Source organism: Medicago truncatula, chromosome 8 (assembly GCF_003473485.1).
Source record: "Medicago truncatula cultivar Jemalong A17 chromosome 8, MtrunA17r5.0-ANR, whole genome shotgun sequence".
Taxonomy (NCBI): domain Eukaryota; kingdom Viridiplantae; phylum Streptophyta; class Magnoliopsida; order Fabales; family Fabaceae; genus Medicago; species Medicago truncatula.
Genome location: NC_053049.1, coordinates 43427641 through 43499433, shown reverse-complemented (window position 1 = coordinate 43499433; position 71793 = coordinate 43427641). Strand labels below are relative to the sequence as shown.

The 71793-nt window shown below is 32.0% G+C and overlaps 7 protein-coding genes and 1 non-coding gene across 9 annotated transcripts; 3 read left to right on the top strand and 5 right to left on the bottom strand.

Annotated features, from left to right (window-relative positions):
* Positions 1 to 9161: 9161 nt before the first annotated feature.
* Positions 9162 to 19026, bottom strand: LOC11438980 (protein CHROMATIN REMODELING 24). Of its 2 annotated transcripts, XM_003630257.4 has the most exons (25): positions 18599 to 19024; positions 18425 to 18514; positions 18214 to 18309; positions 18007 to 18099; positions 17738 to 17830; positions 16997 to 17658; positions 16777 to 16907; positions 16619 to 16673; positions 16210 to 16338; positions 15338 to 15445; positions 15166 to 15221; positions 15006 to 15096; positions 13865 to 14002; positions 13700 to 13777; positions 13366 to 13572; positions 13210 to 13281; positions 12750 to 12830; positions 12550 to 12668; positions 11418 to 11529; positions 11278 to 11346; positions 11084 to 11178; positions 10673 to 10807; positions 10036 to 10104; positions 9808 to 9940; positions 9162 to 9538 (listed from the first exon to the last, which is right to left on the bottom strand). In XM_003630257.4, exons 1-25 carry the CDS (start codon positions 18819 to 18821, stop codon positions 9386 to 9388), a joined length of 3288 nt encoding a protein of 1095 aa, XP_003630305.2. In that variant the 5' UTR covers positions 18822 to 19024; the 3' UTR covers positions 9162 to 9385. The 2 variants fall into 2 exon arrangements, with proteins under 2 accessions (XP_003630305.2, XP_039684868.1); XM_039828934.1 differs by lacking the exon at positions 10673 to 10807 and having other exon boundaries at positions 18599 to 19026.
* A 3506-nt stretch (positions 19027 to 22532) lies between these two features.
* On the bottom strand, positions 22533 to 23428 carry LOC11429120 (uncharacterized). The gene has a single exon (XM_024771911.2). It carries the CDS (start codon positions 22953 to 22955, stop codon positions 22533 to 22535), a length of 423 nt encoding a protein of 140 aa, XP_024627679.1. The 5' UTR covers positions 22956 to 23428.
* Positions 23429 to 25041: 1613 nt separating this feature from the next.
* On the bottom strand, positions 25042 to 34376 carry LOC11427599 (tRNA uridine 5-carboxymethylaminomethyl modification enzyme MnmG). Its single transcript, XM_003630254.4, has 13 exons — positions 34029 to 34376; positions 33794 to 33939; positions 33272 to 33363; positions 32369 to 32482; positions 30099 to 30429; positions 29489 to 29668; positions 28644 to 28724; positions 27791 to 28009; positions 27477 to 27619; positions 27203 to 27369; positions 26135 to 26352; positions 25895 to 25987; positions 25042 to 25449 (listed from the first exon to the last, which is right to left on the bottom strand). Exons 1-13 carry the CDS (start codon positions 34225 to 34227, stop codon positions 25249 to 25251), a joined length of 2184 nt encoding a protein of 727 aa, XP_003630302.1. The 5' UTR covers positions 34228 to 34376; the 3' UTR covers positions 25042 to 25248.
* A 5843-nt stretch (positions 34377 to 40219) lies between these two features.
* LOC11435702 (auxilin-related protein 2-like) lies at positions 40220 to 45549 on the bottom strand. The gene is made up of 6 exons (XM_039829354.1): positions 45434 to 45549; positions 45275 to 45361; positions 41933 to 42021; positions 41733 to 41822; positions 41518 to 41582; positions 40220 to 40686 (listed from the first exon to the last, which is right to left on the bottom strand). Exons 2-6 carry the CDS (start codon positions 45276 to 45278, stop codon positions 40380 to 40382), a joined length of 555 nt encoding a protein of 184 aa, XP_039685288.1. The 5' UTR covers positions 45279 to 45361; positions 45434 to 45549; the 3' UTR covers positions 40220 to 40379.
* Positions 44247 to 44326, top strand: LOC112417609 (small nucleolar RNA R44/J54/Z268 family). Its single transcript, XR_003008210.1, has one exon. It is a non-coding gene; the product is annotated as a small nucleolar RNA R44/J54/Z268 family (small nucleolar RNA).
* Positions 45550 to 52537: 6988 nt separating the features above from the next.
* Positions 52538 to 54190, top strand: LOC11435701 (gibberellin 20 oxidase 3). The gene is made up of 3 exons (XM_003630249.3): positions 52538 to 53097; positions 53214 to 53538; positions 53713 to 54190. Exons 1-3 carry the CDS (start codon positions 52562 to 52564, stop codon positions 53983 to 53985), a joined length of 1134 nt encoding a protein of 377 aa, XP_003630297.1. The 5' UTR covers positions 52538 to 52561; the 3' UTR covers positions 53986 to 54190.
* Positions 54191 to 60977: 6787 nt separating this feature from the next.
* On the top strand, positions 60978 to 63068 carry LOC11429100 (gibberellin 20 oxidase 3). Its single transcript, XM_003630244.3, has 3 exons — positions 60978 to 61552; positions 62204 to 62528; positions 62622 to 63068. Exons 1-3 carry the CDS (start codon positions 61050 to 61052, stop codon positions 62886 to 62888), a joined length of 1095 nt encoding a protein of 364 aa, XP_003630292.1. The 5' UTR covers positions 60978 to 61049; the 3' UTR covers positions 62889 to 63068.
* A 586-nt stretch (positions 63069 to 63654) lies between these two features.
* Positions 63655 to 64299, bottom strand: LOC11437490 (nuclear transcription factor Y subunit B-3). The gene has a single exon (XM_003630243.1). The coding sequence runs from the start codon at positions 64297 to 64299 to the stop codon at positions 63655 to 63657; it is 645 nt and encodes a 214-aa protein (XP_003630291.1).
* Between the last annotated feature and the right edge of the window lie 7494 nt (positions 64300 to 71793).

The following is a 71793-nucleotide window of genomic DNA, read 5'->3' as shown; positions in this document are numbered from 1 at the left end:
GTCATGAGAACCTTAGCTAAATAAATATTGCATGAAAATGACTATTACCATTCTTTGGGACCAAGCAACTCAGGGCAGCAGATATAATACAATGCCCACAATTCCTGCAGGAAGTTATAAGATTGAAAGCAATTAAACAAGATTGCATAATCTAAATTTCAAAACAAAGCATATACACCAGGCTAAAATACATATACTAGTGATTACAAAACAAGACAGTTTTTATCAAAATACCTTGAGTTTATTTTGCAGTGGCGTGCCACTAATGATAATGCGAATAATGCTGGGTATCTCATCAAAACATTTAGTTCTCTGAGTGCTTGGGTTCTTGATAAGGTGCCCCTAATGTTAATAACATTTTTACCGGAAAAGAAAAAAACTGTTACCTTTTATAATATATTTAACATTAGCATTTCTATTCATTGTCATGCAATTTAAATTGCACCACATATATATGAACATGATGAAATAATTTTGAATTGTCCCACAACTGTCTTCACTCGTCAAATAAGCAGCAAAAAACTGTTAGAACTGGTGCTGGTTCTGTCTATTAAAGGGAATATTTTAGATAATTGGTATTGTATATTTAATGGAAAGCAGTATCCAATGAGTGATAACTTCCATACAGTAAGTAATAGACAAGGAATGGAATGGATATGAATATTGTAGAATTATGATTGAAGGCCTGCTGTTATGTTCCAACAGAGCAATTATGCAAATGACAGGAAGTTACAGACTGAACACACAACAGTAACTTTTACAAAAACTACTCAAGGAATTATGAGGAGTGCTATATCCAGCGAAGGAATTGACTCATGAACCTTTGCAAAACTACATGCGTCGAAACTTAACGAAAGAGGAAAAAATTTGCAGTATGTTTTGGCCAGAAAACATGGGTAGAATGCCAATGAAATCAGTTTGCTATGTATCGGGAAGGAACTTTTTTTGCTAGAACAAGCATTTCCTAGGAATTATAGAGCCTAATCTCTCCAAAACCAAACCAACATACAAAACACCTAGTCCCCTCCCTTTTCCCTTTCAGCATATATTTATAATTATGACTTCCTAAAGCGGTTACAAAGCAGTTACAACCTACCAACAACAATCAAGACTTACGCCACTAAGTGCAACTGTAACTGCCTATATTACTAACACAAACATGTCAGAGAAGGACAAATGTGGTCCATGTCAAAGTTCAAGTTCTGTGTCTTTGACATGAATTGACTTCTATGGCATTTACGAGTTTTTACCACATCAATTTTTTCCTCCAAGCATTATTCAACCAACTGCACACACTTCCAACTTTTCTATATTATCTATTTTCTAAAAGGGGAAGATAGTGTATGTAGACAAACCAACATTAGATCAGATAGGTTTTACATAAAATAACCCAATTCTTACCTCATCAAACATTGTGTAGTCCCATGTAGTCCCACCTAAGGACTTGGTATTTTTGTGGACAATATCATAAGTGGTGAGGAGAATACCTTTGTCCTAAAGGGAGGCAAAAGAAAATGTAGTTTAAGATGGTTATGTTACAGTTATGTGCTATCTGGAAGTGGTAACATTTTACTTTTTTGTGTTGTATTTGTCTTCTTCTCTATCAAAATTTTCTCTAATATTTCTAAATTGGATTAAATACACTTTTAGTCAAAATTAACTTTTTGTTCCCTCATTTCTAAAATCAAGTTTTGGGTCCCCATTTCGCGACTAGTAAGATTTCTTTTCTTTTATCCCCTCCATTTTTTATGATGTTGCATTAATGACGTGGAAGTGGGTTGACACAGCTGACTTGGATAAAAATGAATCCACATCAGCATTTTATTTAAATTTAGGCCAACTTAGCACCTCTATTGACATAAATTTTCACACCTTTGTTCCAAAAAGTGACCTAAATTTGAATTCATTTGTATCCAAGTAAGTTGTGCCATATCACTAACACGTCATTAATGATGATGCAACATCAAAAAAATGAAAGGGGTCAAATAAATCTCACAAGTTGTAAAATAAGGATCGAAATATAAGGACTAAAAGTTAATTTTGAGACAAATAGAAACCCAGTTGGAAATCATAAATTCAACTTAATCCCTACATTTAATAGAAAAGAAATGAGAGATCTTTGGTAAATTGGAAATTGGAAATTGGTTAAGGATTTGGTTAAAAAAGAAAAACTAGAAACCTTAAAGATAAAAACACTTCAATTTAGCATTTTAAATAAACAATGTGATGAATAAAATCAGGTAGCCCCACTGTTTAGTGATATCAGATAGACCAACAAGTGATAACTCTTTGATCCAATGCGGCAATAGTGTTTTTGGGACCACAATCAACACCCTTCTAATTAAATGTGAATCAAACAGTCCAGCTAGAAAGCAACAAATCTGCAAGAAAAAACCAGCATTGGTGGTAATTATGGACTTAGTAAATTAAAGGGACTAAAATTGTATTTAAGCTTTAGGTAACGCTTTAGTTGTTATTAATTATTTTTAATTTATTTTAGAGTCTTTTGTATGATTTTAATATGAATTATGTTGATTGGTGTTGATTTTTGGTGTGTTATATTTTAGAGTTTTTCTATTTACATTCCATGTTTTTCTGGTTACACCCAAATTTTCTTAAAATTTTTTTATAATACTAAAATTGCCCTTTTATATAAATTTTCTTAAAACCCTAATTTTATTCATTGTCAGTGAGTTTCACCCTCTTTCACCCCACAAAGCGATCGATCAAACAATTTGATGTTCAATATCAATCTCCATGAAAATTAAAGAGTGAATCAAAATATTTTTCATCCATACTCAATTGGATATAAGTAAGTGAATTTCTTCTTCTATTTGCTAGTTTCAATTTTTTTCCTTCAACTGCAATGATGCACTGTACGATTACGGTTTTAATTTACATTGGCAAGGTTAACTAATTCAGTTTAAGTAGGTTCATGTAAACTAAGTTTATGTAAACTAAGTTTACATGAACCTACTTAAACTGAGTTTACATGAGCCTACTTAAATTGAGTTAACATGAACCTACTTAAACTGAGTTTACATGAACCTACTTAAACTGAGTTTACATGAACCTACTTAAACTGATTTTACAAAATCGCAGAACTGTGAATCTCAGAACAAGGAAAACACAAAATCAGAACTGAGAACCCATAACAAGAAAACACAGTCAATTGAAGAACAACACTTGCTAACCTGATTTGCTTCGAATTTTCTTTGAAATCATGAATGGACGTGAGAAAGTATGGTTTTGAAAATCTTCGCAGAACACAATCGATCGATTGGAGAATTATGGTTTTGGAAGAAGGGTTTTGGGGTGTAACCAAAAAAGAAGGAATAGGCTTTTTGAAAATCAAATTTTATGAAAGGGTAATCTTGTCATTTTGGGGTGCAACCATGATTAACTAGGGTGCAAGTAGAAAAACCTTATATTTTATTATATGATTTATTATGATATTTATTAAAATAATGTGAGAATTATTATTATTTTGGAGGTTGGGGAGTTAATTAGGAATTAATAGAATTAAGGGAAGTTAAGCGTAATTAAGGGGAGTTAATAATAGAAGTTAAGAAAAAGGGAGAAGTTAGAAAACCAGTTTTACGTGAAAACATCAGTTTTGGGGAGAAACCAAGAACAAGGGAGAGAAGAGTAAGAGGAACCAAGGAAACTGAATTGCTGTGCGGTTTTCTTCTGAATTAAGGTAAGGGTGAGACTATCTCTCAATAATAATAGTATAGAATTTCTGAAAATTGATCTTTCATAATAATTATTCTTGATTTTGAAGGAAATTGGAAAATAGGTTGAATTCTTGAATTTGAATTGACAAGGTATAGAACCATATAAAGTATGCTTAATTCATGATTAGAATCGATTTTAGTATTTCATATCACTGCTGTTAATCAATTTAGGGAGATTAGGATCATTAATGGAATTTGAGGGATCGTGTATGATTATTAGAATAAGTGCTGAATTGTTGTTGTTATGATATGTTGTTATTGATGATTGTTGTCATAGGTAATCTTAATTATAGAGCTTGTTATAAATATATGATGTTCTTGGTGGTTTCATGAAAATTGGAGTTTATGCTTGAAAATTCGGAGTCTAAACGTTCATGCAAATAAGAGACTATGTGAGTTTTGGGAAAAATAATCCTTGGGATGGTTGAGACTTGAAATTGTTGTAGATTAAGATAGAGCCAAGTGTCAGGAGCGTGTAGGCGAAAACGGCACCAAAATCCGATTAACGGTTGGAATTTTACGCGCGAAATGGTGAAAATCGCACTTTTTGAGAAGCAGATTTCTGGACCTGATGCTGTTAAAACGTGTCACGATTTGGCAAGCGTGGCACGATTTTGTTGGCCGAAAATTCAATGGTTCTGGGCACAAAAACGTGGCACGATTTTCTAAAATCGTGACACGATTTCTGTGAATCAGATCCTTCTTATTTCACTATTTTCACCCCTTTCCGTTTTGAACTGGGTCTTGGTGTAAACATGAAAGTTGTAGATAATTTTGTTAGCTTTCCAATGGCGTTGGTTTGACTTGAAAATGATTTTTAGTTTTTGAGATATGATAAAAATACTCCAAAGAGGTCTTAGTGAAATCGTAGGAAAATTCAGCATAACCATTTCTAAGTTAATCCAAAACTTATGGAATAATTCCAAACCTCCAAACTAGAAGTGCTATGAGTTCAATTAAGGTGTTTGAGAGTATTTAACTCATTTCTTGAGTTCGCCATAGCGAGTAGAAGTACTTGCGAGGCGAGTTGCTCAGTTCCTGAAGCTGTTTGTTATTTAATTGCATTGTGTTAAACGATCTTGATGTCTGAGCATGGTTATAATTAATTATGCATTTTTATGAGATTATTGGTTGATTATGATGATTTGTTGTTGACTGGGATGTATGTTATATTTAATTAAAATCATACATGTTGTTGAATTGTGGAGTTGTAAGTCATATACATATATATATGCATTGTTGAGTTGTATGTAGATATACACAAGTGGAGTCCATTGCATAAGCATATAAAAGCGTGAGGGCTTTTGCCCTGGAACGCCTTGTCGTTTAAAGCGGGAGGACTTATGTCCTGGAACACCTTGTTGTTCAAAGCGGTGAGGACCTGGGTCCTGATGAATGTTTTAACCATTCAAACAGCGGTGAGGGCTTCGGCCCTGAATATGGTACCACATGCATGTGTCCAGTTGCATTTGTCGAGGAGTCTTAGTGGTGTTGTCATGTCATTGCATGAGTCATTGTCGGTGATTGAATGATACTTTCTACGTAATTGGTTGAAGTTGATTATGATGAATTTGATGTGAACACGAAATATATTTAAATATTGAAATGTTGATTATAATAGGGTGTTAGATTCAATTGATGAATTTTATGTCTATTATTGTTGATTGTGAATCTCACCCCTTCTCTTTGAATGTTGCCTCGACCGTGGGTAACGTGCAGGTGATTCCGAGTAGTAGGTGTGGTGGCTCAACTGTCTAGGGCTTTGATACGTACGGGATGGAAATTAGTTATATTCATTTTTCATTCCTTATGTATCAATTTTGGAATTATGCTGTGGAGCCTTTTTATTGTTATTTGAACAATGTTGTTGACTTTATGTTGAGGCCTTTCGTGCCATAAAATGTTGTTGGATGTTTGCGATGTTAAAGATTTGAAAACTATTCCGCTGCTATGTTTTGATATTTTATGAAGTTATTTTAATTAAATAGTATTTTATTCTATTTAAGAAATTTTGAAAAGTAGTGTGACATGCCCGTTCGTGTTTAACTCTGATTATTTATTATTATTATTAAGTTTGGGATAACGAGGTGTTACATTACCTATCATAATAAATGGTATGTTTGGGATATATAAATGTTTTACTCATATATTTTGATATCTTATATTATTGTCACTTTTTATGGAAAATTAACACTGTATTTATTTAAGTCTCCTGTATTTTTGGTATAAGTTAATCATTTTTTTTAAATGTGTGTGATTATATTTCAGTCATCATAGATAACTAATGGTGAACAGAATGATGCCATCTTCAAAGTTTGGTTGAATATGTAGTCATGATTCAATTATTCGATGATATGTCAAATTTTATATTAATTTATTTAAAAATTAAATTAAATTTTGAACAAGATTTGTCTATGAGATATGGATGTTCAACCAAACTTCAGTTTACCACAATAATATACACAACTATTTAGCCCTGGTAAAAAAAAGATCTACACAATTTTTCATGTATCTCTTATACTAAAAATCCTTTTTTTTTTTTTTTGTCAACTAGCTTAGTGGCTAGAACTCACACATTTTTTAATGTGGAGAAGTGGGGTGTCTGGGGTTCGAACTCCAACCTCTGCATATAATATGCAATATCCCTACCAACTGAGCTAAGCTCACGGGGATAAATCCTTTAATATCTACTCTAAGTTATAAACCCTTAAATTTAATTTGTCATTAAATTTCATATAATAATCTCCTTACGTACCTGCATTGTTTTTCCCAATCCCATGTCATCTGCGAGGATTCCACCTTTACCCTGACAATGTAATGACCAGAGCCACTTCAATCCTTCCCTCTGATGTGGATACAACATTTTTGCAATTTTTCCCTCCAACTTATACGTGGACTTTGTGATAGAATCATCATTCTCAGTTTTAAAGTGATCCAACATCAGATCCGAATCATTTGATTCATATTCATTCTTCTTAGTATCTCTTGACAAGCAGTATCGACGGTGCCATTGCACCTTCACCTTCGTCTTCATTTCATCCTCTAAAAGTTATTGTTCAAGAAACGATTAATGCTATGATATGAGAGTAAGGAAAGAGGAGCATAGTAATAATACCATGTGATAAATTTTGGAGGAAGCTGCGATAGTGAGTTAGAGATTTCACTCTCAAAACAGAAATGGGATTTTCAAACTTAGTCTCATATTAATGCTGCTAGTTGAGAATTGTTGTTATTAGCTATTTGAGATTTCTCCCTCAAACTTAGTCTCATACATGTGACTTCTTTCTTAATCCATACCTTCCCGCTTCTTTTGCTAAATTTGTATTTTGCATTTAAATCCCTACAGTCATATTTTATTTATCTATTTTTGATCAAAATGTACCGTTATATTTAGAAAATAAATATTAAAACTTTTAGAGACTAAAATACCCCTTAATTAAACTAAACCGACTATAGATTACTGATTTAGATTTATTCCCTCGAAATTGGAAACAACGTTAAAATGTGACTAAAAAGCCTTGTCTTAATGGGTTCCGTTTCTTTCTAACGTACTTCCACCGTCCCTTAATAAATGACCTAGTTGACAATATGCATTATTGATTTGATATACTTTGATCATACTTTTCTATTAATTCACAAAGATAAATAATATCATATAAGATGTTGTTGGATTCGTCTCGATGAGTATTTTTAAAATATTAAATTTTTATAAAATTTTTTAGTAGAGAATTGAAGATATCAAAAATAAAACATATGCATTGGTATGTGTGTCAGAGTCTAGATCATTTATTTAGGAACGGAGAGAGTACTAAATTGGAAGAGCGTCTTCACCCCAAATAATGAAGTAGCTGTCTAGGAAAAAAGATTGGACAGGGTCACAGGTGAGTGAGAAAAGGGTATGATGGCCCACGTTGAAATGAAATGCATTGCAATGCTTCGAAAGGGACAAAAGCGATCATTTTTTTCCTTGACATGATGACACCAATTTGACAATGTCTGCAGCTACTCAAACTCAGGCTCAGGCACAGTCCGAATGAGATGAAGTCATATGGATGGTAATAGAAGTACAAATGATAATATTGTGAGAAAAATATGTTATGTTAACACATAATATTTTTTTAGATAAGATCAAAATAAGGCATTTATAGTGTTGAATAAACATTGTTTCTTCTTTCAAAAAATAAATATTGTTTCTATTTTCATAATATTTAATTAATTTTTTAATTAATAATTTAAATGAAGAAGTTAAATTGGATAGAAAGAATTTGTTAAATAGTTTAAAATGATAAAAATTAGTTTGAACGAAAGTGTAACTTCTTTATATATTGGTATAAATATTACAAATATCATAATAATTTGTATGCATGTTTAAAATCATTCTATCAAATAATCTACCTGCAAACACTGCAACGATCAACTAAGATATGTAGTTTGGGTATTAGTTAGTACTGAAATTTTTAGTTCATAGAACCTAGAAGTCCATGTGTGAACCTACGTCTTTGCTATGTTGAAATAATATGACGAATGTTGTTTGTTTCCTGTTAATTCACTGGACATATTTAGGTTGGAACCGAAAAATGTAAAAAGTCTATATATAGCAAGCTTCACCTCCAATCCAAGAAACAAAATTTTACAAAATTCTTCTTCTTTCTTTCTCTTAAACCTGCTCCCCATCATCATCATCATCATCCATAATTTATCCAATTTCCTTAAACTTGGGCAGATTCAACTTACTTGTTATGTTGTTCTCTTTTGCTCTTCTTGACTTTGTTAATGTGTTTTAGTATGTCTGTGTTAATGTGCTTATCGTGGACAATTTTTTCATAAATGGATCAGGAATAGTTAACTAGAATTTAACTACCTTTTTTTTTTTGACAAATAGAATTTAACTACCTTGTCTGCAAAAGATAAAGATTTACACATTGGACTATATGGTGCCTGCTGTTTAGCTGGACAAACAGGACAATTCATTTTTTTTAACGAAAACTGGACGATACATATTGCCTGAAAATAGAGTTTTTTATTTTTAAGTAATAATATTTGTACATTCAAATGATGACAACCTTACTTTTCTCCCTTCTTATTGGTCAAAAACAATAGAGAGAGAAAAAGGAAGAGAGAGGATAAGTATGTCATGTGAGTATGAGAGAGAAAATTGTCCAAAAATTGTCAGAAAATGGTTGTACAAATATCTCTTAAGTATCGTCTTTTGAATGCAAATATTACTTTTTTTTTTCACAAACATTCAATTATATCAAGTCATGCACAAATTTAAGAAAATATTTTAGAAATTAACCTATAAGTGACTATAGTATATGATTTGATTAGTTACATGTGTAAAACTGTTTACCATGCATGGAAATTAATCTCAAGATTGAATATTCAAACCGGCTCTATGTTTAAATATGGATGTACTCGCAGTGCTTAGTGTAATTGCAGTTTCCTATTCAATTCTTTGTTTTTCAGTCCTGGGTAGCAAAAGATTCAATAAGTGAGTTGAAAATAGTTTCATGACAACCATTTTCAGGATGGACAATGCCATAGTTTGAATTCACAAAATTTTCAACACCCTAGTTGACAAAATCATATTCTACCACAACCGAGGAAATAATTCTATTAACCTTATTTCCTAAAATTAAAGAAATAAGCTATACGTTCAACACCCTTTCAAATTCACCAGCAATATCATCCAAATCAACTATGTTTGTTTGTTCCATCTTCAGTTTAGTAAGTGCTCGATTCAGCTCAGCAATCCGTTTCTTTAGTTTCTCTCCATTGTCGGGTAATTTAGAAATCATCACCTACACAGGTTTAAATGGAGATGCTAAAATCAGTTTATTGCATTTTGATTACAGTACAAACCTATACGGTAGGAATGAAACAGACTGAACTATTATATTTTTAGTAGTTGGTTCTTGTAACAAGTATTTTTGGATGATAACCAACCAATTCCTGCTTTTATCATGATTTAATCCTTGTCTGCCAAAATATATTCTAAAAGTGGAACTGCTTTATCATTGACCAAAGAATGATAATATCTAAAGAGCAACATTCAGAAGAAAAAGCATACCGTATTTGAGAGCATTAGGGAGAGCCGATCAATTCTATCCTTGATTTCTAACTCGGTCAATTTACCAACACTGCTCGGAGAAGATTCTTTTTTGCGTACATTAACATCCTTGGGATTAAAAGCAAACGCAGCTCTGGTATAAAACAAAATTGGAAAAAAAAATACAAATCAAAAACAAAAACATTATTTAGCTTCAAAAAATATATTGTGCAATGGTGGCTTCGTTACCCATCAACAACTTGCTCATGTGAAGATGATGATGAAGTTCCAGTATATCTAGCATTAGGATTAGGTTTCCTGCAAACATGGAATCAATGCAGCCTTAGGTTTCATAAAACAATTGGCTAACAGAAAAACATTAATTGCAAGCATTTAAACAATAATCTGATGGGCCACATCATGGGCCTCCAACTGAGGTGAGGAAAAGGGGTAGGTGGGGGAAAAAATGAGCGAAAGAGTGGTGGAGTTTGCTATGCAAGTCATTGACATGTAACAGAAAGAGATTAGAGACATAGGTGCTGGCGTCAAGAACAGGGTCATGAATAGAAAGTGAAAGTAGTAGAGGGGAGTGGAGTGGCTTGAGGCAATCGTTTGAGTAATTATGGGGGTGGCAATCGATCTCTAAATATCTCTTATTTTCTATGATTAAGTTTAGGTCCCATTATAATAAGATTTCAAATTTAGGGATGATTTTCTTTGTAAGAATATTTGAGAAAATAATATGTACAGATTCTCAATTTACAATGCCATATTTCCGTTTTCAGTTAGTAACGTCAAATGCTATATGAAAATGCCAGCAACACATTTTGCGCAAAACAAAAACAACACAAGGCAACTAACAAATCACATAACTGCCACAAATTACCAGTGGTTATTTTCTACTTCATATGCAGGAGCCTCCTGAACTGGCTCTGTCTTTGAAAACAGTAAACTGTGATGACTAATTCCTGCTATGCCTTGACTTTTCAGGAACTCTAAATGTGCCTGGAAAGAGGCATCCCTAAAAAAACAAAAAAAAAACTCTTCATTAAGATAAAAATTAGCAGATCGAGCACAATGAGCTAATTAACCGTATTTCTAAAATTTCAAATTTCGGTTGTGAGATAGATATGAAGAGCAAAGTGTGAAAGTTTTTTATTAAATAACCAAAATAATGCAAAGCAACAATTGATGCATATCACCAATAGTCAAGAAAGAAACACTAAAGCATGTACCAAGTTTTAATTAAAAGATAAAGTATAAGATAAAAAAGATATTTCAAAGTTCTGGACGTTACACTATATGTTGAGAATCATGTGTCTGATCCAATTGTTGTTGGGTAACAGACACGTCAAATCCGTCTTTTGGGAGGCTGAGAAGCTCCTTGAGATCCTGCAAGCAAAGAATGGCAGATAGAGATTGGTCAAACAAATTACAATTACGACAAATGTATATCTGAACAACAAATAGTACTTCTCAACAAACTTCTACCTTCTGGGAAAAGTACCGAGTTTGTTCTTTCTGTTCAGAAACTGTTTTGAATAATCCTCCTTTATATACCTAAACATCAAGAAATTTACGTGTCAAAAAAGCCAATTGATGTCCAAAATATTTGAAACGGATAAAATTACCTGCTTCCTGTAGATCTTTTCTTCAACAGTTCCGGATGTCATCAGTCTATACACAATAACATCTTTCTTTTGACCAATACGATATGCTCGGTCAACACTTTGATTATCAGTACTGTTAAAACAGAAAATAATGGTACTTTATATGCTACATAACCGAATTAATATCTAGAGGAAGGGATGTTATTGGAATTTAGAAAGTAAAAGACAGCCACACAATAGATATGAGCAATAAACAGTAAAAAAAAGTTTCTAGAATATGCACAGTACAATTTCAATCAAATCTGAAAATAGACGAAGAAGATCAATATTAAGAATAAGGGCGAATTACATAGACCTCCCCTGAGATTTAATTAAGCAACACAAACACCCCCCTCTAGTTTTTAAGTAAACATTAACCTCTCCTCAATTTAACTCAGTCAAACTTCCATTAAATAAAGAAATAAAAAACCTCTCCTCAATTTAACTCAGTCAAACTTCCATTAAATAAAGAAATAAAAAAGGTTGTATTTGTATCTGTTCCTTCCAATATAAAGCGCTAGCTGAGCTCTTCCCTCTCTCCATCCTATTGTTTGTAAACCTCTAAACCAGACAAAATTGAATAAGAAAGCCAAATTTCAGGGCTGGTGTGAATTGGAAGGGGAGATATTTGTCAATTAGGGAGGTTAGTGTGTTATTAAAAACTAGAGGAGGGTTTTGTGTTATTTAAGAACTTGGGGGAGGTTGGTGTAATTGCCCTAAGAATAATAAAATACAAAATATTACCAAGCTGTATGTATGGCAAAATTTTAAGACACAAGCCACTGATAACAATTAAGAAATTTCGCTAAAGAAATGGGCAGAAAGAAACCAAATAAAATAAAAAGAGGAAGCTGGGCATACTTGGTATTCCAACCACTTTCACTCTCGAGGGGCAGAATGATTTTATTTTTTCAATTACTACTCAGGATGCAAGAAAACAAATCCCATTTCATAAAGGATTAGTGCTGAGGAGGTTTAAAGTTTGATTTTCATCCAAAAGTAATACTAACATTTGTTGTTAAAGAACAAAGAGTTCTTGACTAAATAAAATCGTAAATAGCTCCTAATCTATATCTAATTTAAAACCAAAGTAAAGGAATATTTCAAGAAGTACCTAGGGTTCCAAGCAGGATCAACAACAATCACACGATCTGCTCTTGTAAGTGTCAGTCCTAAACCACCAACTTGAGATGTCAGCAGAAATATTGGAGCTCCAACACCATCTTGAAAATCCTGAAATCAAATTAACAGTTAGACGAGGAAAAATGACAATTGGAGGATTTAAAACCGTTACTGAATATGCAAAATACTTACATCAACAATTTTTATTCTGTCACATGATTTTGTTGTGCCATCAATTCGTAAAAAGTCATAACCTTGAGATGTTATGCATTCCTATAATAAATTAACAGAAACCTTAGAAGATTCTCTCATACTGAAACACAGCAATAAAATGGTGCAAGGAATAACAAGGGAAAAATCCAGTAGCATTTTGCAAATGAACTAAAGTTGTTAAAAGTTTATGTAATAATCACTACATATGCACATCCAAGTCCAACCACAATAATTTACCAAGATACAAGAGTTGAGCAAATGATTGAGTGGTTGACCGCATGCAGACAAAACACAGTTAACGTTATGGAATCACTACCTATGCACATCCAAACCCAACTACAACAAATCCCCAACATACATGAGTGGAGCAGCATGCAAAGTGCAGGCAAAATAATTGTAATTTTAAAATATAAATGAAAGAGGTTAACACGGAACTGACCTGAATTAAATTAAGCATCTTGCGAGTCTGAGAAAAGATAAGCACCCTATGCCCTTCAGGGATCAAATTATCCTACAGCAGATGACACTGACTATAATTTTAAGCAAACATGTAAACTATGACGATATATTGCATGCACATGACATCGGCACTTACCAATAATGACATGATGAAAACTATTTTGCATGATACATCATGCTTGTCTTCAAACTTATCTGTTTCTGCAACATCTGCTATATGCATCGCTAATTTTTCCGCAACATTAACCTCCTCTGGCTTTAGCATTGATTCCAACCCATCCAATACATCCTCCGCAGCCCGCTTAGTCAACAGAAGCGGATGATCACATATTTTCTTCAAAATCTGACCCATTTAAAGATTTTCAAAATATAATTTAGAAAAGCGAGCCATATCCAGAAAGAAAGAGAATATTACAAGAACACAGACAAGAAAGAAAGAAATAGAATGCAAATAACATAATAAAAATTACCGTAAGGGCAGCCAGTGGTGAACCATCAAATGCTGAGAGAACAATCTCACTCTTCAAAAATGCTTCATAAAGATGCCGCTACACCAAATAGAAATAAAAAGTCAACATAACAAGTGTTATCACAAAAGATAAAATGCAAAAACAACAAAGAATTGCATATCTAACCTGAACATTGGTCAATCTAAGCCACACAATGATTTCTCGTTTCTGAGAAAGTTTTGCAGTTGTTTTTTCTGTATCTTGATTGAAAACCTCACTCTTTAAACGTCTCAAAAAGTAAGGCTGAATATGATCCCTTAGCTCCTGTTGAGAAAGGAGGAATTGTAATGCTCAAGTCAAAGTTATATTTCTAAATAATTGATTGACGGTCAAAGTATTACAGAACACTAGAAATTATGGGATTCATCGTAGTTGTTGGGAGATGTGGAAATATAATATCTTGATATTATCAGAGTGTCTCACAGGATTTGTTTCTTATAATATCTTAAATTAATCCTAGATTATTTTTTTAAAATTAGTTTTATGATTAGATTCCCTATTTAATCAAGATTCGGAGTCATCTGTTAGTGTAAATTAGGGTTAGTGGTTCATTTTTTTTTGTATTATGAGATTATCAATCATGTCAAACCATAATCATAATTCAAAGTCTTCATATCCTAGTTTTCTTTCTATAAAACCAAAAAATTCTAATAGTGTTCAAAATGTTCAGTCAAGTATTTGTTTATACTCACTTGAAATAGAATGATAGCTCACATAATAATATTACTCAAATAAGGGAAGATGATACTTTCACACCAACTTGAAGAATTGTGTATCGAATATTATAAGTGTAGTTATGGAGCAACCAGCACATAAGAGATAGTATTAGGTGCGCATCGACTATCTATACTACACAGGCACTCGTTTATTGTAATTTATCAGTCATTCTCTCTCGTTATTATTCTCGTTTCTTGGAATAGTATCATCATTTCAGAATCCCTTTTTGGAGAGATACTCTCTTGTATATAAATATGACCGGTCTCTTTGTATGTTACATACCAATTTTATCTCTTACTCAATTCAAACATTTCAAAGGTTTTCTGTGAAGGTTTATAGTCAAGGGTTAGTTGATTATCAACTAAAAACTGTTCTTGTAAGTTATAACCAATGTAAGAGCATCAGTTGCTTTCCAAAAGATACCTTCCTCAAAAGAGTTATCAAAATAAACTCCTAAAAGATTCAACATCAACCCAGTCTTGAGTGTACTCTTATGCCATCGAAAGCCATAGTTCAAGCATATATTAGATTTCAAAACAAAAATGATTACCTTTGCTACAGACGAACCAATACATTTCTCTCTGGCCGAAGCATTTTTATCATTTCCTTTAAGTATAGGTGTTTCATATTTATCTTTGAACCTGAGAAATTATAATTTCTAAGTCACCAGAACCTTAGCTAAATAAATATTGCATGAAAATTACTATTACCATTTTTTGTCACCAAGCAAGTCAGGGCAGCAGAAATTGAACAGTGCCCACAATTCCTGTTACAGGAATCAAAGAAAATTGCATAATCTGAATTTCAAAACAATATGCCCCACGATATAAGATGCACAGATGGGTGATTATAAATAAAACAAGACAGTTTTCATCAAAATACCTTGAGATTATTTTGCAGTGGCGTGCCGCTAATGATAATGCGATGAGCGCTGGGTATCTCGAGCAAACTTTTAGCTCTCTGAGTGCTTGGGTTCTTTATAAGATGCCCCTAAAGTTAGAACATTTTGAACCAAATAAAAAACCATGACTTAAGGTTTCAACATAAGAATTTATGTTCAATGTTATGCAATTTAAATTTCAGCACATTTATATGATTGACATGATGAAATAATCTTGAGTTGTCCCACAACTATCCTCACTCATCAAATATGCATGCAGTTACAAACCTATAAGGTGGGTTTCTACGAAGCCAGTGATTGTCAAAGTTCACACTGTCCTTGAACAGCATAAATTATAGGTAACACATCTTGCATTTTAACTGGCATACTTCTAAATTCTTGTGTGGTTTCTAATATAAAATAATAAATAATTTTACATGCAAATTCAATGAACACCTTTCCTAATGTGTAAGGTTTAAAGTTCGGTCCAAAGGAAAATCAAGCCAACAATATTAATTGTTCCCAATTCCCAAATAAAGCATAGAAGTTGTAAAAAAAAAAAAAGGAAAATGCGCAAGATAAGTTTTCAGACCCAATTTTTCATTCAAAAGCAAGATTCGGTTTGTCTCACAATACTGACAGATCTTGAAGTTCTTAAAGGGAAGAAAAAAATTAATCAAATTTTTCCCAAATGAGTCTTTTTTCTCCGAGAAGTATTCAACCAACTGTACACACTTCCAATTTTTCCAAAGTTATCTATTTCCTATAGGATCTGAGAGCTACATGATACAAAAACTACTGAGCAAAATATGAAGTGTGTAGACAAACCGCCATTAAATCGGATAGGTTTTACATAAAACAAATTCATTCTTACCTCATCAAGTATCATGTAGTCCCATGTAGGGCCATCTTCATTATCCTCATCATCAAAATATCTATGCCCCTTTAAGGACTTGGTATTGTTGCGGACAATATCATATGTGGTGAGAAGAACACCTTTGTCCTAAAGTGAGACAAGAAAAAACGTAGTTTAATATTGATAGAAATGAAGAAATCAGATACAAGCACCTAACCCCAATTTTTCAGCAATCAGTTAAATATGAACCAGAGAACCAATTTTAAATATATATTTTCTGAAATAAATTGACGCACACAAAATAGGATCCCTTCACATTCTCAAGCTCGATTATAAGTCCACGTACAAAATGAGAGATATTTATTATCCACGTACTTACTTCCTAGATACATTTAACCAAAAGGGCAAAACAAGAAAGATTAAGTACCTGAAGTATGTACTGAAGTTCATACTCTCTGAGTTTTGCACAAGCTCCAAAATATCTGCAGAACAGCATACATTGGCAATTGTTGTTATTAAAGAAGAAAAGTTTTAAATAAGCATTTTAAATAAACTATTCTGATAAATAAAGTCAGGCAGCCGCACTCTTTCGTCTTCTCAGATAGGCCAACAACTGATAATTCTTTGATCCAATGTGGCAATAGTGTTTTGGGGGCCACAACCAATACCCTTCTAATTAAACGGGAATGAAACAGTCCAGCAAGAAAGCCACAAATCTGCAAGAAAAAACCAGCATTGGTAAATCACAAACTAACTATTGCAAACTACAAGTTGTAATATATTACTTCTCATTTCATTTCCTTACCTGCATTGTTTTTCCCAAACCCATATCATCTCCCAAGATTCCACCTTTACCCCGAACATGCAATGACCAGAGCCACTTCAATCCTTCCCGCTGATGTGGATACAACATTTTTGCAATCTTAGGCTGCAACTTATACGTAGATCGTGGGTCATTCAATGTTATAGAACCATCATTCTCAGGCTCAAAGTGATCCAACACCTGAACTGAATCATCTGATTCATACTCAAGACCACCGCTATCATTCTTAGTATCCTTTGATGAGATGTCATGGGGATCTTGTTTTGGTGAAAATGAAGATCCAGCACTCCCAAACTCCAAACCCTCATCTTCAAAAATTTCTTTCCCTCGCTCAACAGGCTTTGTCACTGTCTTCGGCTTTGTCACTGTCTTCGGCTTTGTCACCGTCTTCGGCTTTGTCTTCTCAACTGATAGCTCATCAAACTTGGAGCTAAGCTCATTCAAAATATCCCTAATATCATTCCTACCCCTACTCTCCTCAATCTCAATCACATTTTTCCACACCGGAATAGGCGAATCAAAATCCACAAGATCACCATCAAACGTAGGCTCGTCATCTGCCACACTTTTGCTTGCCTCTTTATCCGCAGCCTTGCAAAGACGACGCCGCCCTTGCACCTTAACCTTAGTCTTCTTTTCCTCTTCTATAAATATTCCAAAAACAATTAATGTGATGATCGCGAAATCAATCAAGTCAGGTGAAGCAGAGAAGAAAACACTTACTAAGAGAACACTCATCCAAAGTCCGTGGAACCTCCTTTGGAACAAGAGCTTCTTCTGCCTTAACTGGTTGGAGAATCTTCGAATAATTTTGACCTAACAATATATCAACTTATGTAAACAAGGTTTGAAATGAAATCTATATATTTGACCTAATAATATATCAAATTATGTTATTGAGGATTGAAATGAAATGGAATGCATAGTTTTGATGAAAGAGTAATGCAATCATCATGTTACAAATTAAAGTGAAGTAGAGAAAAAACACTTACTAGAAGAGTAATTCTCAAAATCCTTTGGAACCTCGTTAGGAAGAGGAGCTTTTTGAACCATAACTGGTTGGTGATTCTCATTAGAATTTTGACCTAATAATCCATTAACGTAAGTAACTGAGGATTGAAATTAAATGCAAACAAGATCAATAAACAATCCATGCGACGATAATGAAATCAATCAATTCAATTGAAGAAAACACTTACTAAGAGAACAATTATCCAAATCATGTTGAACCTCATGAGGAAGAGGAGATTCTTCTGAACAAAGCTGTTGGCAATTATCAGGAGATTTTTCTTTACCTGATAATAGATAAACATATGTAACTGGGTAATGAAATGCAATAAAAATATAAACAATAACAACTGTAATAATTAGAATGAAACAAACACAATAATTAGAGAAGAAAACACTTACGAAGAGAAGAATCTTCGAAAAACAGCGGAACCTTAGGAAGAGGAGCTTCTTCTACTTTATCTGGTTGAAGATTTTCCAGAGAATTTTGACCTAATAATCAATTAACATGTATAACTCAGAAATGAGATGAAATGCGATTAAAATATAAATCAGAGAAAAGAAATGAAATAGTACCGATTGGAGAATCGAAGTCAGTGATAGCAGAAAACTGAGGAATAGTATCATCATCATCATCATCAACGTCTTGATAGACGAGGTTTCGAGGTTGAATCGGAGTATCGAGTTCATCGTCAATGGATTTGGAAGAGGGTTTAGGAGGAGCAGAGAGATCTTGAAGAAAGCGATAGTGACTATCGTTGAGGCTTTGGGGTTTTTTGACGCTCTTATTCGCCGCCATTGAAGAACGTTGTGTTTTGTTTGAAAATGAAATGAAATGAGGATTTCTCAACGTATATATTACTATTACGAGTGCTTAGATTCCCGCTTTGTTCGCTAATTTGAATTTTGCAATCAAAATGACGACTCAAATCGGCGCATGTTATCGCTTCTGCTTCTCTCTCTAGGGTTGAGTTACATCAAATTCAACGGTTCATTTTCACCGTTGAAAGTAAAAAAAATTGGCAAGTTTAGTCTTTCAACGGAATATCCTATCCTTTTTTTTTTATTTTAAATTTAGTATTTTTTTTAGGCTTAATACATATTTTGGTCCCTTAACTTATTTTTGAATTTCATTTTGGTCCCTTAACTTTAAACCATCTCAATTTGGTCTCATAATTTATTTTTTTTTTTGAAAACTTGGTATCCGATCCAAGAATCGACTAATCCGAGGGGATCAATCCCACCGCCCACTTGCGGGGGCCCCGTTTAAAGCCAGAGCAAGCTCTGTATGGACTTAGCCCACCGAAATTGGCACCAGAGGGAATCGAACCTGAGACCTCTGGAGGAGCAAACTCCAAGATCCCAAGCCAACCACTGGGCCAACCCCAAATGGGTTTTGGTCCAAAGCATGTATTAAGCCTTTTTTTTACAAAGCTAAAGAAACAAAACAAGAAAAAAGGACAACATGAAGAGAAGGAAAACTACACTCTATAAAATTAAGTTTCAATAAAGTTTACGGAGAATGATGTCAAAGATACCAGCATGAGGGGAAGGATAGACCATATGATCTATGTTTGAGGGGATATCTAACTTAAAAACAAAGTCATCACAATTATTTCATTCTCATAGGGTGTAAGCGATGCAAACATGTCATTGATGATGAAAAAAATATTTGATGTTTTGGATTGAAGTATCATACTTGTGAAACCTTGAAATTTGACTATGGAGAGGATATCGAAAAAGTGAGAAGAATTTGTGAAACAAATCACGGTAATTCAACTGCTTGACCAATAAAAGCACTTGATGAATGACGTGAAGCTCGACATGAAGAATATCATATGATCTTGATATGCGCCCTGAGAAGCCTGAGATGCAATTTCCAAAAGGGTGAAGAAGTAAACCACTGATCCCACTTTTGTTGGGGTTGTCAAGACAACTGTCATCAACATTAAGAATGGTGCAAACTTGATTGAAGGAAATCCATTTAACCTATCTATCACCATGCCTTTGCAAGCTACGAACTAAGGAAGTAAGAAGAGTTTAAGATGATTAAGAAGCGTGGTTATGCAAAAAAACACCAAATACAAGTAGCAAAGATGTTGGAGTTGATTGAAGGAATGACTCTTCATGAATATTGCACCAAGGACAACGACCATTGGGAGTCAGATTACGATGGTGCAACAAGAACAAGGAATTTAATATTTTTTGGTAGATGGAGACGCCACATCCAAGATCAGAATAGAGAATTTGCATTTGCACTTCTTTGCTTCAAAAGCCAAGGGAAACCAATTTTGGTAGTATAGTAACAATTGGTGTTTTATAACCAAATTAATGTATCTTAAGTGTTGGGGTTACAATGAAGATTGAGGTTGTTGATTTCATCAATGATGAGCCGACGCAAATGAGTATGGAGGAGAGCAAAGGTATGAGGAGACAACTCACAAACTTCGTTGATTCTCATAGCAAGATCATTTATATGCACAAAGGGAACAACAATGGTACATAGGAGTCCAAAGGAGGTCTAATGGCTAAACTAGAAAGAAGAAGAGTTGTCATAGCTTGCTCGCCAAGTAAAACAATCCTTAAGGATGTCTTTAGGTTTGATGATGAAGCTCCAAGTAGAGGAACTAGCAATATTGGTGCTAGAATATTTTAAAACGCATCTTAGACACCTCATAAGTGTATACACCTAAGAGAGATAGAGATAAGAAATAGTGATGTGATAGATTGACGGTGTGATAAGAAGAGAGAGAAAGAGAGGAAATGAGGTCTTAGAATTAGTATAGATGAATTTGGAATTTGAGATGTCCAAAGATCATTGTTGTAAACGCCGTTGTAATTATTATCGGCTTTGTAGATCAACTATTTGCTATTATTCTTGACGAAGCTGTGACATATCAAACAAAGAGCAAATGGTTTTCAATTTGCATCGTTTCCAAAAAGGGAACAATTGTTGAGCATTTTCATGGTATGGTTTTTCAAACTTTATGCTTGAAAATGATAATTGATAAATTGTTTTCTAAGCATGGGCTTAATATATCAAGAATTTCGTGGACGATGTTACCGTGGATCTAGCAAAAAGCAAGAGAAAATCGTTGTGATTAAAATTTTAAGGCAAATTTTATGGTACATCAAAAAATTTGAGTGTATTGGTACATTAAATCAATAAATTAATAGTTAAATGTGTTATTTTTTTAAAAGAAAAAATATTTTATATCACCTATAATTATAATAATTAAATATCATTTACCAAAAACGTCGACGAAATAAAATTTAATTTTTCTGAATTTTTAGCAATCATAATCGAGAATTTTGATTATTTTTACAATAAAATGTAAAAAAAATGAGTATGATTTTTATAAACAATGAAATGATGTTTTTTCTAATGAAATGACATTTCCTAAAATATAAATATCAACAAATAGCTCTTTATTTCATAAAAATAATAGTTAATTTAAAGATTTTTGAAGTAGGAGTATCGGTACACCTTAATTTGCGGGTGTAGAAGTTCCCAAATTTTAATCTTAGTTGATATGTGTATGCATTTATTTACCTTTTTTTGTCATCAATTATAACTTACATGAGTTGCTAGTGCAAAACATCACGTTCTAATCGTCTCTTCTATTTAATTTTTAATATTAATTTGGTGGGAGATATTTGCAAGCAATATGACAAGCTTCGTGAGAACAAAATCTCGATGTTAAAATTGAGAAATGCATTGAGAAAAGAATAAATTTATTTGCCAATATTTGATCAAATTGCATTTGGTAAAAACATCTTATGTATTTCTAATGAATCGTTACAAGCATCAAATGGAAAAGATGGTTATGAACTTTGTTAACATCACAAAAGAACAATTACAAACTATGAGGGATATGGATGAAAGTCTCTATTGCACAAAGTAATTTTAGTTTGCAATATGCATGCCATTAATATTCCTACTATGGAGGCAATACTCATCATAGTCATCACAATAAAACATTCTTAATATCACAATAAACGACATTAACTATCATTGAGTGAAAAACAAGGGAAGAATACAAACTCTTTCAAAGAACCAATAAAAAAGGAGTAAGCAAAAAATAAATAAACCTATACAAATGGGTAGAAAAATAAATAACTACATATTAAAAAAACAAAAAAACAGGAAGACGACAATGATGAAGAAAACTACAAAATCTAAAACTAGTGAGACTTGAATCATCAAATTATCATTTCTTTATACAAGTCTGTATGAAATATCTCCTAATAGAGTTATATAGAAAAGAAGTTTTAGAGAACAAGGCCTATCATGTCATTGAATATACGTAGAGCATTCATGTATCCCTCAACAAGGCCTATATATTCATGAGGTGCAAATGCATTGATGATGTGATTATAGAATAGTTCAAGCATTTTGAGTTAGAGCCATCACCAATTAATTAGATGATTATTATGTATCACATAGGGCACCCCAAAAAATGAGAGCATCAACAAGAAGGAACAAAATTTCAATGAAAATCATGTCATGTCACGATCTCATTGATTTTGCCAATGGCAATTCACTTTCATGTGAGGCAACAGAAGATACCCTATTCAATTGAGCAGCACCAACACCTTTTGGTGATTGAGTTGCAACCTCAACATCTCCATTCCTAGGTGTAGTTGAACCACCCCAATTTCCTCCACCTCCGCCTCCACCGTTAGCGATTCCTGCTCCAACTCTCAATCCAAAACACCTTGAGAAAATTCTATATAAACATGTGAGAAACCAAAAAGCCCATGGTAGACAAACAAATACGACACCGGCTACAGGTATCCAAGATGAAGTTTCAGATTCAGGAAGGAGCATGTATGCACCAAGGCACACACCTCCTGCTAATAAAGAGATGAATAAAAGACATGTTACAAGCCATATGAACGCGCGGCCAGAACTAGGATCCGACACAGGCATTTGTTTGTATCAAAACATAAGGTGTAGGAATTTTGAATAATAGAGATTAAATAAATGAAGCTTGAATCAAGATTAATTTGTCTTTATCATCATCCATTTTAAAGGTATATTTGAATTTGAGGGGTTAATGATATTGGTTTGGCAAAGGATGAAGAAGGTTCCAAATGAGGGAGGATTTTTGTTTTGTTTGTTTCTCCTAAAATTTTGATTTTTTTTTTTCCTGGTGTTTTTGCAATAATGAAGCCTGAAAATGGGATTTCTTTTTTCTTCAAATGGTGGTGGTAGACATGTTCAAAAGTTTGTTAACCTGAAAAGGGCTAATCTTAGGACAGATATACACCTATAAAGACAAAGAAAGAGAAAGAGAAGCGTTTTCCATTTATGGTTTTGTCAAATCAAAAAATAAAAATCCACATGGTTGATTATAAGGGCCATCCTCACAAAAAAAATGCCCAATATGTCATGCTTCTTCTCATAAGCAAAATACCTAAAGCTCAATCTCAATATGTGTGACATAGGATATTTTAAAACATTTTTTGTTTAGAAAATTGGTTTATAATTACCAAGATATTATTAGTTATATCATCGACCCATATCTTATCCTCGTCGTATTACTTTATAAATAGAGTTCATAGATAGGTAACGTGACGATACATACAAGAGAATAATAAAATACTATCTATCTCCTTCTTCTCTCTATTCTTGTTCTATTCAAAGAGTTTCATAACATGTTTGTTATATACACAGTCTTACCAATTGAGGTATGCAATTAATCCAATTTTAATATGTAAACGAGTATTAGCTCTTGTATCGATGATCATAGACTATACTATTACAATTTCATCAATTGAAATCAGTGTCTTATAAATTAACGAGTTAAATATGTTTTTAGTCCCTGCAAAATTACAAGCTTTTAAGTTTGGTCTCTAGAAAAAATTTATTCACTTTTAGTCCCTATTTACATTTTATAGAGACTATTTTGGAGGACTAAAAGTGTCCAATTTTTTTAAAAGGTTTTCAAAATATGAACTATTCTTACAAACTACAATATTATGGAGGACTAAAGTTACCATTAAAATTTTATAGGGACTTAATTTAAAAATTTATGATTTTGTATGAACTAAAAATATATTTAACCCTAAACTCATTTAATCGTTACATACCTCGAGGATTGCACAAAGAATTAATTTTATTCTTTAAATTTGTTGGATAATTTCCGAAGAATTTTTTTAAAAAGGAAAAAAAAACTCGAATTTTATTTTACATAAATTCCTCAAGAATATAATAGTGATACTTCTCTCAAAGATTGCACAAATAATAGAATATGGTTTTTGAATAACTCAATTTATTTTAATATTTATGCATCATTAAAGGATTCAAAGAGTAATTGCGATTGCTATGATATGAATATCTTTTATGTCACGATTTAATATTTTATGCATCCATTAATGATTACATAATAGATTTTTTGTTATTTTTATAAAGATTTATCATACAGTTCCTAAAGAGCTAAAAAGCTCAATTTTTATTCTCTATAAATTCTGATATGTTTTAATATTGTTTATAAAGATATTTTGCATAATTTTATGAACTTTACAAAAGTCTACATTTATTCTCTAAATTCCTGAACAATTCAATATTTATGCATCCTTAAAGAATTATACACAAAAATATTGTTTTCTATATATAGTTCTTTTTGACAAACTATAAAAATCCAATATTTATTTTCTAAGAATTCTTGGAGAATTCAACATTCATGCATCCTTTAAAGACCGTCTTATCAAATTTGTTTAGCAACTGTACGAGTTATTTGCAAAATGTCAAATAATGTTCATCCGTTTTAGAATTAAAACTGATTTACTATTTTTTTTTAACAAAAGGTACCACCAAGTTCAATATACATTTTATATGGTCAATCCAGACTTAATCTTATACTAAGAATTAATATTATTTTGAAAGAAGTAAACCATGTATGGATAAGTTTCAAAACGTTTAAATTTTGGGTTCATATTGTTATGTGATTTCGAAGAGTTGGCATACTTTTCTTGTAAAAAAAAATGGTATATTTTTATTTCAAAATTAAGAAACGATTAATGTTTTTTGTATATACTCATACCTCAAATTACACATTTCTTTAATTATTACTATCAGTTAAATAAAATTGTAAATGAATAAATAAACCACTACAAACAGTTCCTTTTCCTCTCTGTCAATCTATCCATCTATGATTTTGTAGCTTTTACATTTCATAGGCACAGATAAATATCAAAATCGGTAGAGTGGTCACAAAAATTTATCCAGATCTAGCTGTTTCAGTCAAAGAAACTTCAGGCTCCTCATCTTGGGTATTAGCTTCAATGGCATTTATCATTTTGTACCTCCTCTGTCCTTGAGCTTTCCTCCTTTTGGCTTCGAGCTCAATGAGTAGTGCAGTGATATCGGCAGGGCTCACCCCACCTACTCTGCTCGCCTGACCAATGGTTTGAGGCCTAACCTAAAATCATTGACCAAACTTGTCAAGTCCTTGAAAATAAGTTGAAATCAAGAGTTGCTTAAATAAACCTATTTGCTGTACACAACGATGGGATTGACGTCTCTCTGTCATGGTCGGTCGGTGTTCATTAGTAACAATTTCATAACATAGATTAGGATAACCTTGTAGAATACACATATTCAATAGAATCAGAAACAAGATACTTTGACATTTCTTTTGGAGGGATTCAATATTGACTAGAGATTGAAGGTTTGTTTGACTTGGCATTTTATTTTCATTATTCTTTTATAAGCTTATTTTCATGATATCATATGATATGATATCACCTTTTTTTTTCGTCATTACTAAACTTGTACTGTGATCTTGTGGATCTAAAGGTTGCATCAGTTTTACCCAACCTAACTCTAATGACCAAATTGTCTATGTTGATAAATATGTTACATACCTTGGAAAGTTTTTCACGAGCTTCAAGAGACAAATTTATCATTGCATAGTAATCCAGGTCTTCAGGAAGTGGTTTATGTTGTTGAGTAACCATCTACATGGAATCCAACACAACAATGAGATTTGACATTAAACACACCTCTGAAATTCTATAATGCGCAAAAATTAGAACAATACAGGATAGTGATATGGACACAGAGCAACAAGCATTTGCTCCAGTTAACGTGTATAACGGACATACCTGTTGAAGTTGGCTTTGCTGACGCAAGATGAAACCTTCGTACTTAATATCAATTTCAACACATTCTTTTTCCATTCTTGATAAATTCTTGTCACCAAAACCATGCTTATCAAGAAGCCCATATTGTATGTGCGGTTTCTTAAGAAGGCTTTCCAATGTTGAAGAGTTTTTCACAGGCTGACCAGACATAACAGTAATTTCAGCAGCCAAATCCCCTCCTAATGAGATAATTTAGGTGAGTTGCAATAAATGATACGAAATCAAATAAATTTTCTTTTGGTCCTACTAGATAAAAAAAACATATGTTGCCAAGAGAATGGACAAAAGTAATCACAAATAATTTATATTTCTACTTCACACTAGCATGGATGATCCACTAGACAAATATACCAGTAGTTTCCACTGTAATCTAAGTACCACGTTTCCATTGTGCATATAACAATAATCTGTATTGGCAATATATGATCTATGTCTTAAGGTTGTATTTCTGTAATGCTTCTCTATTCTGCATTGTCTTTCTTATTGTGTGTTCCTGTGTATGTATTCGCAATGCATTATGCTTCTCTATTCTACATTATGCAACTTTTATATTGAGTTGAGTCCACATGACATAAGCCAAGCCGATTGTAGATAATCTAGAAGCTTTAAGCAGCTTATTAGTTAGTTAGATTCTGTTACTAACAGTCTCAACTTTTTGTCACAAATTCCCAATGACAACTGAATCTAATGTAGGACTACAACTACTTGTACTTTTTTTCTTCATTCGATTTAGAATGAAGAAAAATATTCACATCTTTCCATCACTTGCTCCCACATTCTCGCACTACAAAATTTCAATAATCTGCTATTTACTACATTATTCTATAATAGGTACTGTTAGTTACAGACTATAGGAAAAACAGAGGACTTGAGGAGGGGGGCCTGTTGTCTCAATCAAGGCCAACAATTGTATGTGACTAAAAGAGGCAACCAACTTGCTTTCCCCAAAGGATAAACTTTTTTCATTGCCTTTTAAAGAAAAAACTTAGACATAATTAATTGGCACACATGCATGGTAGACAAACAAACCTGAAATTTTGACACTTTTCAATCGCTTCTTTTCCTCAGAAATCCGAGCCTGCTTCTCCTGGTACAATTTCCAACGCCTATCATCTATCAATCCAATTTCACGACCCAAAGGAGTGAGACGGCTATCAGCATTATCAGATCTCAAAAGTAACCGATGCTCTGAGCGGCTAAATATCAGGAACATATTGTTTAAGTAGTTATTATCGAGAAATGAGAAATGGAATGAGGATGCATATATGCATATGAAAAGAAGTGTTAATCGAAGTTAGCGTACCTTGTTAACATCCGGTAAGGCTCTCGCAGGTCCTTGGTGACTAGATCATCGATTAATGTTCCTATGTAACTGCTCTCTCTCTCAAGAACAATGAGTGATTTACCATCTGCATGTCTAGCAGCGTTGATACCAGAAATAATGCCCTGGAGGATAAAAAAGAGTAGATTGTAATAAAAAGACTTACTATATTAGCAGGAAGCCAGCATAAATAATATGAGCTTAATTAATTCCCCATTATACAACATCAGAAAGAAAGAAAAAAAAAGCAATCAGGTTTTAACTTATAAAAGCACAAACTGAAGTTGACAGAATACCTGTGCTGCGGCTTCTTCATAGCCTGTAGTTCCATTTATCTGACCCGAGAAGAACAATCCTTCTATTTTCTTAGTCATAAGAGACCTAGAGCATTGATGAGCAGGTAAATAATCATATTCCACAGCATATGCAGGCCTCAACATTGAACAGTTTTCAAGTCCAGGCAAAGTTCTCAGCAAAGGCAACTGTAGTCTCTCAGGCAAACCGGTTGAGAACCCCTATAAGATAGAAGAATAAGAAGTTAGGACATCTTCTCCTTCTCAAGATAAAAAGAAGGTGATAAATTATAAGCCATAACCCCCCACCTAAATTACAATGGATAAGAGAGGCGACTTTCTTTTGTAAACTTTGACCCTAAATTCACCTTTCATTGAGTTTCAAATATATATTTCGACTTGGCTTATTACAATGTCTTTATTCCATTAACTTGCTTCAATTCAACCAAATTACATCCTTGTTCCATCAGGCAAGAAAATAAAACTCGATTTTTCACCTCTTTCTGCTTTGTTTCATAAAGTTGGTAGTACTCAAAATTTCTATCAGTTTATCAGGTTAAAAAAGGATATAACAAGATTTGGATATTGCTCATACCTCAGATGCAGGATGCTTCTACAGTCTAAACTCTATGCATCACCGTGTCTTAAAACAGGTACATATATTTGTTGCAGGTATAACCACTTTTGCGATTGATGACTATTTTTTTCCTTAACTATTATTTTGTTGATTTTCTTATGAATTTTCACCATAGTATTTAAATATTATATCTGACTCAACCCACCCCCAAGGGAAAAAATGAAAAATTATTAATAAGTTTCATTTGGATTTCAGACAAGAAAAAAATATACAACTTACTTGCACATAGAGCTCAGGCACATCTCGACCCTCCGGTTCAAGAAATATTTGATGAGACTCTTTGTCTTGGAATCTTACAATCTAAAAGTGAACAATATATCTCATCATAAAATGCATAATTTCAAATATAATTGATCGCATACTTCAGATCATAACTTTTCTGAAAGGTTCTGGTTTGCACCGAGTATTCTTAATTTTATAAGGGGGCTTTTGAGTAAATAGCTTAACTAAGTGTTTATCATACAATAGTTTAAGTTATGTAAATAGCTTAACTAACTGTTTATCATACAATAGTTTAAGTTATAAGCACTTTAATTCAATAAGCTATTTGCAATTGGACATACAATTATGCATGGGGAAAAGGTATGTATTTGCATTTTAAACTTTTGTTCTTACTGTAAAGATAGAATTTGGGATGGGTAGAAATTCAAGAGGGGATAGAGGGTAAAACCTCACACAGGTAGTTTCAATAAGCTAACTTCAAAAACTTACTGAAATAAGGTAAAAAACGCTTATGAACATACAATTATGCATGGGGAAAAGGTATGTATTTGCATTTGAAACTTTTGTTCTTACTGTAAAGATAGAATTTGGGATGGGTAGAAATTCAAGAGGGGATAGAGGGTAAAACCTCACACAGGTAGTTTCAATAAGCTAACTTCAAAAACTTACTGAAATAAGGTAAAAAACGCTTATGAACGTATCATAAGAAAGTGAACACTTAAACACGTGTTTATGATTATGTCATATGAGATAATCCCAAATAAACTTTTCCAAATGCCCCCTAAATATTAAACCAAGTTAACTTTTTAAAATATGATGTGTAAATATTTGTTGAAACACACCTTATCTTCTATGGAAGGGCAGTATCTAGGTCCTTTGGCTTCAACCCATCCTCCATAAGTGGGCGTTTCATGCAAGTTATCCCTAATTATCTGGTGAGTAGCACTAGTAGTACGAGTTAGGTAGCAGCACATCTGTTCTCTTTCAATATGGACATCTGGATCAAAACTAAACCAGCTGACCTGCCAATTATGAAGATAAACTGAGGAAATGCCATCTCCGTTTTACAGAGTAAAAGCTTTTACTAAAAGACTATATGCAGAAAAACGTCATCATTCCATACTGTAGCAAAATCAAAAACTATATTCTATTTAACGCATCATAATTTGTTGGGACTATCGGAAACAAAATGATTGCAGAGTATTGTCAAACAAGGCAATCAGAGAACCGGCTTAAGAAAATTAAGGCAACCAGGTGGTAAATTACTAAGGCCTTTTAGTTGTATCAAAATTACTAGGAGACTAGCATAAAAAGAAAATTGATAATGGGCTATAGCACGTACAATGAACGCAGAAAAAAGAAAGAAAAAAAACATTTAAAGCCAAATATCATAAACACTATTTGAACGGAATTGAATCTAATGAACCTACATATAAGATTAAATGGAAGAACCTCTTCATCTCCAGGTTGAGATTCTAATCCAGAGAAATCTACAGTCCGAATGTCCACTCGGGCTGGAGTTCCAGTTTTCAGCCGATCAGTTTCAAAACCAAGTTGCTGTAAGTTCTCAGTTAATCCATGTGAAGCAGACTCGCCAGCTCTTCCTGCGGGCATAGAAGTTCTACCAACCCATATTTTACCACTCATAAAAGTTCCCGTGGTGAGAATGACTGATGGAGCATAGAATTTCATTCCAAAAAATGTACAAACACCTTCCACATTGTCATTCTTCCCCAGTAAGATATCAGTGACCATGGCCTCTCGAATAGAAAGGTTTGGAGTACTGCAAAAAACTAAGTCAAAGCAAAATAAGATGGGTAGTAATGTACAAGAGAAGATGCATGAATTATGCGATGAAGACTGCACAGAGCCAATGTAGATTTGAAGATATCAGGGACTATAGTTCAAAGGGTTAATTATGTTTTAGATCCCTATAAATAGGCGTGTTTCCAACATTAGTCCCTACTTAAATTTTATTAAATTTTTGGTCCCCAACGTTTTTTTCCGTTAGCGAAATAGGTCCTCGCTGTTAATTGTTGCTGATTGAGCAAACGGTGAAGCACACGTGGATGCCACATCTGACTTTTTTTGTTGGGTTAAATATGTTTTTAGTCCCTATAAAATTGAGGCATTTTAAGTTTAGTCCTTACTTAATTTTAATAGTTGTTTTAGTCGTTACAAAAATACTATGCACTTAGTATTAGTCCTTGCTCAATTCAAATTTGTTTAATTTATGCTTAAACTCTTAAGTTTTTTAACAATTTTTTGTAGATGTGTTAATCATTACTCTTTGGTTGATCTATAGGCATCTTGTATCCTGCCACTAGTTTTGCATGAATTGGGAGCATATGGGTTGGTTCGAAATAATATGGAATTATTTTCCCACGCTCATTCAATATTTTGCCCCTGGTTAATGATATTAGGTTCTACTCAAATAATCTATGCCGCTTCAACATCTTTTGGTCAACATCTTTTGTTATGATAGACTACGTTTTCTTTATCTTGACGAAATGGGCGGAATGACTATCCCAATGCCAAAAATATTCACGATTTTCACTATCTTATCGATGACTTATTTTGAATTGTCGGGCATGAGTGATTTTGTTGCCGAATTGATAGGTTTTTTTTGGAATAATTACTAGTCAAAAATATCTTTTCATGATGAAAATACTATCATAACTAGTTTTAGTAGGTTTTTTTAGTCCCTACAAAAAAAAAAAATCACTTCTAATTTTAGTCCATACTAAGACAAAGTTTGTTTAATTATCCTTAAACTCTTAAATTTTTGAATGAATCTTTTGAGACAAGTTTAGAACACTATGAAAGGTTCAATTAATAAAATTTAAATTTTTTTAACATTAAACGAATTAAATATGAATTTTTGAAAACAATAGAAGTTAAAGATAAAAGTAATAAAATATGGACATATAAATCAAATTTTGCGGCGGAACTTTTAGTAATGTTCTTAACACGTCAACAAAAAATTGTTAAAAAACTTAAGAGTTTAAGAATAAATTAAACAAATTTGAATTGAGCAGAGACTAATATTGAATGCATAGTATTTTTCTAAGGACTAAAACAATTATTAAAATTAAGTAAGGACTAAACTTAAAATGCCTCAATTTTATAGGGACTAAAAACATATTTAACCCATCCACATGTGCTTCCGTTTGCTCAATCAGCAACAATTAACAGCGATGACCTATTTTGCTAACGGAAAAAAACGCCGAGGACCAAAAATTTAATAAAATTTAAGTAGGGTCTAATGTTGGAAATGCGCCTATTTATAGGGACCTAAAACATAATTAACCCTAGTTCAAACTGCTATTCTCCCCACTCACCTTGGTGCTTCTTGCCAACTTTCAAGTTATAAAGCAATATCTCTTGTCATGTACGGATTATGTTAAAGTTAAAGATATTAAACCTATTACAGAGTTAGTCTTATAACGGGTGAGGTTGGACTTGTACTACTACAGTTTAGCAGTTGACCTAATTATTAGTATACATATTATGAGTGTTAGTCTAGGGTATTGTAACATGTTAAATCTATTAATCATATTTATATGGTTCTGCCATTAGTTTATCCTGGTCAAAATTTTGGTTCAACTTCCATCACTGAGTGACTATTATAGATCACATGCAAAAGCTAAGCACAGCAAAAAATAGATACTGGAGTTTGAAAGTAACAAAGGGAAGGGGAAAAGTTATGAATATGAACTTGCCTTTCTACTACATTCTTCATTACCAAAGCATATTCCCTTTTATCAGTCTGAGCACGTAAAGCACGAACTGCAGGACCTTTTGAAGAATTGAGTACACGCTTTTGTAAGTAGCATCTGAACACAAGCATAATAACAGACATGAGCAACAAAACCCCCAAAAGCCACACTTCAAAATATATTATATCACAATTGTAGTTTGAAAACATGAATCAAGATTGTACCGAATGACGATAGCAATGATATATGATGTAAAAGTAGTAAGTTATTCGAATTAAAAACAAATTGGTTAGTTTGGCTTGAACGGGAATACACCGAGATATTTCACATTTTTTTTCATCTTCAAACATAAAAGGAAAAAGAAAAGTAAATCATAGCTCATCCTCGTATAGCTTTGAATGTGCGATCATTTTGCAACTGCCCAGGAACTCATTAGACCATTTTCCCCTTAACATTAAATCATTTCTATAAAATCTTACCACGGCTTACAATGAATGAGGGTAGATTCCTTAAGAATAACTTACTTGAAAGTATAATTTTGAGTTATTGGGAAATTGGGCTCTTGTCATAGATTCTTACATAATATTATGTTAATATTATTGTGAAAGCTTTTCTGTTTTTTGCTAAAATTAACCTTTGTCTAAAAGATGTTATAATACTTCAAGGGAGACCCCTAACAGAAAAGAAAAACAAAATAATGCTTCATGAAACTCCTATCTCCCAATGATAGAGAGACGTGTATAACACATAAACATGTGTGTAAAACAAAAAAGAACAAATGCAAATTATTCCAAACATGCCAGTTATTGTGATCTAATGGTCATATACAAAACTGCATCAATATAATCTCAGGGAATCAAGATGCTAGAGAAAAAGAAGTAAAGAAGCACGAATCTTCCATGTTACCTATCAGCAATTTTCCCTATGTCACCACCAAGCGCATCCACTTCATGAACGAGCTGGGACTTTGCAGGCGCACCAACTGCTGGATTACAAGGCTGCACCAAAACTCACGCTCAGTAAGAAACTGGTCATGTTTTAGGATAAAACCACACATCATGACTCATGTGTTTAACCAATTGCAAACACAAATACTTCTCCTTCAGTAATCCAATGATTTTATGAATTTAATGGAAATACAAGGTGTAAAATTATTTTACATTACACTGGCATCCAGTAAAATTTATCGTATTGCCACAAAAGCCAATTTTGTAACTGTATTTTAACAATAACTGTAAATAAAATACTTTATTCTGATTGGTTGTCTGTGTAAAACTAGTTTACATTGAAAGTGTATATCTTTTTCGCCTAATTCAATTTAATTAAAATGACAAACACATTCATCTTGGTATTTATTCACTGCGTAACTAAACCGCATTTCAAATTACAAAAACATGATGTAAAATAAGATGCATAATTAGGTAAAACCTGCCACGCAATCCTATCAATGTTGAGAGTAAGAAGAAGAGTTCTTGCACCCAAACGTGCAGAAGCAAGAGCAGCTTCGCAACCAGCGTGTCCTCCTCCAACTACAATCACATCATATTTTTCTGTTCCGAATTCATAATCCAAATCTGCAACAAAAAAAAAAAACACAAATAAGTAAACAATTCTGTTCCGAATTAATACACTGACACCGGAAAAGAAGAAGAAACTATCGTACCTCGGGACGAGGAAGCAGATGTGACGGTGGAGAAACGACGGGAGAAAGTGGAGGCGGAAAAGGAGATTTTCCGGCGAGTTGTGAGTCGGAAATTGAGGGAAGGAGGGTAGAAAAGAGTGATGGAGGAAGTAGGAAAGAGCGTTTTGCGAAGATTTCGGTTAAAGCGAGAGAAATGCAGAGTAAACGGCACCGTTGACATGGTTGAGATGAAATTGGGAGATGAATAGGAAAGTTTTCAGGTTCTCGTTGTCATTCGCTGCAGGCAATGTAAAGCGGCGGAACAGCGAAGAGCTTCAGCGCCGTTGCTTTGTTAACCAAAGCAGCCTCATCCGATGATGATAATTAGGGGCGTTAGTTTTAGGAAGAAAAAAAAAACTCTATTTTTTAATTTTAAAAAATCACTTTTGTCATATTTTAAGTGGTTGTTTTTCCTAAAAAAAGGTGTTTGTTTAGGAATCTTAGAAAAAACATTTTATAAAAAAAAATATATTTCGACTCTAAAATAAAAAGCTATTATGATTAGCTCTTTTTGAAATCTATTATTTTCGAAAATAAACCGTTAACACATAAGCGGATAGACGAAATGACAAAACCATTATAAACTCAAACACATAAGTGAAAATACCGATGCTTGAATTCCGTCATGACATCCGGCCTAACAAGTTTAGCATTTTGCCAGTTAAGCTAGGACTTGTGGATTACGGTGCATTTATTTTATCTTTAAAGAAAATAGATTTTGTGTTAGAAAAAACTAGAGATTTTTTTATATATAGATTTTGAAGAAAAAAAAACTGAAGCTATTTGTGTTTGTTTAGGCCGGTTAGTTTTGGATGTTTTTTTATGAAAAAATCTGTTTTTTTTAGGAGAAAAAAAAATTCTATTTTATCATCTTTTTAAGTGTTTGTTTCGAATTTTTAAAAAAAATCATTTTATCAAAAATAATCTATTTTGATTCTAAAATGAAAAACTATTAGGATTAACTTTTCTCAAATTTTTTTTTTTTAAGGTTTATGTTAGAGAGTGTCCCGCAAGCACTCCTTAAGCTATCTAAAATAAGCAATTATTCTTCAAAAAAGTCAAACATTTCGATTTCAAGACATTGATTACATGCATTTTCAAAATATACTTACTACCTTAAAGAGTGCTCCGGAGACCCTCGTTAACATTTTTTTTTTTTTTTTTAAACATAAAGAGGTAACATGAACTAGTTTAAAAAAAAAATTAACTGATTTTTTTAGATAGTAAAGGTGCGTTTGTTTCAACTTTAAAAAAATTGATTTTTTGTTAAAAGAAGCTAGAAATTTTTTTAAAAAAAATCTGAAGCTATTTTTGTTTATAATCATAAAAATAATTTTTTTTAAGATTTCGAGCTATTGCACTTGGATGCCTTGTTTTTAGGAAGAAGAAAAAAATAGATTTTGGAAAAGCTGCTCGTAATAGTTTTTCATTTTGAGGCTAAGGGTAAGTTTGTTTCAGCTTTAAAAAAAAAAATTGTTAAAAGAATTTGAAGATCTAAAAAAAAATGAGGTTATTTTTGTTTGCCTACTGCCCATAAAAATCCTTTTTTATTTAAAAAATAATAAATTTTAACTTGTACATATGTTTACCTCCGGTAGCACTCGTACATCTGTCACCATTTTGCTTGTCGAAATGCATAATCAAAATACAGGCTAACACCTTCATTGTTGCTTCTTCAGTGAGAATTTGAATCTTCTCGGTCGATGTGAACAAACATTTGTCAAAACCCTCCATAACTCAGTCGAAATACTTGTGCTTTAACTTGTACTTAGAGAATTTTTTGGTTTTGATAACCATTTTGCTTGTCGAAATGCATACTTAAAAATACAGGCTAACAAATTGCCCCCCAAAAATGTTATTTTATACTGAAAAATTTAGGGGGAAAATGAACATTTTTGAAAACTTTTTATTGGACTATACCTAATTTCAGCATCATTTAAAACTCGACTTAGATAATATATGGCTCTTTCGGCACCATTATCATCAGGGTCGGACCTTGGGATGTGCAAACCGCTCAATGGAACTGGACATCCCCAAGGCATGGGCCTCATAAAAGAATTATAGTCCAATAGTACTATTAAGTTTTAGGTGGGTGTGTTTTTGAGAGGGTGGTTTGAGGTTCCTCATGTATACGGTAGTGATTTTCACCTTTGGATGTACCGCTTATATATGACACCTTGTATTTATCTTTTTAAAAAATTAAATAGAACATTGTTCTTTAAAAAAAACTTTTTTATTTTATTACGAGTCTCTTTTCACCTACAGAACCGAGCCTCCGAATTCGTAGGAACGGCCCTGATTATCATCCTCTTGGGCTAACATGATCCCTCATTAATTATATATATATATATATATATATATATATATATATATATATATATTTTAAAACAAATAAAAAGATACTGTTCTATTTTCATTTTGAGGAATAGATTTGTTTCAAAATTAAATGTTTCTTGCTACATTTCATTAAAACAAATTTAGCAAATAAGATATTGAATAGATTTGTTTCGATATATTTTTTTTCGGTAATATCATATTTAACCTTAAATAAACTTAAAAAATATTCTCGTATAAAAAAAAAAAAAAACTAATGGTCAGCTAGGTCAAAGTGGTGTGTAATATATATATATATATATATATATATATATATATATATATATATATATATATAATAAATACCTTGTGTATTGCTGCTAGCCTGCTACAAGTATCGTGAGAAAATAAAAAACATGTTGGGTTAAATTTTATGGCTTTTTCCAATGACGACGTTCAAATAATTTTGGAGCCTAGGGCAAAGGAAATCATTGCTGCAATATAAGGGGACACGCTCTTCTCCTATTTCAGTGGACACGGTGCAGCATAGAAACACCATCTGGAATCAATGATACTTGCTATGAGTGTATGATTGCTGGTGGCTGGAAAGTGGTACCAAGTAATAAATTGTTTCTTTCCTGCATATATTCTTTGATTTTATAAATATAAAATTGCTTCTTGCTAATAAATCGCTTTGATTATATAATATTGTGGCTCAATTAGCTTTAACTGACCCAAATAAAGTTTGGATAGAGGAGGTACCCCTTCTATTACTATGTATACTTTCATGATCTTGTGAGTTAATAATATTTGTCCTTTATTTCAAAAATAAAATAAAATAATTGAAACAATTATCAATAGTGTTTGTATTATATGCATAATATTTATTGAAAATCAGCAAAAAAAAGTAATAAAAGAAAAAGGATTGTTTATATTAATTTTTTAGTGGTGATATAACCCATAATTTGCTTAATAAACTATTAATATCCACCTAAAATATGGATTTAAATGGGTTCCACTAGGGGTGTTCATGGGTTGGACCGATTCAGAAAACCCGTTCAAACTCACCTAAAAAATCCCAAACAATAGGTTGGGTTGGGTAATTGGGTGGGTATCGTTTCTAAAAATGAAAAACTCATAAAAATAAATGGGTTTTGGGTAAAACCAGATCCAAACCTAAAAAATCCACTTACCCAATAATGTTGATATTTTTTATCTTTATTTTCATAGGGTAGAAGAAAGTTATATTTCTAAAACATACACATTTTACCCTATATATTGAAAATCAAAACATACTAGAGTTACAAATTAATATGTTGCACTTTTTGGTTATTTTGATACTAATGTAATTTTATGTCATACAACTTTAGTTTGTTGCAAGTATTTTATGAAGAAGTTTATTATTTGATAGCCGAACGTAGGCCCAACTAAACATAAACTTTATAAATCACTCATATAACAACTCAAAGGGAACTTGCCATGTGATATTCCATGATGCATAAAATTATAGTAAAATAAGTTAAACATTTTTTTTTAAGAAAGTTAAAAAGTAGAGTACTAATGTAAAACAAAATTACGAGAACTTGCCATTTCATCATTTAATATTAAAAAAAATAAAAAAATAAGTTGGGTAACCCATTATCCAATCCAATCCAACACAAAAATTAGTGGGTTTGTCCAAACCCATCCAATAGTATAACAGGTGGTTATTTTACCTCATCTAAATCGGAGTACCCTATTTGGTTTGGTTTTGGGTTTGGCCAAACCCACCCACGAACACCCGTAGGTTCCACAAATGAACAATAGGATTAGACATCTAAGATTAGTTGTTCATTGGGCCCGATATCAAGTTAAAAAAAAAAAATTACTTAAAATATAAAATAAATCAATCATAGTTATATAAGTTGAAAAGTTATCAAGAGTGTGTGTTTAAAATGAAAATAATGAGCAGTTGTAGGCAAACAAAAATACTTTCTTATAAATATATAAAATAATTAATTTAATCAAACAATCATCTAAAATTTTCTCTATCAATTCAATATTTAAAAACGAATGAATTATCTATTAAATTTGACAAAATCTATGTTAAAAGAAATTTAATGAAAGTGAACACCGAGAAATGAATAAATAGTTTGAAATAAAGACAAAACTCATGTAAATTTCGTTATGTGTTTTTCATATATATCATTCGTAGATCAAAATACACTTTTCATGAGTAGTTTATTTATGAACCATATGAAAAACATCTAAGAAAATGCACCTATGTTTTTTGTTAGAATTAAAATAAGCATAAAAATTAGATAAACTACCTATGAATTAAATAAGGAAAATGCACCTATGAGTCGTTTAAATGTTTTTCGTGTGGTACTTCACATAAACTACCTATGATTTCTCGAATCCACATGAAAAGCACGTGAGAAAAATGTATCTAACTTTTGTCTTTAAAATAAAGAATTTTTTGAATGACAAATATTAGTAGCATTAATTAATGATGCCAAAAAAATTATATATATTACATGCATGGATAATTGTATCAACCTATATATGTCACCACATTACTTATCTGAAGATCCAAATTAGAAATAAACCTTTAAATGGATTTATAAGTCACAACAAACTTTAAAAAAGGTCACGTTAACACACGAAAATAAATCTGACATATAACAAACCATATTTAAATCTTAAAATTTTTTAGTAGGCCGAACTTAGGTCTTACAAAGTGTCCAATTTATTTTCGTCCTAATTGCATCAGAGACTTTTTTTTTGGGTACACATTGCTTTAGACACTTAAACGACGGATAAAACTATCTAGGGTTTCTTACTGGGGCTCGGCGGGTCAGAAACAAAGCAAGACCCTTATTAATTTTGTGCATGATTTAAGTTTTGTGCACAATTTTTAAGAAATGATTAATTGTGTTGATTTCAATGATAAAATTCTCTTAAAAAAAATGATAAAATTAGTATCGTTTTCTAAAATATCTTTTTTTTTTCTAAAGATGTGATTTTATTTTGTAGGAATTAAAAACAAAATTGTGAATATTTATAGGGACTAAAAACTTAATTAACCCAAAATATATTTATATTGCTTGCTCTTCTTACTAGGGCTTGGTGGGTCAGAAACAAAGCAAGACCCTTGTTAATTTTGTGCATGATTTAAGTTTTGTGTACAATTTTTAAGAAAATGATTAATTGTGTTAATTTTAATGATAAAATTAGTATCGTTTTTTAAAATACCCTTATTTATTTTTAAAAGATGTGATTTTATTTTGTAGGGACTAAAAACAAAATTGTGAATATTTATAGGGACTAAAAACTTAATTAACCCAAAATATATTTATGTAGCTTGCTCTTGTAAGTTGTACTTGTATCCAAACCTATTACTCTGGCCTGCAAACACATCTCAACAATTCCAATGGAATCGATTAACACTCCTAGCCTTCCCTTTTTCCCTCCACCTAAGGACCAACAAGGTGAAAACAAGGTCCAATTTTTTGACTTCACCTTACTGCAAAAAGAAGGAAATGTACCAAAAGAGTTCATTTGGCCTTCTGAGCATTGGGTGAAAAGCAGTGGAGAAAATATTGAGCTACCTCTTATTGACATAGGTGTCATCAAGAGTGATGAGGCTGCAATGGCCAATGCTGCTAGGATTGTGAGGGAGCATGCATAAAACATGGTGCCTTTCATCAATGTTGGTGTGGATTCAGATTTCATCAATGTTGTTCTTCAAGAAACCTACAACATTTTCAAGCTTCTTTTGAGCAAGAAAATTACTGCTATAGCCAAAGATAATAGAGAATTAACATACTGTAGGACAACATCTAGATAAGATCACAAATCACACTGTAGGACAACATCTATATACTAATATAATAGAGAATTAAATAAATAGTCTCAATTTCCCAATAATGGCAACAATCTCATCCAAAACATAAGCTACTTATGTGGATTAACACTCGATAACTTAAATTTTCATAAGCAGGAAAACAAAAAGTATTGTATCTTCACATGGTTCTACAGTCAAAATCTAAATCCCTTACTGCTATTTCTCTGGGATGAGAGTGCAGGTACAGATCTTCCGAGCCCGTCAAAAGAGTCAGTGTCTTCATATATTATGCCATTTGAAGTTGATGAACTATTATTTTTTGTGCTTCTAGAACCATTAAATTTACTAATTTCTTCAAAAGGGTCTGTAAAGTTGCTTGTGGATGAATCCATTGGGGCTGAAGTTGATTCATATACTTTCAAAGGGTCTTCTGCTGCAGTGGAGGTTGTTTTAGATGCACTTATAGTTGGTTCAGAGGACAAACCAATATTAGGAGCATGCCTGTTGTTAACAACATGTAAAAATGATTACAACACATCAAACATTGACGAGTTAAACAATATCTATGAATCGCTCATCAAAGATAATCTTGTTATGCCATTTATCTCTGTGAGTGCATGCTATAAATATGTGGTAATTAGTTCTTAAAATTAGAAAGAGAAAATTAAGGTGCACACAGCTCGAAACAAAGATTTCTCCCTTCTTTTTCCCTTTTCTGTTTTATTTCATTGAAAACAAAATATGTTCTAAAATAGAACAAGTTAAAGATGATAGCACCTAATGGATGAAGCATCCTCAAGATAAAGATAATTTTCTTTCTTCATGGTAGTCCCTGTATGTACATTATCAAAACCAAATGAAGAATTCACATTATAGAAAGAGAAACACTCAACAAATAAAAATTATAACCTAACATCTATAACAATATATAAAGAGGATATGGGATTTGGGGCTGGATTTTTTTGTTATTTCAATTATTCCCTTAAACAAATTAATTAGCCTATATTTTTGTTGTCATTGAAAGTGCGGACAGACGGATCCAGAGTGTCCATTTGAACGCTAGTAAAATTGAAGGCACTTCTGATGAGAATACAACCACCCTGAGCTTGAAACAAAAATGCTAAACTTAATTTTTACATGGTGTGAGTCATTCTCAAACTTTCAAACTAATTAAGCCTCAAGATTCGATAGCATCTTGTACTTTTTTAATACAAAGCATGCATATATTTGCTTCTTGCACAAAAAGCATAATCACAAAATTACAATTATTATAAAAGAACCTCAGTTCCGAAAACAACAAAATTTACTGTTGAAATTTAGAATTATATATACCTTCCAAATCCAGCTAATAAATCATCAAAGTCAGAACCAGCTTTATCGTCTTTTTCTGATCCATTCCTACCGGAACCCTTACCAAATCCAGAAAGAAGATCATCAAAGCACCACTTTCTGTTTTCAGCGTCGCGAAAACGTCATCAGAATTAACCTGCCCCGTACTCTTCAACCCAGGCACATAGTCTTCGTAAAGCGGGGGCTGGGGAAGAATTTCCACCGGATACTGAGTAGTACATGAAGGAATTGTAAGATGATTTTTCACGTTCAAGTACAGCCCAGCCCATGCGCACTGACTCAGCAACCTGGTTAAGAGATTGATATTAAAGAATTGGTGAAAGCTAATATTAACTAGAATAACAAACATTGGCAAAAAGAGCAATAAACTTGGTTAATATTTCGAGGAAAAACTTGCCTGTGCATGAGTTAAGCAAATGAGATTTCGTCTAGTTTTAATACGCCCCACCAAAGAAGGCTCTTCCTTTGTGCTCTCTATAGTAACTTCTGTTTTGTAATCCAAAACATTAACACCAAAGCAAAAAAGGCATTGTATGTGCATGTTACACTACAAGAAATTTGGCATTTTGCGACACTTACTTTGCGATCCTTGGACTAGCTGTTATTGCAACGGTTAGCCTTAAGGGTCGCAGGTTTTATACTTTTTTGTTCTTCATGTGCGCTTCACAATATATATCTTTTGTCCAAATCCATCAATCACGCTTTTCCATTTTCATTCTCCCTCCCACAACTCCAAAACCCTAAAACCAAATATTATTCACTTTCCCCCAAATTGAAACCTAAATCTCACCCACAATCTCACTTTCCCCAATCATTGTTGAGGCTGTTTTATGCAGGTCATTAGTTCATGTTCGCTTCTCCAATCATTGTTGAGGCTGTTTTATGCATTTTGTGGTCCCGCTGCAGTTTCGTTTGGCATTGGATTTTTAGCTGACAGCATCTTTTTGTTTTTAGATGTTAACATGTTTTTGTATTTGGAGTTGAATTATATATGTTGGATTTGATTTTGTAGTTTAAACTATGTAATTTATCTATTGTTTTGATTATTACTCTTGAATGAATTATATGAATGAGATTTGGATATTTTTAGTTATATATTTATGTATTTTAAGTATTTATTAATTTATTTATTTAAATTGTCAACAAAAATTGCCCCATTCAAGTATTTTTTTTTTACTCAATATATCGTTTGGTCCCTTAACTTATTTTCTGTTCTCATTTTAGTCCCCTAACTAAAAAACGTTTTAAATTGGTCCCTTATGTTTTCTTCCGTTACCTCTTTTAGTCATCTCTGCTAGTTTTTAACATCAAATGTCTAAGGTGAACTATGTTTAAAGGTGGTCTATCATATGCCTTACTAAATTTTTTAATTTTAACCATTTGATTTTTTTCTTTAAAAGAATGCAGTTGGATCATGTACGACCTATTGTACTTTACTGTGAACCATTAACACCTAATAAAATCTATTCATCTTCTTCTTCATCATCTCTTCATGATCTTCAACATCATCAATAAAATTCAGAAAATCCCAAAAAATAAAAATAATTAAACCTACCTTTTAATCACCACACAACCATCATTGTCATCTTCATCTATCATCATCAACACCCTTCTTCCTAAATATTATTCTTCATCTTGATATCACTTTTTATTATCTTCATAAAAAAAGAAAACTAGAAAATAAAACAAAAAAACTCACATCCATTAATCTTAAATCATCAATAAATCCTCAAATAATTTCTTCCCCCGTTAAATTAATCACATACAAACAAACTAATTTTAAGCCTTCAAATTTCATTCCTGCCGTGAGCAAATCACATACAAGCTGACACTTACCCAGATCCAAAAAAACGATGAGTAAATAGTCAATTTCCTCCTTGAAATTGTAAGTTTCATCAATTACCCCCCTGAAATTTCACAACGTTAGTCAATTTACCCCCTCCGTCAAATTTTTCTGTTAGTGAACATGACGTTTTGCAAATAGAAGTTTTGCACTTATGTGCAAAATGCCCCCCAAACTTAAAAATTTATATTATTTTTTTCTTAAAAACAAACAATTAATAGTTAAATGGGGAAAAACTACATGCATATATACATCAAAATAGGCTCAAAAATGGGGAAAATATGTATTCTTTAAAGTGACAATAATGGGATGATTTGTGGATTAATATTGGGGGTTGTGTAGTTTAAATGGTTTGAGCAAATTGTTGAAGGAGTTGGAGGAGTTAAAAGACTAAGATGGTGAAGGAAAAAATATAAATTTAAATATGATTATTAATTTGTTTATAAACCTCTAAAAATAATAATTTGTCTATTAGAAATAATCATTATTGTCACTTTAAAAATACACATTTTTCCCTATTTTGATGTATATATGTATGTAGTTTTTCCAAACTCCAAAATTAATAGTTAGCTTTAATATTTAACTATTAATTGTTTGTTTTTAAGAAAAAATAATATAAATTTTTAAGTTTAGGGGGCATTTTGCACATAAGTGCAAAACTTCAGGGGGGGTATTTGCAAAACGTCATGTTCACTAACAGAAAAATTTGACAGAGGGGGTAAATTGACTAACGTTGTGAAATTTCAGGGGGTAATTGAAGTTTTGTTAATTTCAGGAGGGTAATTGATGAAACTTACAATTTCAGGGGGGAAATTGACTATTTACTCAAAAAACGATTATCATTGTTGTTGTTGTTACTCTCGAATATTTCGCAAATGATGACAAACTAGACAGATCTTCTAATTAGAGAAAATGCTGATTTGTCTGTGGGAATCTCTCTGATGCACAGTTAGTTACAAATTTGATTTCCTTACTAAAACTTAATTTTGTTTCAAATGTTGATACCATTTTGATCTTGATTGTTGATAATCTTGAAATTAATTGTTGTTGCTGTTTTCTTGTGATACTATTTGTTTTTATAGTTGCTGTTGTTTTGTTACTTGTGAAAATCTAGTTGTTTTACTTGATTTGGTATCTTCATGAGAAGAAGAAATGAAGATTAAGTTTAAAAAAAAAAAATTTGAGTTTTAATTTTCTGGATTTTTATATTTCCTGGACTTTTATATTGTATGAATTTTGTATGAATATGAAGAAGTGGTAGAACTTAGAAGGAAGAAGATGAAGAAAGGAAAAAAAATTAGTGTTGGTGTTTCATTGTTGTATACAATAGACATGCAATCTAATGGTTAAAATTATATCAAAAATATTAGATCTTGAAAAACTAACGGAGAGGACCAAAAGAGGTAACGGAAGAAGACATAAGAGATCAATTTGAGACGTTTTTTAGTTAGGAGACTAAAATGAGAATAGAAAATAAGTTAAGGGATTAAATGATATATTAAGCCTTTTTTTTTTAAAAAAACTAAACATTTGCGACTATTATGAAGGGTCGCAAGTTCATTTAATTTAAATTAAACCACATACTTTGCGACAGTTCTGAAGGGTCGCAGATATAGTATTGCGACTGTTAGCAACTGTCACAACACCTTTTGCGGCAGTTGGTTCGTTTGTTCTACGAAGGGTCGTAAAAGACAGTTGCGACCCCAACATCCGCGACCGTTGGAGAACCGTCACAAATGTACATTTGCGACCCTTCTAACAGTCGCAATCAGCATTTTTAAAAGTCGCAAAATGCAGTTTTTCTTGTAGTGCTAACCTAAAATTAATTCAAATTCAAATGCAAAGAGTAACAAATAGGTTGAGACAATTAATTAAAAGGAGGGTGATTGGAGTTACCCATATGCGCTTGTGACTCGAAATCGATTAGAGAAGACTGATCGATCAGATGCCAGCACCGTTCCTTTAAATTCCATCGGAGCACAACTAATATGAAAGAACAAGATTAATATACTAGAATTGAAAAAGAAAGAAGAAGAAGAAGAAGAATGAAAATACCTTCAACAAAGCAAAAATAGCGGCGAAAGAGATATATCGCGGGGTGAAGAACAAGCAGCAACCCGCGATATGGGAACTAAATTCAATGAGTCAGACTCATATGCTACCAAAAACGGAACCTTGTTTGTTGTTGTTACCAACAAAGCCCACTGGGATTTAATGGATTTTTATTTTCTTTTTCTTTTACTCTTTTGATGTGTTAACCTCTAATTTTCGAAGACTTTGATTAAATATACTCTTTAAATAATAAAGAGTATATTAAATATTTATTTTTTAAATCTCTCAATAAATTAACTTTTTTTAATTGATTGTTTTTCTATTTAGTATAAATAGATCGACAAATCTCACATACTTACTTGTGATATTGTTCTCTAAATATTTCACTTAATTATTGTTTTTTAATTTGTAAATATATTTTAACTTTTAAAATTTAAAGATAAGAGTATTCAATATTATTTTATTATATAATTTTTAAAAAGATGCTAAATAATTTTCATTTCATTGGACTAATATTATTCTTACTTAATTCAACAAATACAATCACTCGCATTTTAGACGTAAAAGAAGTTATTCCTAACTATTTGATATCATTATTTCGTCCAAGTGCATTGACTATATATATATATATATATATTGATATTTTGACTCCAAGAGTAAGTCTATAATAGTAATTGTTAGGGTGAGGTTTAATTCTTTTCTTCACTGGAAAACGTCAAAACGCTTATCCCTGCAAAACCTTGTCTCGACAAAACGCCGGAAAACATCAACCTCTTGATCAATTGATCATCGTCATAGATCTTCGTTCCATGATTTGAAATCAATTTTCAAAGCAAAGTCATCTTGTCTCAATTTTTATTCTACTTCTTCTCTTTGGATGAACGCTGAATTCCTAGGCTATCCATAAGTACCAATTGAAGATGAGAGATGCTTGCGGATGATTATTGTAACCAATGGAATTCATAATTAAATGAGTCATGTTTAATACTGTATACATGAAAGAAAGATCTGGAAACTGTTTTATGATAAAAAGTTGAAACAATTCAAGAATTGAAATACCGTTTTATTTGATTTTGTCCCTTACGGCAAGTGTACACAAGTTTGTTGAGTGTGTTTTGAGGAATGAAGCGTAAAAGTGGTTCATATTAAACAAATTTTAAAGCCGTTAGATTAAAAATAATCGAGGGTTGAGATTTGGAGTAAGTTTAGAGACTCACATATATATCCTTCCCCATATATATATATATATATATATATATATATATATATATATATATATATATATATAGAGGGTGTATCAAGTGAGAGTGCTTTTATTATGAGAGGTGAGAGGAGTAAATCACAGCCCTTGGATCAATCATTACTATGATATTTAATTTTTATTAATATAGGTAATCTTCACACCTTCATCCCCTTATTTCTCTCGCGTTCTTATTATTCTTGTTTTCTCAGATTTCATCCATGATGCCCTCACTACACATCTATCTTTCTACTTGAAATCGATTGGTTTCTCTTCATTTTCATTTGAATTGCTTTGTTCCCCTGTTCTAAATCCTTATTTAATTTTTACATTGTAATTGCTTTGTTCCCATGTGCTCTTCTTCTCATGTGTAATTGACCTAAAATAACAATTCTTCTTTAACCTAAAACACCAAATATGGGTTATTATTATTATTATTATTCTTTTGAACAAGAAAAGGGTTATATTTCTGAACAACGAATTGCCTCCTACGAGTGTTGCTGTTCTTGCTTCCCCAGAATTATGATTTCCAGTTTTGTACCATTTATGCAGCTATAAGAATCGTTGTTGTTGTTGTCAATCTCTTCCCAAACAAAAATCAAATTAAAACATAAACTTTTTTTTTAAAAATCAACCCCAAAGCTTCGATATTCAACAATGGAGGCTTGCTATTCATGCTTTTCAATCGAACAAATCTCTTCTTTGAAATAACATTGAATTCTCTTATTTCACTTTTTTTTTCTTTTTAATTTCATAAATTAATTTAATTTCTTATAAAGTAAGTTGAAAAATTAGAATCCAAAGGTAGAATAAAAAAGTTTTCAAATCTGGAAATCTTAAGAAGAAGAAGAAGAGGAAATTTGTAGGAGGCAAAAGAAACCAAAACAGTACGAAGAAGAAGAAGGAGAAAAGGAAGCCACGCTTGAGAAGAATGGGAGATTAATCACGTGGTTTTAGTATATTTTAAAGCTGAAAGCATCTTAGCCATTGGATTTAATCGGATGGTTGCTAATTACTCCTCTCATCTCTCACTATAACAAGTCATCTCACTTGATATGCCCTATATATATATATATATATATATATATATAAATGACTTGGCAAGAAAAACTAACTAATCATATTAAATTCTAAAGATACCATTAACACAATTAATTTAAGGGATTTGAGTCCCGTTAAATATGTGGTAAGGAGTTTGATTTCTGACTCACATGTTTAAAAAAATCTTGTTGAAAGGGGAAAACTCATCTGATGTATTCCACATGTTCTCCAACGAAAATTAGTCATCGTTAAACAACGATGGAAATTTCGTACCAATATCATAATAAAAAAAACAATTTAAGAGGAAACTAAAAATGCAATAAGATACATACTTCATTTATAACATCATCGATCCTTAACTAAAAAGAGGTTTATATCATGTTGAGTTTAGGAAACAAAATAAAAATGCAATCAAACGTAAGGGAGCTCATTACAACACGATTCAACAAACAATCAAAAAAAGATACAAGAGAGGAAATACAAGCCAAAGTGACAACTACAAGGAGATTTGCACAAGCTCATAATAGCACATCCTTCCATTTATTCCAAAACTTCAAGAATTAGCTCCTGTGGCTCCAAATGTGGACGGGGAGGTAGTGATGAAATGTGATGAGACCGATATATAGTCTTAAATGATACCAAAATATCTATTTTTTTTTAATTTTTTGAGAGACCAAAATATCTTTGGTTTATGTGGGATACCCATAATTTTTTGGGTTTTGGGAAATCCAAAAAAGAGCTTTTAGCTTATAGCTTATAAATTCGTTTGACAAAAAAAGCTCTGTTTGGTAACACTTTTTCACCATGAGCTTATAGCTTATTTCACGAGCTTATAAGCTATTTTTCAGAAGCTATTCCAAGTAGCGTTCGAGCTTATAACTTATAGCTTCTCACTTTTTCTTCCAATTTTACCCTTATTATTTCATTTAAATTGTATTTTTATAATAAGCTACGTAATAAAGACTACTATCCATTTATTCCAATTTTTGTATATATATCAGCTGGCCTTTTTTTTTTTTTTTGAAAAAATATATACCTTCGTTTTTTTTTTACGAAACAAAATATTATTATTCTATTAGTGTTACTTTTTTTTTTTTTGAGGTAAGTGTTATTTTCTTTATTCTCTGTTATTAGTATTACTCTATTAGTGCTACTTTTTATTTTTATTTTTGAGGTAAATGTTATTTTCTTTATAAAGTGGAAACACTTAAATGATAATAAATATAAGATAAAATTTTAGTGAATAAAATTTAATTTAATTTATAATACATAGGATATATTAAATTAATAAATTTAAAGTATTTTTTTAAAGAAAAATTAGTTTACAAAATTACAAATACTTAAATTAATGATATAATTTTTATTATGAATTAAGAATACCCTTTATGTCATTTTACATTTATCAGCTAGTTGAACCGCTATTTTTATCAAACACTTCAGTTAGCTTATCAGCTAAAAACTATCAGCTAGCTTATCAGCTATAAGCTATCAGCTATCCGCTATTTTTACCAAACAGAGCCTTTGAGTTCAATATAATAACAAACTTTGGCTACGGCCTATGAGCAGTTTGGATTTAGATGATTGTTGTTACGATGATAAGTTTGCGGAGGATGCATTTAATACTGTTGTGCGATGTGAGATCGCCAGAACAACGGTGGGTCCGTTGACCACCGGTTTTCCTATTTTAAATTATTTAATTAAGGGTTGTACCAAAAAGAAAATTATTTAATTAAGGGTTATGTTATTGTTACAAAATATTAATTTTCAATCTCTAAAGAAATAAATTGACACATTTTTTTAGACAAAACTTCTATTTTGGGTTCTTTAACATGTGTCATACAAGTACAAGTTAACATTTCTCTTTAATTAATACTCATAATATTTAATATATTTAGGCTTATGTCAAAAATATTAAACTATTACTTTTCCCACTCTGATGCCTTCTCGCGTGCTCTGCAAAATTTATTAAAATACCCCTGGTCCGGATTACATAATCTGAACCAGATTGTTAGTTATTTTCGAAAACAGAAATCCGGACCAGATGTTATGTAATTTTCTGTGTCTTTCTTTGATATCAAGAGTCTCTGTTGACCGTTATATGAATCCCACAAAAGTTGCAATGCATTGCAATTGCATGGTTCCTATGAACGGTCAACAATGACTATGACACCATCGACACCCCTAAAAAACTAAAAAACATTTGAAGAAAATGGAAGAAAAGAGGTGAAGTGAATAATGAAGGTATTTGTTGAAGATGGAAGCCTATTTATAGCCTAAAACAAGTCATAGGTCATTAATACAGTCAATGAAAACGTGTTAGTGGTTGTAACCGTCCAAACCCACAATAATGGCTCTGAATCTTTCCGGAGTTTACATTCCAGAATGTCCTTAGCCCTACAGTAAGTGCCAACTTTTCTCTTGTTCACCACCATTATCGCATTAATCCGAAAAATATTTTCTGGAAAACAGGTGGGCATTCCGGATTTTATATTCCGGAATGCATCAGTCATGGCCGGTGGTCTGCATCACAAGTTTTTGTCGGTGTTCAAGTAAAAAAACGTGGTAAAACGCGTTTTTTGACTGCATTTATGGCCTCCCAACAGTTTTTGACCCACCCCTCCTATAAATAGCCTTCCAAACCCCACCATTTCTCACACCATCCTCTCCCACCCTCTCCTCCTCTTCTTCCTTCTACAACAATGGTTTTTCATCGTTGGCCTTTCATAGATAAGGGCCTCGTTGAAAACTTTCAGGGTTTGTATGAACGGTCAATGAGGACGGAACCGCGCTGCAACAAAATGCGGTTCATCTGAGAGTCATGTGGGTCAGTGTGGTTCTTAGCTTGACCTGTCTGGACGTAAGTTTGAGCACCCCCCATCTCCCTCATGGACATTGTTTTCTTCTTCCCGCCCTCCTCTTCCCCCCTCCTCCGGTTTTCCTCCAATAGGCAAACGACTGGTATGTCCCATCACATACCAGTGGTTAGGCTCATTGGAGATTAGAAATAGATTTAGGATCTTATGTAATAAGCTTAAAAAGCTTGAAAATTATTGTAATGTATTGTTCATATATTAATAAAATGAGTTGTTTTTATGTTTGTGTCTTTTTATTTCTGTTTTTTTATTTTATTTTATTTGCATTTTATTTTACGAATTTTGAAGATTAAAATTGCAAAAGTTCTCGTAAAACATTATTCCGGATTTTCAAATCCAGAAACATCTGCAAAATTCTAACAATGAAATCCGAACCAAGGGTAAAATTGGAAAAAAAATTAAGGTGCGCGAGGAAAGGCATAGGGTGGAAAAAGTAATAGTCAAAATATTATTGGGCTAAAAAAAAAAGTTTTACTGGGCCTAGTTACATAGAATTTTATTTGGACTGAATTCATTAACAAATCCCTTTAATAATTAATACACCTCTTAAAATAAATAATACACTTTGATTTATGGATCAAATGAATTATCCATCCATTAAAATCTAATAATGGATGGATTGAATGAACATAATATTTAATGGATAGATTTGATGGTTTTTTTCAACAAAAAAAAAGTGGATTTTAATGGACTAATGAATTTTTTTGATCCATCCATTAAAATCCAAATTCATATCCATCCAATCCATCCATTTTGTCACCTTACTCATATACGGTAATTCCTAATTCAATTGTTTCCTCATTCCTTTGGATATCAGCTGAACTCTTAATTTAACGGTTGTTTTTTTTTTCTTTTCAAAACTTGGTATCTGATTCAAGAACCGATTAATATGAGGGGATCAATCTCACCGCACACTTGCAGGGTCCCATATAAAGTCACTGCAAAGTTCTATATGAACTTGTCCAACGAAATTAACACTGGATGGAATTGAACCTGAGAGCTTGAGAGAAGCACACTCCAATATCTCAAGTCAACCACTAGACCAACCTCAAATGAATTCCAAGAAGTTTACACTAAACCACTGTTTGATTGTTTATAATTTTTCATAATATATGCACAAAAACATAAATTAAGTGTCAATACTAAATTCAACATCTATTAAATAATTTCATATAAAAACATTTAATTTGTTTTTTAAGAATTTATTCATATTAAGGAAAATACTACTACTTTCATTTTTTTTTTTTGTTAAAGATATTATATTAAATGTTATAAATATTATAACCTTTAAGATTAGGAAAACTAATAATTTATTCATATTAAAGAAAACTACTAATGCTTTTATTTGGTTTGAAACTTTTCCTCAAAGTATTTTAAAATGATAAGTATAAACTCTCTAATGAATTTTTTTTAGAGAGTCTCTTTTGTATTTATGTCGTTTATCTAAACCTTTGACTCAAACTACTCAACACAAACTCACCGACATCATATTTTGACCAAACGAAAGTACTCATTTTCGGTCAATATATAGTAAAATCGGTGATAAAATGACACTGACACATATTTAAAATAGTTGTAACTCAACGAATCTTTGTCTATTATTTAAATGTTACATATAAATCTATCTATTCATTTCAAAATACATTTGTAAATAAGATTATTTTTAGTAAAGTCAAAACATTTCAAGTAATTTTAAAATGAAAAATAATATTTTATTTTTTAAAATTCTCATATGGTTCATTGAATCATTTATGTTGTTCATATCCATTGAACATAATTTTTCACAGTAAACTTTTATAAAAAGAAAATATTGATTTCTATCAATATTTCTTTCTTTTTTATAAAAAAACTTGAATCATTTTTTCCATCATTCCTTTCATGGCTACCTAAAAAAATATATTTATATAGCTTGCTATTGTAAGTTGTACTTGTATCGAACCTATTACTCTGGCTTGCAAACACATCTCAATAATTCCAATGGAATCAATTAACACTCCTAGCCTTCCCTTTTTCCCTCCACCTAAGGACCAACAAGGTGAAAACAAGGTCCAATTTTTTGACTTCACCTTACTGCAAAAAGAAGGAAATGTACCAAAAGAGTTCATTTGGCCTTCTGAGCATTGGGTGAAAAGCAGTGGAGAAAATATTGAGCTACCTCTTATTGACATAGGTGTCATCAAGAGTGATGAGGCTGCAATGGCTAATGCTGCTAGGATTGTGAGGGAGGCATGCATAAAACATGGTGCCTTTGAAGTCACTAACATTGGTGTGGATTCAGATTTCATCAATGCTGTTCTTCAAGAAACCTACAACATTTTCAAGCTTCCTTTGAGCAAGAAAATTACTGCTATAGCCAAAGATTCTGGCTTTTCAGTTGCTCATGCAGAGAGGTATACTACTGTTTTACCATGGAAAGAGACATTTACTTTCATGTACAAACACAACACCAAAAATGAGACACAAGTTGTTGATGTTGTCAATTCTCTCTTGGGTGAAGACTTTCAACAATCCGGGTAAGAACCTCACTCCATATATATAAGTTCAAATTACACAATTTTTTGGTTCTTTTTTGTGTTTTTTATTTTTATTTTCCTTGAAAACAATGTTTATCTATTTTTATTTTGAATAGGTTGGTGTATCAAAAGTACTCTGATGCAATGAATGATTTAACTGAGGTGATTATGGAGCTATTGGCCATTAGTTTGGGTGTGGATCGCAAACATTATCAAAGATTTTTTGAAGATGCTGAGTCAATGATGAGATGCAACTTTTATCCACCTTGCAGTGCTAACCTCACTGGTGCTCTTGGCAATGGCCCTCATTGTGACCCAATCTCTATCACTATTCTCCTTCAAGATCAAGTTGGAGGTCTTGAAGTTTTTGCTGACAACAAATGGCTTGCTGTGCCCCCAAAGCCTGATACCTTTGTCATCAACATAGGTGACACCTTCATGGTAAGTAAATGGTAAAATGATACTAGTGTGTTTCTTAGCACGCAACAAAACATGTTAAATATGTTTTAGGTCCCTATAAAATTAACAAAACGGATCAAATATAATGGTAAAATGATACTAGTGTGTTTGTCTATTTTATTTTGTATTTTTGACAAATATATTTGTTTATCTTAGGCACTGACCAATGGGTTGTACAAGAGTTGCCTACATAGGGTTTTGGTAAGCAACGAGCTGGAGAGGAAGTCCTTGACTTTCTTCTTGAATCCAAGAGGAGACAAAACAGTGAGTCCTCCAAATGAACTTTTGGAAAATGAAGAAGCTAGAAAATATCCTGATTACAAATGGTCAGAACTATATGAGTATACACAAAAAACTCGTAGGGTTGATGCTAGCACACTCGACAGTTTCATTGCTTGGCGTCACTCTTCTGAGACATCCAAATTTTAGCTGATTTGAATTGCATCTTGATAATAAGACTTTTGGTATCAACCATATGTCAATTAATAAACGTTGTGTAAACACAATTCATAATCTTATATTATTTTCTCAAGTACAATAGGAAAATAGTGGATATCGATTTTCATGCTCATCATGTTGTCTGAATTGTGATGTACACAAACATAAGAATAAATATATTTTTTCTTCGTGTTTATGTTTTTTTTTTTTTTGACGTACGTCAAGAGTTTATGCTGTATTTATCAATAACCTTTTGTTTGTTAATATTGAACTATCAATAAACTTTTTTCTTTATAAATATTGACATTATCATAAAATAATACGTGTGTCGAAGAGATAAATGGTTTGGAAGACTCCGAACTCAAGTTTTAGATGAAATAATTATTAGTCAAACTATATTTACCACCACACGGTTGAAACTATCAAGACTCTCTTCCCTTTGGAATTAAAGGATTACTATCAACAGAACAAAACAAAAAAAATAAAATTGGATTGGCAACATTTTTTTTTCTTTCTTTCTATCACTGATTGTTTTGCAGAAAAAGGTAAATACAACGTTAAATGCTACATATATAGTTTGTTTATGTAGGTCATCCCCCATAAAAAAAATCCATTACAATAAAATAATCTACTTTAATCATGTGGAACATTCTTCCGGGATGATCAATATGGCTCTTGTAAGGCTAGGCTATTAACAAGGTTTGTTGGTTGTATCAGAAGAAGCAAGCATTGTGATCTTCCCTGACCGGGATTGGTACTAGTTCTATTTTCCATGTCTTCTATACCAGCTTGCTAGAAACCATTCTTTTTATGTAATCTCATATATCTAGAGTAATATATATGATACTATAAGATAGGCCTAACTCCCATTTTATTTTATCAAAGTTGTTCATACTAATTATAGTAAATAATTTCCAAGATCATAATTGAAAGATAGACTCACCGGTCATGGTGAGATTTCACAAATATTTGAAGTCATGACCTGCTAAGTAACAACAATGTAAGTGCTACAAAGGGGAGTAATAACAAGGGTATTTATGTTGGTAAAAAATGGTATTTATGCTACTTTAATTGAAATACTTGGCATCTGAATCTTAATTCATCATTGCTTGTTAATGCATCAACACGGTGGTTTACCTCCGGGTAAGTATGTTGAATAACCACTTCTCAGTCCATGTCTAACAACCGCCTGATCTTCAACGAGAGACCTCTCCCACTTAGAGTGCGCCGCACACTCCTGAGTTAAGGACATGCACCATCATCGTCATAGAATCCACATGCAAATCAATTTGTTGAAAACCAAGTCTTCTAGCATATCGTAAATCTACCCCACCCCCACAATTATGCAACATAGGCACTACAAATCCCCATTAACTTTGCAAATCCACCCAAACACTCGCCGTCACTTCCTCTCAAAACCCCTCCACACTCGCAGTGGCGGATATATATATATATATATATATTGTATACAATACCTTAATTGCAATAAACATAAAGTCGATTATTACAAATTTAAACTATATAATACATAAAGTCGATCATTAAAAAAATTAAACTACAAATTTATATTCGATTATTACAAATATCTATTAGAAAAGCTTGAAATGAAAAATTTGGAGGTTATCAACATTGAATTTAATAAAATTACTTTGCATTCAGGCAGTTCGGAAATTGCCCCAGTTGATTTTTGAATATTTGGGAGGGTTCTTATCGTTTGTCAATTCTGATTTTCTTTCTTTTAACTTGTAAACTACCTACATCATCTTGAGCAAGCACAGTCAAGACATCAGTGTCTTTGTGATGTCCAAGACCAAGAGCCAGATGAGTGTAGGGACAAGGTGGATAATGGTTGAGTCTTATGTTGCTGGTGTTATGTATAAAGAAGTCATAGACCCTATTTGGTACTAAACCTAAACTCACTGCAATAAGTTCCATAAATTTATATGCAATTTATATGCTAGTTTTTCCACTTCTGCATATTCTTGGCATGCTGGCATGCTTCCCTGTTAGTATTAGAAAAAGTGGGGATGGCATGGTTGTAAAATTCATTTTAACCCAAGGGTATTTTGGTAATTTCCACAAATTAATGGGGTGGCCATGGCCATCCCATGTCCTCACGTGGCTCCGCCACTGCACACTCGGCTATCTCGCCCTCCTTACAAGACGAGTTCAACCTAATCCAACCACTCGCAAGGGGCTTCCATCCTATAAGAATGGTTTAGTTCACGATATTTTTAACCACTCTATTAGCCTTAACCGCTATTGCATAATCCTTCACATGTTGCATCTGATAAACATGATGGCTAAATCCTTCCTCATGCAACTATTTGTTTCTCCATGTCCTCAAACTATGACAATTTTAATAAGGGTCTTGCTAACAAGTGCCCATAGGGCACTCTTTAAGGATTCTTAATTAGGAAAAAGAAATTATTCATTGAAAAAGTTTAATACTTCAATTTCCGATGCATTGAATTGCTAAGTTTCTATAAAAATTGTACTATTTAAACTTGGGAAATGTTAACTAGTGCACTGGGGCACTAGTTAAGGAGACTAAATTAAAAATTTTGCATTTAAAATTATTAAAAAGTGGTATGTCCAACTTTTTAAAAGTAAAAAATTTGTTGTTTTCAAGTAAACATTTCTATTTTTTACTTTTTTAACTAGTGCCCCAGGGCACTAGTTAACACAACCTATTTACCCTAATATTTATGTAGGCGTCTCTATTTGATTCAGTTCGGTTGTTAAAAACAAATCTAAAATTCGATCCTATTCGAGTGGTTGTTACAAAAGTCAATCCAAACATATATCCAATAATTTCAATTTTGTGCAATTTTTTTTTTCTGTTTTTTTTTAATCGGTTTGAATGTGCACATCACTATATATAATAAATTTAAGGGTTAAATATATTTTGGTCCCTATATATATACCAACTTTTTGGGTTTAGTCCCTCTGAAATTTTCCTTCAACTTTTAGTCCCTATAAAATTTTCAATCTTTACTTCTGGTCACTCCTTTAAAGTAAACTCATATATAGAATTCATATTTTTAAATAAAATTTTGCAGAAAAATTTATAATATTATTAGGATCTCTCCCAAAAGAAATTAGAATTTTTTTTTTCCCAAAACATGAATTAAATATGAATTTTTATATTTTTGAAGGTAAAAAATTCATATTTAATTCATTTTTTGTTAAAAAATTCTACTTCTTTTGGGAGTGATTTTTACAATATTCTATACATTTCTGAACAATTTAATTAAAAAATACAAAAATTTACTTTAAAATAGGGACCAAAGTAGTAATTGAAAATTTTATAGGGACTAAAAGTTGGAGGAAAATTTTAGAGAGACTAAAACGAAAAGTTGACATATTTATAGGGATCAAAACCATATTTAACCCTAAATTTAATTAAGATTGTGTTAATTTTTTTTTTCCTTCCATCGGTTTGACTTGAATTATAATATTAATGTAATATTTATTAAAAGAAATTATTTTAGACATACTATATATCAATACATTGAATATCCTTTAAAAAATAATACATTGAATATACATAGTCAAATAAGCATTATTCAAATGAGTGTTAAATTTTAATTTTTTTTCCTCTACATCTGTTTGACTTGAATTATAATATTAAGTCTAATATTTGTTAAATAAATTTTATTTTAGAAATAATATTAATACATTGGATACCCTTAAAAAAAATTAATACATTGAATATATATAGTCAAATAAGCATTATTCAAATGAGTTTTAATTTTTTTTCTCTACATCTGTTTGACTTGAATTATAATATTAAACGTAATATTTGTTAAATAAATATTACTTTAGGCATACTATTAAATACTTCAATACATTGAATATATATAGTCAAATAAGAATTATTCAAATGATTGTTAAATTTCAAATGATTGTTGAATATATATAGTCAATTAAGCATTATTATAAATAAAAGGGTTAATTATGTTTAAGGTCCCTAGAAATAGGCACGTTTTCAACATTAATTCCTACTTAAATTTTATTTAATTTTTGGTCCCCAACGTTTTTGTCAGTTAATGTATTTGGTCCCTGCCGTCAAATTTTGCTGATTGGGTTAGCGGTGATGAATATGTGGACGCCACTTAGACTCGTTGGAATGACATGGCATGCCACATGTGAATAATTTTTTTTATAAAAACTAATATGTACAAAAAAAAAAAATCATTAAATAAAAATTAATCAATTTATTTAAATAAATCAATTGGAAAGAAAAAAAAAACTCAATGTTGTTTATCCTCTTTTTCATGTTCATCATCATAAAAATAAAAAAAATAAAAACATGTCACTGATGCATTTCATCCCCTCCACCGTTGTGGCCTCCATTCGCACCTATCAACACAAAACTCAAGAACAAACCCAAAAAAAAAAAAAATGATGCAACAACAACAAAGGAAGAAGAAACAATTTCAATTTCACTAAGTTGGTTGGATGAGTGAAAAAACCAGAATAGAAAAATGAGAGGAAGAAGAACAACTTCCCAAAACCAACTACTACATTCCATTTCCCATCTACACCGCATCACCATCGTTTCTGAACAAGTCAAAAAGCTTTATGACCAGATCTTCGATCTCGCACTCGGACAAGGTTGTGCGGACGATTTTAGACGAAGATGAAAGGTTGTGAAAGGGGTTGAAATTGAAGATGGAGGTCGATGGGGTTCATGTAATGTTTAGGTTGATGGGTGTCTTGTGTTTGATTATGTTCAAATTTTGCAGAAATCCAACTAATTCCCAAATTTGTAGATCTGAGTTTTACTTTTTCTTTTGAGTGTTGTTGTTATTCAGTCTTTTTTTTTTTCTTCTTTTTTTTTTGGTGTTGTTAATGACTTACTGGTGCTGGTAGTGAGGAAATGGAAGAAGGATAAGGATATGGTGGTGTTGGATGAAGAAATGGAGTCTATCTTTGCTCCATTTAGGAAACCTCCATTTATCCCTTTTCACCTCATAGATGATTGACATGTGGCAAAACAAAAATGAAGGGCTGAGATTAAAATGTTAAAAAAAACCAGCATGCTCCTCTCCTGAGGCAACACACCGGCCTCCTTCTTCTCATCTGAATTCCTCTCGCCGGTGCCGCCGTCTCCTCTGTCATTATCCATCCATAAAACCCTTAATCACCATACTAGACAGGCCAAAATTAGGAACACCGATTGCAAAAACCCAACCTTTTACAACCACACAAAACCCATCGAAGTTGACTCCGTCACGTGCGTCTGTTTAGTTCCTCCCGTTCTCTTCACTTCATTCGCTGTCGTCATCGCCGCTTAAATCTCAGTTGTCCTCCTCCATTTCCTCATGGAGTATTTCGTGTACTCCAATTCGCACAATTACAGAAGCTCTGGCGAGAGGGATTCAGAAGCAGAAGTCGATTCAAAAGCGGAGTGCGACAGAGGCGGCGACGGCTCCGGCGGAGTTGTTTCCTAATTTTTTTTATCTTGTTGATTTTTGACGAATTTTGTTGTATTTTTATGTTTAATTGTGTATTTTGTTTATTAATTGGGATTGAATTGGTTTGAATTTTGGATTGTATTACTTGGGATTGAATTGGTTTGAATTGCCGTGGGTAGGTTGAGGATATGAAATTGAGCAATATTAGGTTGTTGCTAGGGTCTGTCATCATCGTCATTGCTCTTTTTGCTCAGTTTTACAAGAAGTTTTTGGAGAATTGCAATTTTCTTCTTGCTTGATTTTATTAGGTTGTTGAATTGCTCTTTTCTGTGTTGTGTCTGAAGAAGGAGGAGGCGGAGTGTGACAGAGGAGACGGCGGCACCGACGAGAGGGATTTAGATGGGCAGAGATGATGATGAGAAGAAGGAGGCCGGTGTGTTGTCTCAGGAGAGGAGCATGCTAGTTTTTTTTAACATTTTAATCCCAGCCCTTCATTTTAGTTTTGCCACATGTCAGTCATCTATGAGGTGAAAAGGGATAAATGGAGGTTTCCTAAATGGAGCAAAGATGGACTCGAAGAAATGATGAACAAGAAGATGAGGAGAAGAAGATTCCCAGTGGTGTAGTGTACCTAGTGTTTACAGCATTTTTTAATTTTTGATTAATAAGTAAAATAAATATATTCCTTCAAAAAAAGTAAAATAAATATAAATTTTTAAATTTAATAATATTAGTTTTTAAAATAAAATATATTCACATGTGGCTTGCCATGTCATTCCAATGAGTCTAAATGGCATCCAAGTGGCGTCCACGTATTCTTCACTGTTAGCCCAATCAGCAAAAATTGACGGCAGAGACTAAATACGCTAACGGATAAAAACGTTGGGGACCAAAAATTTAATAAAATTTAAGTAGGGACTAAGGTTGAAAACACGTCTATTTATAGGGACCTTAAACATAATTAACCCTAAATAAAAATATTTAAATTTGTGAATATAATAAAATATAATACAACACTTTTTTTTTTTTGGGGTACAAAAGAAAATTGTAACATTTTATTATTATTATTGTGTAATAGATTACGAGTTTAATGGTGGTGGGTTAACCGTACATCATTTTGCACACACGACAAGTGCATATCCACTAAGAAAAGTTATAAAATGGTCAATGGTGCCTTTTAATAAATAATAATTTCCCTCTTCTCAATTTCTTTTTTAAAAATGTACATTTACCATTTTTAAAATATTTGAAATATATTTTTAAATAAATACCTATTGTATATGGTTCATTGAATTGTGTTGAAGTACAATTTTGAATAAACAACTATTATAATTTTCAAAATTGATATATGATTCATTTAGTCCAAAAAAATATTGATATATGATTCATTGAATTATATACGGTCTTCATATTCATTGAATTGAGTTGTATAATCTGAAATTAAAAGAAAATATATAAAAAAATAAGCAGTATTTCATTTTATTCCATTCTCTTCTAGATATCTAAAATTGAAAGGAAAAAAAAAATTGACAAAACCTAAAACTTATGTATTTATATATCTTGAACTTATGTATGTATTGGACTCATACCTAAACTTGTTTACAAATCAGCCTCTGTTAATTCTGAATCCCAATGGCATCAAATTTGAAAAGTGAAAATGATTTCAAAGGACTTATTGACTTCAAATCCCTGCACGAGGAAGCAAAGGTGCCACAAGAGTTTATCTGGTCATCCGAGGATTTGGTTGAAACCAGCAAAGAAGAGTTGAATGTACCTGTCATTGATTTAGAAGCCATATTCAACGGTGATGATGCTGCTTTGGCTGCTGCTGCAAAGATTGTGAGGGAGACATGCATGGAGCATGGGTTTTTCCAAGTCACCAATCATGGAGTTGACCAAAATTTGATAGATGCTACTTATCAAGAATTTGTGTCCCTTTTCAAACTTCCTTTGGATAGGAAGCTCAATGCAATGAGAAATCCATGGGGTTATTCAGGTGCTCATGCAGCAAGGTACTCTGCTAGTTTGCCATGGAAAGAGACATTTACTTTTCAATACAAACACTATGATCAATCAGAGACACAAATTGTTGACTTCTTCACTGCTGCCTTAGGTGATGACCACCAACATGCTGGGTAAGAACCCTAATTTATTTTTTATTTTTTTTTTGTAATGAACTTATTTTCTCGCAAATCTAAACATGCATTAAAAATGGAAAAGGTGAGTTTGGTGATTAAATTCGCCAATGTGGCAGATCTGAATCCTTTAGGGCAACGACATTGTGCAACAATTATGGATACCTTTAGATCTGAAGAACAAAAACTTCTTTCACTAAATCCAATGGTAATCTCCAGTGTTACAAATTCATTAAATCTCCGCAACTTACTAATGCATTGAATTTAAATAATTTTTATGATGTCTTCCGACAATTAAATCTTTTAGTTTTAAAATATATTTTCTTACCAAGGGGCGATCAGGATTTGTAATTCTCAACTCATTTTCCTTTTTATTAAAAGTGTAGGTTTAAATCAGATTGAGTCTACTCTAAAAAAAGAGATAGACTCATTAATTCCCCCATATATATAATTTTTAATCGGAGAAGAAAAATATTTTATTAAATTGAAACTAATTTCTACTTTACAATTATTTTTACGAGATTTGAACTCCACCCATTGAAGTTATTAAGGTAGTTTACTCATGTATATATCAAATAAGTGAATTATAAATTTTGATTTTAACGTTTGATATTTTGATTTTGACCTATTGTTTCTTTCCAATTGCAATAGGTGGGTGTTACAAAAGTATTGCGAGGCCATGAAGAAATTAACAGATGTTATTTTGGAGCTGCTGGCCATTAGCTTGGATGTTGATCGATCATACTATAAAAAGTTTTTTGAAGATGCAGAAACTATGATGAGGTGCAACTCTTACCCACCTTGCAGTGGCATCCATGCAGGTGCCCTTGGCACTGGTCCTCATTGTGACCCAACCTCAGTCACCATTCTTTTTCAAGATCAAGTTGGAGGTCTAGAAGCTTTTGTGGATAACAAATGGCTTGGTATTCGTCCTCAACCTAATAACTTTGTCATTAACATTGGGGACACTTTCAAGGTATGTATTAAATATTTATGATACTATTAACTCATAATTCTATTATAATATTTATGAGAGAGAAAGTGACAATAGTGTTTTTTGTTGTGATAGGCATTGACTAATGGAGTATACAAGAGTTGTCTCCATAGGGTATTGGCTAATAGGGAGAAGGATAGAAAGACTCTTGCTTTCTTTTTGTGTCCAAAAGGAGACAAAATTGTGAGAGCACCTGAAAATATACTGGGAAGACAAGAGCCAACGAAATATCCTGATTTCACTTGGAAACAATTTTTCGAGTTTACACAAAGGAAGCATAGGGCTGATCCCAACACTCTTCCAGATTTCGTCTCGTGGATTAATTCCAACTCAAGCTTCTAGTTACTGGGGAGTTTGTTTCTGATTAAGATTGCATTTCAGATATATAATAATTGCTACCTTTGTTGTTACCATATTTTCTATGTATACCTGCGTAGAATAATATCTACGAACAAACATTTAGTGTAGCTCATAATAAAATGAATTGCACCCAAACAATATGAACTATATTTTATTTTTAAATTTCTCCATGAATATATTTATTTTGTATGAGTAAATCATATTTTTCACTCGAGGGACAAGTTAGAATTATTTTTTCTCTCACAAAAGAAGTTAAAATGGCTAAATCAATTCTATTAGAGAATATCTAAGCATTCTCTGTCTCTCAAAAAAAAATCTAAGCATTCTCTAAGCACGTCAAAATTAATTATGCGCCTCTGAAATCAATTTTGCCTCTTTAAAAGGTGTAACTTAATTAACAAACCAGAATCCTCTCATGAGTCATTGGCCATCATAAGTACGTTGAGTGATTCTGTTTGAATATTGGCATATGATTGAATTTAGACTTGTTGTGCATATTCACTAATTAGTGCAACTTTTGTGCAATTTATCATTTTCCTTGTCAATATTACACGACAATCAATGACAAACAAAAGCTTCAAGATCATTTTATTTTGAAAAGTGGCAAAAAACATTACATTAATTGTATGTGTATATATACTCTTATACGCATAAATATAATTCTATATCTAAGATTACATTATATTGTTATATCAAAAAGAAAAGAAGAAGAAAAAAAAGACCAAACATAAAATTAGCTTGGTCTTACTCATTCATACCAATGCCCTATGGAATCAATCTGATCTTGCTGTCGTAATTGTTTTTGAATCGAATTTGGAGAGAAAGGAAGTGGAAATGGTTGATCAGTAGTCATATAAGGAGTTTGAGACATGAGATTTGTAGATGTATATACACTATTGTTGAAATGTTGATTATTTAATTCATCTTGGTTATGTTGATGTTGATGTTGATGTAGCCTTTGTTCAGATCTTTGTTGTTTTGGAACATTAACTTTCTCACCTTCAATATCTCTATATTTTTGAAGGTAACATTTTAATGGTTCCACATATTCTTCAAAGCCTAACGTTGTAATAGCCCAAATAATATCATCACCGTTGATTGTCTTTCTTTTTTCTCTTTGACATTTATCCGATGCTTCCCCGGTGACAAAACTTATGAACTCCGACACACATTCTTGAACTGTCTCTTTTGCATCCTTTGAGATTTTTCCATTTGCAGGAATAACTTTTTTCATTATTCTACCAACATTTGCTATAGGAAGAAAACGATCTTGTTCTTTATTGCTATTGTGATGATGATTATGATTATTGTTGTTGATTGTTTTTAAACAATGAGTTTCAGGGTTTTCTGTGTTGAATCCATTTGGCAAATTACTATGACTCTCATCATCCATTGGAACTAAATTAATGAGCTTATAGGATGTTACGTGACCTTACAATATTACATTTAAAATTTACATTATTGTATAGATAGATAAACTGAAAGTGAGGCATAAAAATAGGCAAGTAAGAAGGGTTAGTTAGGAGAAGTAAAAGTTAAAAAAAGAAAAATAGGCAAGTCCCCCGGACTCGTTCTAGATGTTGAGTACTTCATGTAACTGCCACGACCCGATCCAATTCCAACTTAGATAACACTATTATTGTCAATACAAATAGAAATACCCTTTGATGACAAATTACCAAACTTAATTAACTTTTTTTATTTTATTTTTTTGGACAATTTTTGCTGGTACAAATCTTTTTAATTTATTGATAGATGTTTTTGTTCAGTGTTGATTTGAAATAAAATTGATCCTTTACTTCATTTGTAATACTTATCTATAAAATTAAGCTTGAAATACTTGTCCAAATTATGTGGGTAAGTAATCATGTTTGTTTTCATAATCATTTTTGGACCTACCATTTCAATGTTAAATGATTCATAAATATATTTTAACGAAGTTGACTGAAAAATGAGTAGCGATGTACATGAATACCTACTCCCTCCGTTCCTTTTTAAGTGTCATTTTTGGAGAAATTTTTTGTTCCTATTTAACTGTCACTTTCGAAGTTCAATGCAACATTAAATGTTGTTTTACCAATATTGTCTTTAGTTTTTTATTGCGGAGAGAGAAATATATGATATAAGATATTAAATGAATAAGGTCATTATAGTAAAAGTATAGCTTATTGCATCAAAAGTAGTATCAATTGTTGATTGTCTTGATTTGTGTAAAATGTCAAAATGTGACAAATTAAAAAGGAACGGAGGTAGTATTATATTAGTCCCTCAATGTGCTTACTCAGTGTCATATTAACTTTATTTTATTTTTTTTGTCTTAGATGAAGTGGTAATCCACTGAAATTAAAACTCACACACAACTGTGAGGTCTCGGGTTCAAACCCATGTCATGACGTCCGGCCTTGCAATTTCGGCATTTGCCAGTTGAGCTAGGACTTCTTGACAATATTAATCTTTATTAGTATTTACTTATTATCATATTAGTCCTTATAAGAAAATAGTTATTGTAAATATTGAGGAACAATTTTATCATAAAAAACTATTTTGACTAAGGGAGTAAAAAATTAATGACTACTACATTTTAGAATTTCGACTATTGCGCTACTCATTACACATTCTGGATCAAAGTGATTATTACCTCCATTAACTATGGGGACGTGCTAAGGGCACAAGTTAAAAGCTAAAAAAGGAATTAATCAATGTTTACATGTTGAACTCATTTAAATACTAAAAAATTGGTATCTTGATCGTAGATACTCTTATGGATTGGTTGAAGGACACGGTGAAAATCGTGCATTTGACCCTATTTGAAGGGAGCTCTGGTTTTGAAAGAAACACCCTAGAGTAAGAGTACTCATGTAGAAGATTCTTAAAAAAATGGCGGGGTGGTGGCGACGTGGCGTTGTGTCCGGTCACGTGTGTAACGCTTATGAGGAAACTAACTCTCATATCCTTAGATATTGTGTGAAGGCCAAAGTGGTTTGGCTTAATTTTTCTAATTATCTCCACTTGATTTGGTTTTCAAGAAATCAAGTGGTTTTCCGGCATGATACGTTTGACTTGTGCGTAAGGTTATTCTTATGCATATGGGAAGGAGGCTAAGGTTGGTGCTTGAATTCAGATAGAATTATTGAGCTGAATCATGGTTCTGTTTTTCAACATATCCAATTTTGTTGGAAGGTCCTTCCATTAGATTAGATATTGTACAAATATAAATGGGTACGTATGTCTTGAATAACCATAGAGCGGCATGTACTTGTTTTGTTCGTATTTTGGAATAGAATCAGACGTTGGTGAACTTGTTTTGTTTGTATTTTGGGTACCTCAAAAATGTCGCTTTCGCAAGGTCCTTATGGAATGTGATTTGAAAGTTGTCGTAGGTTGAGATGATTGCTAATCAGATTGATAGTATTAGTATTATTAGTCCTTATTGGCGATTGCACGAAGAAATCAGATTGATAACAACTTATATATATTATCCCACTAAATAAATAAAAAACATCCAAGAACAACCGTTGTCCCTCTATTTATGTAGTTTCTGAATTTTGTCCTTCATCTTATTTTTTGGTTTTTTTTTTAAGGGTTAATGGTGTTTTACCCCTGTAATATAGGTCATTTTTTATTTTCTTCAGTAAAATATTTTTTTGATTTACCCCTGTAAAATATATATTTTTTGGAATACCCCCTAATAGGTCATAAAAAAACGACTTTATTATTTTTTTTTTTTACAGAATTTTTCGTTTTTTTATGACCTATTAGGGGGGTATTCCAAAAAATATATATTTTACAGGGGGTAAATCAAAAAAAATATTTTACAGGAGGGAAAACAAAAAAATAACCTATATTACAGGGGATAAAGCACCATTAACCCTTTTTTTTATAATGTGGCCTATTGATTTATGACGTAACAACGCTTAATAGGCCACAACAAACATTCATGTAAACAAAATCATGTCTAGTAAATATTGTCATGTTATAAATGACTAGGTCATATCATCAAGAAATGTTTAAATAAGATGAGAGGCCAAAAATCCAAAAAATAAAAAAATTAAATACAAGGACAAAAAACTTAATTTTAGAATAAGGGGACCAAAACCACTTTACTTTTTTTTTTAATAGAAGAACAAAAGCGCATTTAAACCAAAAGAAAAAAAAAACAATTAGTCATTACTTTGTAAGATGCTTTCAAATATGTCCAATGAAATTGTGAATATTTTAAAAAGTTCATTAACTCTATTAAACTATCATGTTAATCCCTATATTTAATCACTTATTATCAATTAGGTTGTTTATATTAGGTACTTACTACCGTATAAAGTTTGTCACAATATTTAACCACTTGCTATCAATTTAGTCTCTAACACTACTATCAAAGGGTTAATAGGGGTATATTTGACAAAATCAGAGACCTTTTAAACATATTTATAATTTCATAGAACTATTTAAAAGTGTTCTACAAAGTTGAACACGGAATTAAAACGTGGAAATGAAATCTATTTTTAGAATGAATTTGGGTTAACAAGCTAAATGAATGACTGTATGAAAATTCGTGTCACGATAATTGTTACTCCCTCCGCCTCATAATAATTGTCTTTTTATCATCTTTTTTTTCTCTCAAAATAATTGTCATTTTAGAATATCAATGAATCGTTTATTATTATTTTCCATTATTATACTTTTATTTATTGAATTTCATTCAACTGAACTACTTCACTAACTACAATTAATAAGGGTACAATTAATTAGGGTTTTTTAGTAAATGATATTAATTTTACCATCGAAATCAACATAATTAATCATTTCTTTAATAATCGTACACAAATCTTAAACGACTACTATTATTTAGAGATGGAGGGAGCAAATATAAGAAAGATGCCTAAAATATATACAAAACAAACAACAACAACAACAACAAAAAAGCTGAATCAAAAGTAATAGCAAATATATATTCAAGACAATTTAGACCTAACAGATTGTTTCTCACATTAAATAAGAGATGAACTCAACAATGTTTATGAATGGGTGACAATGCAATCTCTTGGTGGGAGCTCTATATTGTGGTGGCAAGTACAATTAAAATGAAACACCAATACTATAGAGAATAACAAATATTTCAAGTATAAAATAATATATTGGCATGTTGAAGAAAGAAATGCTCCACCGTGATCAATGGTGGTGGTATTGTTAGTAGCTTCCATTTTTCTGCAAAATGAACACAGAAATAGAATGGAATTAGAGTGAGAGAAATAGTTCGTAGGCAAATTCTATGGTACACCCAATATATTTGAATGTACTGCTACATCCACTCTTTAAATTAATAGTTAAATGAGTTGTTTTTTGATAAAAAAAAAAAAAAAAAATTATCATTTATAATTATAATAACTAAATCTTATTCATCAAAAGTGTCAACGAATTAAAATTAATATTTTTTGAATTTTTATCACCCATAAATTGAGAACATTGATTATTTTTTTACGATAATATGTAAAAATATTACTAAAATTCTTATAAACAATGAAATGATGTTTTTTCTTATGAAATGATATTCTTTAAAATATAAATGTTGATAAATAGTTATTTATTTCACAAAAAATGATCATTAATTTATAAAATTATGAAGCAAGAGTACCGGTACACCTCATTTTGTGAGTGTACCGTAAAAGTTTCCAACCGTTTTTGCTTATGTGCTAGCAATCAGCATACTAGCATTTACCGAGCATGTGTATAATTTTTTTTACTGACAAATGTTAATTAAAAAAAAAAAAAAAACTCAATAAAATAGGTTCAAGCTTAGGCTCATGTCGATCAGTTTGACCTTTCTTCACGCATAAATGTATCAATGAAATATTGAATAATTTGAATAAATTTATAACACATAGATTGAGAAAAAAGTATTGACATATTTATACCATCAATGACTTTAATTTTATTATGACTCCAAAAGAAAACTTTAGTTTTTATAAAGCCTTAACTACACTTTAGTCTTTAGTTTGGACTATGTACAATTTCAATCCTCTAAGTTTATTCGAGAATTAAATCTCTACTTTTTTTTAAAAGAAAAATGGAACAAATAGTCATACGTTGTTAAAAAAAATCGATTCAGAACTTTTAAGTATAATTTTTTATTAAACGTTTGGAGTATGATTGATAAATTTGAGATATGAACTGATATTTAAACTTTTGAAATTTATAAAATATTTCATAACTTTAAAATTGTAGGATGTTTGAGTGGGACTTGAAGAGGAATATTCTGAATTCTTTTAAGTTAACTTCGATTTTATTTTATTTTTTACAAAAAGTTAAGTTTGATATTTATATTAGTGGGTTTTGATTTAAATAATATTTTTATTAAATTAATCAAATTCATTTTTTTAAAAGATTATGATTTTTTATAATCTAAGAATTTGATATTTTTAAGTGAATCGAAAGTGATAGTGGTATTTAGTTATTTTGGAAAAACATGAGAGAGACGACAATCCTATGTTCAAGCTAGGGCAACCGTGTCGGTCATCTCTGATGTCAGTAATGAGCCTATTCGGGCGAGAAATGGGTCCACTAAGGGTGAGATATAACATGGGGGTAGGGGCAGATTGTTTGTGGTGAATTCATGATGTCGGAAAGCGGTTCAACCAGGTTTTAGAGGACATGACAAGGTTAAGAGTTCTTTGTGGCAATGCGATTTCATAAACAACAAGTTTGAGGGATTCAGAGGTGACAAAAGGCATGGATTCATACACGAGAGGGTAAAGACCACAACGAATACAAATGTTGCAAGCAGTCGTGGTGTCAAAGTTGTTGCAATCGTTCCAGCATCTGGTTCGTGAGGTACAAGACGCACAATTTCACGTGGGGAATGAAGTTTCAATTGTTAGTCAGGCACATTTCAATCATAATGGTGGTTCACTGATGTCTCAACAACATAATCGTGACGCGTGAGTAGGTTATATGACCTTAGTCAAGCACATTCCTTATGTTTATTTGTGGAAAGGTTTCAAGGTTTGCGAAATGTTTTCAGATGTGCATTTGTCTCACAAGAGGAATGCTTCAGGTAGTGATCTCGTAAGTCTCGAGAGGGGCATTTATGGGCATGTGAGTAATTATAGGGACCAACTTTTGAAATAGATTAAGCGATGCAAAAGATTAATAGTTTCCCATATGCGATAGAGAATATATTTTAATCATGAAAAAAAAAAAAAAAAAAAAAAGGCCATAGAGAAGCAATTAATCATTTAAGGTCGTTCAAAGTTCATTTAATGAGATCCCGGTAAAAAAAATTAAAAATTAAACATATACAAATAACAAATCCAGAAGCCTAAAATTAACTATGAAAATCGATGTCATATCAATTGCTAAATCCAGATGCCTAAAATATATACAAATAACAAAAAAGGACTGGATCAAAACGAGTAGGAAATAGATGTTCAGCACAATTTTAAATTCATATTCATGGCTAAATAAATGAGACCATTCTGAATACCCAGTAGTAGGTATTTTTCGTGTCCAATTTCTTTTCCAAATCGGAACCGGATACCATAAAGAAAAATAATTGCAATATACAATAGACAAAGCGTGTATATAGGTAACAATCTCTATCTTAGTTTTTTTTTAACAAACAAAAATGAATTATATTAACACTGCTAAAGCAGCCCTCTCAGCACAAGATGTACCGAAAAGACTACTTAAAACGAAACAAGCAGTTTACAAAATTACAACAAGTGGTTAACCAATGCCTAAACACGACAATGAATTCGACAACCACATCTGATCACCAAACATAAATACAAAACTATTGATTTTCATTCCATATAACCCACATCGTGGGTAACCAAATAAACTGAAGAAATGATCTCCTTGATTTCAAACCACCTGTGTAAAATGAAAAATGAGCACAATGATTTAAAATATCACAATGATCGTCACCATCAAAGCATATCCAAGACCTCACCAAAGACCATAAAGAACCAAAGAAGCTGCACGAAAAAATTAAACGACGAACATCTTCCACAAAACCACACTCTGACACACATAATTATTTTTCGATGAGCCAATTAAAAATTATGTTTATTGTGGATGAAGATAATGAGAGAGACAAGATTCAATCAATCAACGTTTTTTTATTGATACATTTGTTGATATCCTAATATATAAATGAAAATAAAATATAATGTTTACAAAAACTTTAAATTTTTTATTTTGATCATATGTATTATTTTTTGTTGTAAATTGTGACTTTTATGATTATATAGTATTGAAGAGGAGAAGGGATCCATTGACTTCAATAGTAAGTATAAAGAATTATTCCAAATCCTAACCATTGATTTTAATATTAATTAATGGGTGTGATGAATTGCTATTAATCCTCATTATTTGATTAATATACTCCTTCTTCTTAAGCAGCTCGGCACCAGTAATCTTACGGAATACGGATTGAAACAAATATCTGATACAATATATATTAATTCAATCCCAAGCAAAACAGAAGTAATAATAATTTTGTCACATGGCTAGTATATAAACCTTTATCTAGTTTCATCAGTATTACTTGATTTTGTACACAGATTTTGTACTAGCCCGACACCGGTAAACTACCAAAGAGAAGGGATCTTTTAATTGAATTTAATAGAAAACTGTAACTTTTTTTGTTTTGACCTCGAAAAGACTATGATTCATAGGTGTGTATATTTGGGGTTGATGGTATATCCTATGCAGACTATGAATCACAGGTGTGTATTGACGATTCTTTTAGGTTTTTTTTTTTTTGGGTTCAATACATGTTGTGCACACTATTCACTATGCCTTTATTGCTGAGAGAATGAATCGAAAATCCTTCTCACAGGCATACACAGCTTGTGTTTAGATTGAAGTCTCACAGGTGCCAAGCTGTTTA

Excerpts from the sequence above, each read along its gene's own strand:
- LOC11438980 (XM_003630257.4), bottom strand. The coding sequence starts at position 18,821 with ATGGCGGCGAATAAGAGCGTCAAAAAACCCCAAAGCCTCAACGATAGT. Across the intron at positions 15,446-16,209 it reads ACTACATGATACTTGATGAG|GGGCATCTTATAAAGAACCC; the intron begins GTAAGAATGAAT and ends TTCTAACTTTAG. Across the intron at positions 11,347-11,417 it reads AAAAGATCTACAGGAAGCAG|GTATATAAAGGAGGATTATT; the intron begins GTAATTTTATCC and ends CTTGATGTTTAG.
- LOC11435701 (XM_003630249.3), top strand. The coding sequence starts at position 52,562 with ATGGAATCAATTAACACTCCTAGCCTTCCCTTTTTCCCTCCACCTAAG. Across the intron at positions 53,098-53,213 it reads GAAGACTTTCAACAATCCGG|GTTGGTGTATCAAAAGTACT; the intron begins GTAAGAACCTCA and ends TATTTTGAATAG. Across the intron at positions 53,539-53,712 it reads ACATAGGTGACACCTTCATG|GCACTGACCAATGGGTTGTA; the intron begins GTAAGTAAATGG and ends TGTTTATCTTAG.
- LOC11437490 (XM_003630243.1), bottom strand. The coding sequence starts at position 64,299 with ATGGATGATGAGAGTCATAGTAATTTGCCAAATGGATTCAACACAGAA.
- LOC11429100 (XM_003630244.3), top strand. The coding sequence starts at position 61,050 with ATGGCATCAAATTTGAAAAGTGAAAATGATTTCAAAGGACTTATTGAC. Across the intron at positions 61,553-62,203 it reads GATGACCACCAACATGCTGG|GTGGGTGTTACAAAAGTATT; the intron begins GTAAGAACCCTA and ends CAATTGCAATAG. Across the intron at positions 62,529-62,621 it reads ACATTGGGGACACTTTCAAG|GCATTGACTAATGGAGTATA; the intron begins GTATGTATTAAA and ends TTGTTGTGATAG.
- LOC11429120 (XM_024771911.2), bottom strand. The coding sequence starts at position 22,955 with ATGCCTGTGTCGGATCCTAGTTCTGGCCGCGCGTTCATATGGCTTGTA.
- LOC11435702 (XM_039829354.1), bottom strand. Across the intron at positions 41,823-41,932 it reads TTTGCTTAACTCATGCACAG|GTTGCTGAGTCAGTGCGCAT; the intron begins GCAAGTTTTTCC and ends TCTCTTAACCAG. Across the intron at positions 41,583-41,732 it reads ACTACTCAGTATCCGGTGGA|AATGGATCAGAAAAAGACGA; the intron begins AATTCTTCCCCA and ends GGTTCCGGTAGG.
- LOC11427599 (XM_003630254.4), bottom strand. The coding sequence starts at position 34,227 with ATGTCAACGGTGCCGTTTACTCTGCATTTCTCTCGCTTTAACCGAAAT. Across the intron at positions 27,620-27,790 it reads ATGAAGAAGCCGCAGCACAG|GGCATTATTTCTGGTATCAA; the intron begins GTATTCTGTCAA and ends TTTATCCTCCAG. Across the intron at positions 26,353-27,202 it reads GAAAAGTGTCAAAATTTCAG|GAGGGGATTTGGCTGCTGAA; the intron begins GTTTGTTTGTCT and ends TTATCTCATTAG.